The sequence below is a fragment of the Pollicipes pollicipes genome, unplaced genomic scaffold, assembly GCF_011947565.3.
Source record: "Pollicipes pollicipes isolate AB1234 unplaced genomic scaffold, Ppol_2.1 Scaffold_7221;HRSCAF=8561_pilon_pilon_pilon, whole genome shotgun sequence".
NCBI lineage: Eukaryota > Metazoa > Arthropoda > Thecostraca > Pollicipedomorpha > Pollicipedidae > Pollicipes > Pollicipes pollicipes.
Window position 1 is genome coordinate 1 of NW_023597028.1, and position 55,000 is coordinate 55,000.

Here is a 55,000-nt window from a genome sequence, read left to right on the forward strand (position 1 = left end):
CCTTTGACCCTGAACCCAGACATCTTACATGCCTAACCCATCTGCCCACCCGGGTCGTAATAGCGTGACAAAATATTGGCATCCAAGTGGCCGAATATAACAATGTCGGACCCGGCTGCTCGGGCGGGCCCACACAGCCAATCACATCCCCAGTCGGTCGTGACGTCACACCCTCAGCCGCTGCAGGATCTTGCCCAGTTTGTCGGCCTTGACTCGAACCGGGTCGCTGGCGGCGGCCGCCCGCGGCGCCACGGCCGCTGCCAGGGCGGCGCCACCGTCGCCGGTCACCGGCCACGCCTGGAGCAGGCAGTCGAGCAGCACGAGCGCCCGCAGTCGCGTGACGTCACTGGGGCGCGCCAGCTGCTGCGTCAGCGCTGCGATGACGTCACACGAGCAGCAGACCGCCAGCCTGCCAGGGTACGGAACGGCAAGTCGAGCATGTGTACACGAGTGCTGGCATCAGTGGTACAGAAGCAGTAAGGCATGTGGAAGTTTCCCTTTTTCTGGTGCGCCAGCGATTTCAGGAGCGATTCCAGGATTCCAGGATGCCATGACAAAACTGGGGTCCACAACCGGACCCCAAACGTAGGGGCCTAGGTCACAGCCACTGCACTCCGAAAGGTCATTCCGAGTAGCATGGCTTCGTTCGCACTACGCCAGAGACGACGTCCACGTTAAAGATCTAAACCCGCATGTTTAACCCAGAAAGGACGCGCATGTATGCATATACGCACGCACGCACGTACGACCGCACGCACACAAACACCAAGCCGCCGAAGTCTGCACAGTCCGACGCACGCGGACGTAACACACACATAGGGGAGTAGTTTCGCAAAAAAAATGGGTTGGGGGAAGGGGCTGAGCGGTGAAGTGTCCCAACTTGACCAAAACATGTCAAAAAACAAGTTACTCCCCGGATTGTGCCCATTTTCTTCCCAAAGTTGGGGGGGGAGGGCTGAAGCTCAAGTTGTAGGGGGAGGGGGGGACGGGGGCTGAAACTCCAAACTGAATAGGACACTACACCCCTTGCACACATCAGTGGCCGGCGCAGCACCAGAGCCGCGGCCCGGGCAGTCCGGCCGGCGGCGGCACGAGGCGGCGCGGTAGCGGCGCGCGCGCGGCCGTCGGCTTACCTGTTCGCCAGCGCGATGGCGGCGCCCAGGGTGCGGACGGGGCCGTGCTCCGGCCGGCAGAACTCCCAGACATCCTGCGCCTCGCGCGAGGCGGCCGGCCTGCCGCAAACGCAGCCGTGAGAGCGGCGCGCCGGCGGCGAACGCGACGCAGCCACGCCGACGGCGCGCCCGGCAGCATGGCGACAATGCACTGAGATACATGCCACCAGCGGAACGCCGAGACGCACAGCAGAGGCGAACACCAGCTGACGCCGTGGCACCGAACAGTGCAAGACGCAGCGACTTGCCCGGCGAGGAAGCTCAACGAAACTTCTCAAAACGTGTTCCAGGAATGCCAGAACACCGAAGCGTGGTTGCCCTAACCTTGGTTGCCCCGTAAGCTTCGACCCACACATTCCTACAAATATGAGCCTGTTCCAAGCCTACTAGTAGCAGCTACTCAGCCGCCAAAGTGGCACGGCAGTCCCATTCGCAGCCGCAGAGAAGTCATAGCCAATGGGCTTCGAACTCGAATGGCTACCGGTCACAGAACCGCGTTGTTTGGACGTTCGAATAGTTACCACCGGAGGATTCGAAACAGGACATGTCTTGCTGCTGACCTCCATACTGCACGCAACTAATACCACATGCCAAGATGAAAGGCATTATAACAGGCATTACGCATGCAGGTATTACACGTATCATATTACAGGCATTACAGGCATCACAGATCATTCAGGTATCAAATGTATTACAAGTATTACAGGAATTACAGACATTGTATCCGTGCCACCAAGGCACTGCAGCCCAGCTGAGCCCATTCTGAGGCCACGGTGATGACATTGCCATCACCGGTGTTAACACCAGACCCCGGAGCGCACCCCAAGCCACCTAACGATGGCCCAGTCCCCCCCCCCCGCTGACTGACCTGGCCGGCGCCTCGTCGGCCGCCTCCATGCCGGCCGCCACGTCCGAGCCGACGCTGACGTCATCGGAGGCCGGCTGCTCGTCGTCAGAGTCCTCCCAGCCGCCGCCGGCGCGGCCCGGCACGTGACCTGGCCCGGCCCATGTCGGGTGAGTGTCACGGAGGTGTCAGGTGAGTGTCAGGTGAGTGTCAGGACTGTATCAGGTGAGTGTCAGGCGAGTATTGGGCGGTGTCAGGTGAGGGTCAATGTGGTGTCAGGCGAATGTCAGGTGAGTGTCAGGGCGGTGTCGGGTGAGCGTCACGGCTGTATCATGAATCAGGTGTCAGGTGAGTATCGTGACGGTGTCAGGCGAGTATCAGGGTGGTGACGAGTCGGTGACCGGTCACATGGGGATGTGCGGACGGCGACGCGATGGTTCACAGGTCAGCATCAGACGTCGGGACATTGGCATTGCCGTGTGTCAGGTGTGCTTCAGGATGGTGAGAAGTCACTTCCAGGTCTGTGTGTGTCAGGGTCGTGACAAATCAGTGCCAGCCCTGCGCCTGGTGTCAGGTCTGTGTCACCCCAACGTCTGGTGTCAGGTCGGTGTCAGCCCAGCGGCTGGTGTCAGGTCTGTGTCAGCCCAGCGGCTGCCAGGTCGGTGACAGGTCAACATCCGACCGGTGGCGACAGCGGGAGCAGGGACACAATGTGGCGTCACAACAGTGCGTGATGGGGCAATGCTTGACGAAATGTTCCCACAGCACAGCTAACAGGGTGGAGCCTTGCTAGAGCTATGGGCCGTTCACAGTGATGCACAGCGGCGATACCGCACCTCGCGGAGGACGCACTATCCATCAAGACAAATCGGGCCCGGCTATTACACACCAAATGACTGAGCAATACCGTTAGGTCAAAAAGCGCCGGCATCACTCGCGGAAATCACATCCCAGCAAAATCTGTCAGTGTGTCATGCGCCAAACGTTAACGCGACAACGCCACACTTCATGACCAGCGTCTCCTTTATAACACTCCCGCCTCAAGATCGGTCCACCACCCAGGCTTTGCGACCGCCGCTTCACGCCGCACCGAAGGCCGTGCCCGCCCCGGCTGCGTACCTCGTGCGGGATGCGGGGCGGGGAGGCGCGGGTCCGGAAGGCGCGCGGCCGGGAGACGCGCGGCCGGCGGCGGCCGCGGCAGGCCGGCCGGTTCGGACGCAGGGCCGACGGCGGGCGGCGAGGGCGGCTCGTACTGGCCGCTGCTGGTGGCGAGCGGGTCGGCCGGCGGCGCGGCCGGGGGCGACAGGGCGTCCTCCATCAGCTGCCGCACGCGGGCTGAGAGTCGGACGCCACCTAGTGACAGACACACACCGGTGTCAAAAAACAACATGGGGCAATACCTCAGCGGACCACGTCCCCAGGGACCCCACTAAACAACATCAAAGATCGACACGGTCGCAGTGTTTCAACAGACGGAGTAAACCAGGGGTGTCTGCGCGTACCCGGTTGTAAGACAACCATGTTATCACAGCGAAGCTGCCACCTGGCGCGGCAGCCTCACCAGAGCGGCGCGCCGTGGAGACGCCGAAGCCCTGGTACTGGCCGGACGTGGGCGTGGCCGGCCCGAGGCCGGGCGCCGGCACGCGCGGACCCGCCGCCTCGTCAGCCGACGAGAAGAGCAGCGCCAGCAGCTCCTGACGACGCAGCGCGCGCATCAAGCACCGCCCACTCCCGTCGACGGACACGGCGCTTCACCGAGCGGCGGCTCCTGCTGACAGCCGTGCTATGACGGCTCGTTCCTGACGATACGTTTGAAGCGTCACCGGCCAGCAGCTGGCACGACGAACCGCGCCGTACACCACTGACCAGCAGTTCCTGACCGCTCACGCATCGCCAACCAGCAGCTTGTGATGACGCACTTGCCATTCGTTCCGCACGCGCGACGCTCGGTTCGGACAGCGTGGTCGGCCTCGGGCCGAGCCAAGCTTACCTGAGAGGTGGAGCGGACCCACAGCTGCGGCGTCGCACCCAGCACCGGGTCGGCCGGGCCGCACGCCGCGCTGGCCGCCGTGACGTCACCGTCACGTGACCGCAGCAGCCGGCGGAACTCGGGGCCGCCGTAGCGCGCGCAGTACAGCATCAGACGGAGGGTCTGCGAGGTGGCGGTGTGGAATCAGATGGAGGGTCTGCAGCGCGGCAGTGTGGGATCACATGGAGGGTCTGCAGTGTGGTGGTGTGGGATCAGATGGAGGGTCTGCAGTGTGGCAGTGTGGGATCAGTCAGACTGTCTGCAGTGTGGCAGTGTGGGATCAGATGGAGGGTCGGCAGTGTGGCAGTGTGGGATCAGGGGGAGGGTCTGCAGTGTGGTGGTGTGGGATCAGATGGAGGGTCTGCAGTGTGGCAGTGTGGGATCAGATGGAGGGTCTGCAGTGTGGCAGTATAACATCTAGCAGAGGCTCTGTCAAACAGTGGTCCGGCGCCTGACTGCGGGTCAGAAGCGCAACACTGATACATCCAGTAAAGGGTTTGTGGCTCAACACAGTACAGCACAAGACATGGCACCTCAGAGATTCCAGGCAAAGACTTATCCCAGTTACACACCTTCAGTTTGGCAGTCGGTGAGGACGTGTTCTGCAGACGGACCACCATGAAGTCTACCAACTTTGGTGTCTGGGCAGGCGAGGTGAGGGTCACCTCTGTAACACAATGGGGTCACCACCGGAACAACAGAGGTCATGGCTGCCCAGTCAGTGGCACTGTTTGAATGTGGTCATTGCTGGTGGTTGGCTTAGCACAATACTTCAAAATGTTGATGACACAGCCAGGTCAGAATCAAGTATTACAACCATCACCAAAGAGGATATGGCACACCCTAAAAATATAATGATTTCAAAAGAAAATAACAAATCATTTACCAAACCTATAACCTCTTTGAGCACAAACATTTATAGCTTGAGCAACAATGTGTATTGAACAAGTTAACATGGATACCTCTTCACAACTAAGTATTTCTTGTCACAAAACCAGAACAACATTGTGGTGTGCAATCAATAGTTGCATCATCAATAAAATGAGCACATGTTGCAAAAATGATTGGATTGTGTTCTAGTATATTGAAACTAGTTGTGTAATCTAACAATAAAGTGCAATTCAGCTCACCTGATATTTTGTGTAGAAGGTACCCAGGTGTTGGACTGGCATCATCTGATGTGGCTCTTATCAAGTCAGGGTACTGAAACAGCACAGAAAGCAGATATCAGCCTCTAAAATAAAATAAAAAACTAGGACAAAAAGCAGTGTACCACCAATTTATCATTCATGCTCAACTCCAGCTTTAGAAGCAAGGTTTCAATCTCTTTAGAAAGTGAGCCAAATCTGGGTAGAAAATGTTTTTTGGCATATTTTGGCCATCAGTTTAGCCATCTTGCCCTGCTCAGCACCCGCACCCCTTTCATAAAGCTACACCCCTGATTCACAGACCATCAGACATGACACAGCCAGTGGAAAGAGCACACAAATCAGAGCTTGAAGGGAGTGTGACCCATGTGCTACCTACCTCATGATTTCCACCACCCATAAGGTAAGGTAAAGTGAAGTCACCCTTTTCATGCTTAAACAGACCATCAGCTCCAATTTGGTAAGATTTGGTTGGTTGGCTCCATTTACAGCCTAGTAATGACCAACTATTGATTTTGAAGTAAAAGAAATATGTTAATGAATGACTGATATCACATCATCTCATACATAAGCTGTAGTTTTCCATGCAAATCACATTATGTGCAAGCTAGTCATGTAAGCCCTCCCTCAGCCATGGGGGGACAATGCTGATATCTCAGACACCCAATGTCATTTCATAATGGCATGCCAGCCTGGGAAATTTAGCCAATATGTAATGCCAAGGTCATTCTCCCTCAGAATATTATCTTTTCATGGCATTGATGATCTTCAAAACCAAGTAAAGTAGATAAAGAGCCTCGAAACTGTTTGCAAAATCCGGGGCTTCACGACTTTCAGGAAGGGCACATTACTGTCAAACCGGTCAAAACCAAGACCATATTTCGATATGAATGGTGGCTAAGCAGATTAGACTACTTACGCAAGACAGGTAGCTGAAAAATATGTGAAGGTCAGCAGCCATTGTGAACAGTTAAACACTCCATCGAAAATAGCCTTACGCTCCCAGACAACCCCCGAATGCACATATCCCGGAACTCAAAAGCACTGAAGCGTCGCTATGGCGCAAGGTTTGTCCTGTTTTCAAGGCTCTTGATATATGTGGAACTTTTGCATCTTGTTCACACCTGCTCTCATGCAAGAAACTGCATTATTCTAGTTGTTCAATTGGGCCAAATGTTCCCAACGAGTATGTGATTGGTCGAAAGCAGGAAAACCTTGAGGCGATCAGCATCTCCGTGATCTGGACACCGCCCAATTGGCTCACTTTCGATTATCACTTGCGTTGTTTTGATGGTTGTAGGGCGAGCGTCCGCGGTCGTAGCCTTGTATGGGATACTGCCTGCATAGCGTGGATTCCTCGGTGGTTGGGATGATTCATAGAGACATATCCACGGCCTTGGCGTCTGCGTGGCGTGACACATTTTACAGCTGTGCATGTCTTGGAGAGGGAGTGGCGTGTCCACGCGATGTGGTGTCACCTGTTGGTGTGATTTTCAATAGTGACTTGGAAATGCGTCTTGTCTAGGAAGAAAGGCATGTAGTGGCTTAGGGGATCTTCCTAGGTGCACAATTGACTGCAGCTGTAGGCATCTGAAGACCTGATTAACCTGTGTCTTGCTGAAGTAAGTACTTTCACTCAAGCTTCCTTGGAAGGGTGTTTATTGTTGCTGGGACTGAATGCATTGTGTGTAACAAGAACTGAGGACAACACCCAGCTCTTTTGGGCATTGCTGCCGCTGTGGAGATTGATCAACCAGCTATTATGGATTCTGCAAGAAAGATGTCTGGAGTAAAGCCCCCAAGCAGGCTAGCCAGACCCACAGCTGGGTTGGCAAGACAAAATGGGGATCCACAACATTTCAGCTGTGGTCACCCTGGAGCAGAGGCCCCAAAGAAGCCATCTGACACCCCAAGGAGGCCATCAGATGTCTCAAGAAGGCCATCGGATGCCCCAAGAAAACCATCAGATGCCACTGTATTGACAGCAGATACATCCAGCTTCAGAGTTGGGGACAGAGTCTGGGTGAGCGGAACAAAACCTGGTCAGATTATGTATATTGGGGAGACCCAGTTTGCCCCAGGTGAGTGGGCTGGTGTTGTTCTGGACACCCCTGATGGCAAGAACAATGGCTCAGTGGCAGGTGTCCGTTACTTCATGTGTGAGCAGAACAGGGGTATTTTCTCCAGACTGACCAAGCTGAGCAGGACACCCCTGGGCAGCACTGGAGCTGAAGCAGATGCCGTGGCAGATGGACGCTCTGTCCCTAGCTCCAGAAGGTCCTCAATTGCCATGGGAACACGAGCCACCAATGCATCAATGGTCACAAGCCCCATGGATTCATCAATGATCTCCTCGCCTGGGGAGGACCTGGAGCTGGGTGATAAGGTGATTGTCTCCAGCAGCTCTGGCTCCAAGACGGGCCTACTGCGCTACCTCGGCAAGACCGAATTCGCCGAGGGGCAGTGGGCGGGCGTGGAGCTGGAGACGCCCTCGGGTAAGAACGACGGCACCGTGGCCGGTAAGCGCTACTTCTCGTGCCGGCCCAACTACGGCCTGTTCGCGCCTGCCCACAAGATCTCCCGGCCGGCGCGGCGCAGCTCGCAGAAGATGGGCGTGCACGCGCTGCGCCGTTCCACGTCGCGAGAGTCGCTGCAGTCGGTGGCGAGCCAGGCGTCGCGCGTGTCGGCGGCGCGCGCCGCTGCGGCCACGCCACGCGCGCGCGCCGCCGGCGCCGCCGCCGCCTCCACGCACGCACTGCAGCAGGTGCTCAAGGAGAAGGAGGAGCACATCGAGCAGCTTCTGCGCGAGCGCGACATGGAACGCTCGGAGGTGGTGCGCGCCGCCAGCCTGGTGGACGACGGTGAGGTGAAGGTGCTGGCGGCGAAGCGGGAGCGCGAGGAGGCGGCGGCGGAGGCGGCACGCCTCAAGGAGCGGCTGGCCGAGCTGGAGCAGGCGCACGCGCAGCTGCAGAACACGGCCGAGGACGAGCGCCACCGCGCGGAGGAGCTGCAGTTCTCCGCTGAGGAGGCGGCCATCGTGCGCGCCGAGCTCGAGGCACGCCTGGCCGCCGCGCAGGCGGACGCCGCGCGTCAGGCGGAGCAGCTGCAGGCGGCGCGCGGTCAGGCGGACCTGCTGCGCCTGCAGGCGGCCGGCGGCGACCCGGCGCGCCTGCAGGCCGAGCACCAGGCGCAGCTGGCGGCGGCGCGCGACGAGTTGGCCGCCGGCCGCGCCGAGGCGGAGCGGCTGCGCGCCGAGCTGGCCGAGCAGCAGCGGCTGCTGGACGAGCGCGCCGCAGAGCTGGCGCTCAGCAGCCGCACCGAGCAGGGACTGCACGAGGAGGCAGCGCTGCTGCGCAACGAGCTGGCAGAGCAGCGGCGCCAGCTGGAGCAGCAGAGCGCCGCCGGCGATTCGCGCAGCGAGGAGGCGCGCCGCCTGACGACCGATGCCGCCGCGCTGCAGCAGGCTCTGGCCAAGGCGGACGGCGAGCGCGACGCGGCGAAGGCGGCGCTGGAGGCCGCGCGCCGCTCGGAGCGCGAGCGCGCCGACGAGGTGCGCACGCTGGCCAAGGAGCGCGACGAGGTGCGCCTGGAGGCGGCGCGCGCCGCCGCCGACATCAACGAGAACATGCAGCGCATCATGCTGCTGGAGGGAGAGGCGTCGCGCGTGCGGCACGAGGCGGACGACGAGCTGGCCAGCCTGCGGGCGCAGCTGAAGAAGCGCGCCGACGAGCAGCGTGCGCTGGCGGCGGCCGCCGACGAGCTGCGTCGGGCGGCGGAGCGCGCCGCGCGCGACCAGGCCGACGTCGAGGCTGAGCGCACGGCGCTGCTGCGCCGCCTGGAGGACGAGCAGCGCCGCGCCGAGGACCTGCAGTTCAACGCCGAGGAGCAGTCGCTGCTGCGCGCCGAGCTGGAGGCGCAGCTGGCCGAGGAGAAACGTCGCGAGCGGCCGGCGCCGGCCCCCGCCACTGACGGCGCCGAGTTAGCCGAGCTGCGCCAGCGTGGCGACGAGCTGGAGCGTCAGCTGCGCGAGGCGACCGGTCGGCAGCAGGCGGCCGAGAGACGCGCCGATCAGCTGCAGACGCAGCTGGACACGTGGCGCCGTGACGGTGAGCTGCTCAAGGAGCGCGTCACGGCACTGAAGGACTTCGCCGACGGCAAGGCGGCGGAGGCAGACTCGCTGGCGGCGGAGAACAAGGCGCTGCTGCAGCGCGTGGAGGAGAGCGCCGCGGCCGGCTCGAGGGACGCCGAGCAGTGGGAGAGAAAGCTGGCCGAGGCGACGACTCGGTTGGCCGCGTCCGCCGAGGCGTGCGAGCGAAGTCGGAAGGCGGAGGCGACGCTGCGGCAGGAGGCGGCCGACAGACAGCTGACGCTGTCAGACCGCGAGCGGCAGCTGGCGGAGCTGGAGGCAGAGCTGGCGGCGCTGCGGGCCGACAAGGAGCGGCTGGCACAGCAGGTGACGGCCAGCGGGGACGCGCAGCTAGAGGCGGACGGCCGTCGGGCGGAGCTGGAGCGGCTGAGAGCTGAGCTCGACGAGAAGAGCGCCGCCGTCGCCGCGCTGACGGACGGCCGCGCTGAGGTCGACGCAAAGCTGGCCGAGACTGAGCGCCGGCTGGAGGAGCGGCGCGCCGAGGTGGAGCGAGTCGCTGACCAGCTGCGACAGCTGCAGCGCAGCTCCGCAGCTGCCGGCGACGAGCGGCGCGCCGAGGCCAGCTGCCAGCAGGAGGAGCTGCAACGGCTTCGACAAGAGGTAGAGCTACTGAAGCAGGAGCGTGACTCCAGAGAGGAGGATGCTGCTGTGGTCCGACAGGAGCAGGGTAAGGAACTGGAGAGGCTCAAGAAGGAACTGTCGTCCAAAGAAGGAGACAGCGCCGCGGCTCGGCAGGAACAGCAGGAGGAACTGGAGAAGCTGAAGCTGGAGCTGGAGTCCGTAACGCAAGACGCTACTGCGATTCAACAGCAGCAGAAACGGAAGCTGGAGCGGCTGACGGAGGAATTGGCTTCCAAGGAGGCAGACGGCGCTGCGTCGAGGCAAAAGTTGGAGAAGGAGCTGGAGCGACTTGAACAGGAGTTGGCCTCCAAGAAACAGGACTCTGCTGCAGCCGGGCAGGAGCGAAAGCAGGAACTGGAACGTCTCAAGCAGAAACTGAACTCAACGGAACGAGAAAACGCAGCATTTCGGCGGGAGCAGGAAGCCAAACTGGAGCAGCTGCACGAGGAGCTCGACTCCAGGGGACCGGGACGTGGCGGCGGTCCGTCTGGAGCAGCGGGAGGAGCTCGAGCGACAGCAGCAGAAGCTAGACGACGCCCGGCGCGAAGCCGAGACCAGTCGGCGCCTGCTGCTGGAGGCGCAGCAGCGCGCGCGGCCGGCGCCGGCCGTGCCGCTCACCAACGGCGCCGCCGATGCGGCCGGCCACGTCGACTTCCTGAACTCGGTCATCGCCGACCTGCAGGGCAGGAACGACGAGCTGACGCGCCAGGTGCGCCTGCTGGCGGTGGGCGACGAGGACGAGGAGGAGGAGGCGGCGTCGCCGGCGGCGCCCGCGCGGCCGCCGCCGCGGCTGTGGTGCGACATCTGCGAGGAGTTCGACCGCCACGACACGGACGAGTGCCCAACGCAGGCGAGCACGCCCGAGGAGCCGCCGCCGAGCCGGCACGGCGGCGCGCGCGGCGTGCGCCGCCAGTTCTGCATGGCCTGCGAGATGTTCGGCCACACGGCCGACCAGTGCGACGCCGGCGAGACGTTCTGAGCCGCCGGTCCGACAGGTGGCCCCATCTGTTGTAGGACGTTGGGCCTGGAGCTCCGCTCCTGAGGTGTGTTTGGGTGGGCCGGAATAGCTGATTCGGAGGCCTACGTGGGTTGGACGGCCGGATGGCCGCTGTCATGTTGTCACTGGGCGTATGGCGGAAAGAGATACAACTAACTACACTCGTTGGTTCCACGCGGTGGCGCGCCGTGGCCTGGTGCATTCGTATGCAAACTCGCGAGGCCGTGAATTGCCCTTGAATATGGATAGATGACCTGCGCGTTGTCCTCGCCTCGTTAACATGTTTGGAGCCGGTCCCGCCGCATGTCCGCGGTCACTGTTGTACGGAGCGGCCGGCCTTTTGAGGTGGCCTTAGCGGTACTCCGTGGATTGTTCTCACAGTTTATCGGAAGTGGTTCGTTGCACAGCGTGGGTTAGCGTTATATGAGACGTTTATCTGTGTAGACTCTAAGTGCTAGTAGCAGCCCAGATTAACTTATCAACGTTATTAATCGCCTGAACTGGGGCGGCCTTTCAACGGACGCGCATTGCCTCTGATGCGGTTTGGTAGCATCCGAAATGTGTTGGATACGGTAACTCTCGTGCTTGTACAAACAGCCAGGAAGGTCGGGGAGACGCAGCCATGCGACCGGTCTGTCCTCTTGCCCAGGTCACACGAGGTCACACGGCGAGGACGATGTTAACTGTCTGTGATTTAAACTTCCACAACCGCAATTGTGTTGAAAGCGGGTTGAGCATTTCTCCGAAGGTTTGCATGCTGGGCTCCGTTGCAATGGTTCGCTGGGGGTGTCGGATACTCCGTTGTGTGCTGGGACTGGCTGTCGCTCTTCCTGTGTGTTCTTCTGCTTGTTTGTTTCTCCTATCCACAGCCCCCACCGCCTGGTTCTCGCCCCGGTCGTGTTTTTGTCTTTCGCTGTCTATATCCATCCATTTCAACTCTATAAACAGTTTCCTCTATCCGCGACAGCTTTCAACTCCATATCCAGTCTTCTCTATCCGTGACAGCGGTCAACTCCATCCCTTTCAACTCCATATCCGGTCTCCTCTATCCGCGACAGCGCTCAACTCCATCCTTTCAACTCCATACGCGGTTTTCTCTACCGGCGACAGCGTTCTCATCCAAACGCGTTATCAAAACTGACTGGGAGAACATAGACTCGGGTGCCCCAGACTGGCGCGGCAGTGGTGGAAGCAATGTTTGACTAGCGTAGCGACCGCTGATTCTATGTTGCGTTACCGTTACACTAACCACCGAGCGTGTGCTCTGCAGCGGCGACGCGGCCTGGCCGGCGGCGAGCCCGCCACCTGTTGCGCGAGATGTGCGCTCTGCGGAAGCCGTGGGGCAGCGGCGGATCCCCGATCGGACTTGGTCCGCATCCCACCGGGACTGTTACGCCTCTGCTCGGACCTGGTGTTGCGCGTGGACGCCCGCGGCTTGTGCGCAGAGGCGTGACGAACGGCCGCTGTCGCGCCGTTGCACTCGGGCCGTTGCACTCGGGCGCGCTATCACAGCTTTTCGCCGAGCTGTGGTGGGGCCGAGGGCGGCGCCGGCGACTCGCCCAGGCTTGCTGGTGTTAGCTCGCAACTTTTCACCGCTGATGATGTCACTGGTCCGGGTCAGTGCGCGCGCGCTGTGCCGTCCGTCTGCTCGCGGCCCCGTGCCTGGGCAGCCGAGGAGCCCAGCTACACTGCCGAGTGCCTGTTAGCTCAGCGTCGCACCCGCGGCATGGCGCGGTGTTTTACGTCACCTCGACCGAAGCCCGGGCGGTATTTTTGGTTGTAGCCTCATATGATGACAATACACGATGCGTTGACTGGGGAGTGCTGCGGTGGTGGACGGTGAGTGCTATGCCGCTGGATGTACTGACGGAGCTGGCGCTGTCCAGGACAGGAGTTCGACCCTGCCGCGAGAAATTTGAAGGCCATTGTTTTGCCAACGCCTCGCGCAAAGAGTAGGTGGTCCATGAAGCCGCAATTAGATCGGCTGGATTAGCGAACCGGCGGACATGGTCCTAAATCCGGTGACTAGCCCCCATAACTCATCGAGCGGTAAATGCGGATTGTTCAGCATTTCCGTATTCACACATCGTAGGCTCCGTGTTGGTTTTTGCCAGCACCTGGAAAACCTGCTGTTCAGTGTCGTAAAAGGTGGTTTCTAAAAGCGTCGGCCTTGAACGGCTCGACTCGGATTCCCATGAATCTCTTCCCTATTGCACTTTTCTGGTGAATTCACAAAAGGATGCATCAAAAATGATGATCAGAAGACCCAATTGCAGCACCTTTGTTTGGCTTCATGGAAGTCTGCCGTCCAAAAGCCAAAGGATGCCATTTTAGTACTTTGTAAACTCAAGTACTTCGTTAACTAATGGCTCTGTCTTAGGTCGTTTTGCCTTTGGACGGCAGACAGAATAACCAAGGGGCAAGTAAAGCATAAGCATAGCCAGCGGGCATTAGGGCGCATTTACCTTTTCACTTTAGATGGCACCCTGACAGATGCAAATCGGCGTGATACCTTTTCAATGAGCTCTGGGTTCCCTTAAAAAATCACGATTGTGCCCCCCGCCAATATCAAACATGCTCGGAAGTGCGAAGATCGGGTGCGGTATGCGCTGCTGATAAAACAAAATGCACAATAAACATTCAGCATAAGCGATGCTTGCTGATTATATATCCTGAATTTGATTCGTAATTGCAACGAAATGTTCTCATCATGTCCCAATTTTTATGAAGTACACTAAATACTGATGAGCAATTGGCATAAATATGAAAATATCAAAAAATTAAAAGAGTAATTATGACAAGGATTCGTCTGCATATTGCTGATACACAAACGATCTCGCGTGCCGTTTGTGCGGCGCAATTGCCGCGAATTGGAATGGTGTTGCGGTGGTGCGCAAAAAATGCATTATTTTATGTAAAAGCTTGTTTTGTTTCGTGAATTTATGTTTCAACACCAGAACATCAGAGCAGAAGTGTCAAGAAGACATCACAAGTCCAATCTTCTGAGCTGGGGTTGGTAAAATTCAATTCAAACGGACTGCGCCGGTTTGTGCGCGAAATGTGTCCTGAGAAGCGTGGTCTTTGTTTATGTTGTGGATTGCTCGATGTTGTCCATTTCCGCCCCAGGGTTGAATGCTTTAAGGTTTTCTTTTTCCTGATTTAGTTGGAATGAAACGTTACTGGGGTAGCTATGACATTTGTTATCTTAAGTTCATTGGTTATGTTTGAATGGCAGCTCTTAACATAGAAATGACATTTTGCTATTAAAAAATGTGCAAACTGTTGTAAAGGATTTGATTGAAGGTAAATCATATTCCATCAGTTGGAACAATTATTTCACTCAGGATTTAACAATGTACCTCATTACAGTGCCATCTGGGATGATCTTTTTGTTTGCTGTCATTGGATCCAGTTTGTAATTGTGCTCTAGTTGTTGAGCTGTGGTGTGGACTTTTGAAGTGAAGTTGTCTTATGGGAAAAGTGAGGAGCAGCATTACTTAATCTTGAGGAACCCGCTTCGCTGATAAACAAATAAGACATGCACATTCCAGTAAAAGTCATGTTTTTTGTGATCACTGGCCATTTGGTTCTATAGTGTAAGTTATCATATCACAAGTCAGGTAATGCCTTAGTGATACTTTGAAAGACAGGGTTTCTTATATCTAAACTTTTTAGCTTTCATGTTTGGCATGGGGTATGATTTCAAATTGAGGGTACATTTTACCATGCAGTGGATTATTTTTATATGTCACATTTTCTCCCTGTCATTAGCAGTGATGGTCCTGAAGAAGCAGTGGAGCAGGCTGAGTGCCACATTTTTTCACGCATTAGCACCAGGCTAAAATTGGTTTGCTATGAGAAAAGGGCATTTGTCTGCTGCTTCTTGCTGCTGTATCTGTCCATCATTGTTAATGAACATATTTGATGCTTTCTTCATTTATTGGTAAATTACAAATTTGGGTATAAATCTCAGGGTCAGGTTGAAACTATAGTCTGCATTTGCTACTTCTAGGATGAGTGGCATGTTTTTGCTCAGCTGAACACTTTGACAGGCAATGAATACAAAAAATATTTAAAGCCAATTTATGATGTAGATTTTATCTACCTCATTTGAAGTTGAGGGGTATCTTGTAATGGTGAGTGGCAATGGCTGAGTTGAATTTGGGTGTGAAGAACTTTATTGCATGATTGTTATTATAACTGTGCAAGATGCCATCCAGCCATAACACCAAGTTAAAGTGCTCTCTGACAAGGTCTATAAATCAGTCAATTTTGCAAAGGGACTGGTGTAATGCATTGTAAGGTAATGTTTTTATTGAGGTAGTGCTGAACAATCACTGTCACTACTTGTTAAGTTGGGTGTTCATATTATATTGAAATCTGCTAACCTGTGTTGGAAGAATTGTTTGAGTTTGTGTAAAAATTCCACATGTATGTATTTGTGTTGTTCTTTAAGCTGTGTCTTGGGGTCACTGGACATAAAAGATGGTTTTGTCCCAGGGTGCAGGGATTAAAAAGAATTTAAGTCAAAACTATATGATGTAAGCATTAACTGGTAAATCTATAAAAATAAATCAAGAGTGAATTTTTAGTCCACAGCTTCTAGCATCAGAAAGTAAGTCAAATATGGGGCAATTATGAGACAACTCACATTGCTTTCCTTTATTCTTGCCTCTTTTAGCCTTTAGGTTTAATATGGTGTAATGTTTATCTTGTATGAACTGTATGTTTATGTTACAATGCTCATTTGGGTTGTAATAGCAATCTTTCCAGGCAGGTATATTTTTCAGGTATAATACTTGAGATGCTTGCAATTTCTGGCTACCATTTTTTTTAAAGTCATGCTTGCAACTTCTTGTTTGTGGTAAAGAATCCTCCTTATCTGTTAAATGCTTAAAAGGAATGCTTTGCATTTGAAGATTGTGAAGCAAGCATTAGATATGATGAAACAAACTCAATTATGACTATTGCTGTAATTTTTAAGCTGGAACACCACTATAGACAGCACAGTTCTCTGTTAAGGAAAATGTACTCCTCAATGTGTCATAGTGTGATTACATCATTATACCTTGCACAACATGGACTGAGAGCCAACTGACAGCCTTTATCAGTAACAATTCTGGCAAATTTCACTCGCAAATGCCAGATATGGAGACCTTGACAATTTTTTATTTACTTTGATCACTGCATGGCTTATGAAATGGCAGAATTTGAAAGTCTTTAATATTGTGACATCCTAGATGCCAAGGTGACTCTGAAATACTCTTCCTGAAATTATCTTCCCAATGAAATACTCTTCCTGAATAGCACTAAAAGGTCTTCAGGATGGCTATTTCAGACCAAAACCCCAATTGTGAATGTGGAGCACTCCCCTTAAATGTGATAGTAACTATAAAACTGTTACCTTTTCCTGATGAATGATCTCTATGATGTATGGAACCAATGATCAAAGGGTATTAAATGCAATTCTAGCATCTAATACTGTAAAATCAAATTCATATACCCTTGGTCATGACAGCTTGGTCATGTGCAGTGGAAAGTGCTTCACACTTTGCTGTAATATAATTAAAAGACACTCATTGGCAAAGTGTTTTTGAAGCTGTGGTAATGGTTTCACCATGGAACAAATCAAACTTAGTGCAGTGCTGAATGTTAAGTGCTAGATGGGTGAAAACCATAAGCTGTGGTTTTTGCAAGATATTAAGGTATGCTGGAAAGTGTATGCATGACATACCTGCTACGTCTTCACAAAACCACACTCAGATGCGTAAACTGCATGACAGATTCTCAGAACATGATTTTGCCTGATAACCCCAAGCCATGTTTGATGGTGCTTTTTGTAATGGTCAGTCTGTCAGCTTTCTGCCATGGATTGTATGAAAGTTTGAGTGCCCTGAAACTTAATATACAATTTTTTTCATAATGTCAGGGGGGATACTGAGTAGTTTGTGTATTATGTGCACCTGGACATTTTGTTTAGATTGACATTTTGTCCACCAATGGGATAATTCTATGATATTTTGGAGATTTTGGGAACATTTAACACCTGTGCCTCCAACTGTGGAAGTTAGTTATCTATGTATGCTTTTTATATGTCCTGCAATTCTAACATTGCATGTCACATTGTGTGAGTGTGGTTTGAGTAACATAAACACTCATGTAGTTACTGAAAGCATTAAATTGTGTTTTTTTACTAGTGGTGAAACATTCTGTTCTTTAATTTTCTTCTAGTTATGGGTCCCAGAACATGAGATCATATGGTGATATGCATCTTTTTTATTTTATTAGAATGTATGTTCATCATTTGTAATGTAAGATAGTGCAGTTGGAGAAAGAAACATTGACATGCAACAAAACTACCCCCTAGTTTCATCCAACCTTCAATATTTGTCAAACATTTTGAATTGCACTTCTTTCAGCTGACAATGGCACACTTTTGTGTAATTTGTGATTCATATAATAATTTGAACCAGAAATAGTGTGAATTACTGTCCTCATAGAGATTCCCAGTTTGCACTGTGCCACGGTCAGTGTTCGCGCTCTCGGCGTGCCTTCGGCGACTGGCATGCCCCTCTGGCGGCCGCGTGCCCGCCGCCCGTCTCAGTTGGCAGCCGCCGCCGGCAGGTGGCTGCTCGGCCGGCGCCATGGAGTACAACATGAGCTGGTTCGCCACCACGGGCGCCGCGCCCTATCTGCTCACCACCGACATCAACGACGTGATGCTCAACAACGTCTGGAGGCGCCGATGCTCAGCGACACGCCGCGCTCCGTGTCGCTGCTGCCGGCGCCCGGCGGCGGCGGCGGCGGCGCCGGCGGGGGCGGCGCCGCCGGCGACCAGACGGCGCCGCACGATATGGCTGGCACCGTGCCGCACGAGTTCGCCGAGTGGGGGTACCAGGTGAGAGGCGGCGGGAGAGGGAGGCGCATATATATATATATATATATATATATATATATATATATATATATATATATATATAGTATATAGTATATGTATTGGTAACAGTGTTCTTGTCATTCATGATGATGCACGGATCGGTTATGGGGCATTGTTGGAAGATCTGCTGTATCCTGGATTGCTCCAATGTATTTATACATGCTTTCATCATGTTTGAATAGCTTTCTTATGCATCGGCAACACAATGATGAGTGTATTGCCCTTCAAAAGCGGCAACAGTGCACGTAAAAATATCATAATGTATCACACTGTTCATTATCCGCGGCGGCTGTCAGGTTTTTTTATTAAGAAAAACATCCACAAGATTATGGATGGCATTTGCACTGTAAGGCTGCCGCGTGTGTCCGGGCGCTGCTGGGCTGCGGTCGGAGCCGGGCTCGCCGCCACTTGAGCGGGGCTGCGCCGCCGGCTGAGCCGCGTGTGTCCGGGCGCTGCTGGGCTGCGGTCGGAGTCGGGCTCGCCGCCACGTGAGCCGGGCCGACGGCTGACTCCGTTCCGGGCCGCCAGGAGTACAGCGGCTACGACCCGGAGCTGAAGCCGGACGACATGGAGCTGGAGGCGGGCGAGGAGGAGGCGGCCGGCGGCCCCGACGCCCGGCGCAAGACCACACAGAACGCCAAGAAGCCCAAGGTGCGTGGCCGGGGCCGGCTGGCCGCCGATGGGTGCGATGTGAGGGCGGCACTGCGTGTGTGGGTGTGGGTGTGGGTGCTGTGTGGCGAGCTGTCGCGTGTCGGTCGCGCGTGTCGTTCGTCGAGTCACGTCTAGTCAGGCGCGCGGGGGTGCTGCCATGGGTACATCATTGTATTTCATGATATGGCACAAGTCCGTGTTACGTTCGAGTTGTGTTCGGCATGGCGTTGTATCGTTGCGGTGACCTGGCGCGTAAAACGCCTTTCTCCGTGATATTCGTCGCAGTTGGCTCAGAGACAGCAGCCGCACGTCGGCTGTTTGCGCGCCGCCCTTTTGACCGCGCGTCGGTCGGGAGGCGGGCGGTGCGATGCTGCGCGTCTGACCGCTTCGCGCCCCCAGGTACACCTGGACCCCAAGCTGAAGCTGAGGGCCCCATCACGTACGAGAAGGACGTCGACCCGAGTCTGATCCCGATCGTGCGCGACGGCATGGCGCGCTGTCAGAAGTGCGGCGCCATCGGCGTGCGGCACGCGTTCTACACGCGCGAGCGCAAGTACTGCAGTCTGAGCTGCGCGCGCTCGGTGGAGGGCCTGGCGGCCGAGCCGGACTCGGCGCCGGCCACGCCCGAGGCGCCGGCGCCGCCCGAGTCGCCGCTGTCGGCCGACTCGGCCGGCTCGCCGGACGCCGAGCCGGCGCCGCGCCGCGAGGTGGCGCACTCGTTCAGCTGGGACGGCCTGCTGCGCCAGGCAGACTTCAGTGCCGCGCCCGTGCCCTGTTTCCGGCACGCGCCGCTGGCGGCCGCCTGGGACTACGTGTGCGTCGGCCTCAAGGTGGAGGTGGTGAGCGAGCCGCCGGGCGGCGGCCTCGAGCCCGCCTGCTGGGGTGGGCACCGTGCTGCGCGTGGAGGGCTACCGCGGCCTGGTGCGCTACGAAGGCCTGACGGCGGAGGAGAGCGCCGGCCGCTGGCTGGACCTGTGTTCGGACGACGTGCACCCGGTGGGCTGGTACGCCACGCAGGGCCGCCCGCTGATCCCGCCGCCGGTCGTGGCCAGCCGGCACGCGGACTGGAGCCAGCTGCTGGTGAAGAGGCTCACCGGCGCCCGCACGCTGCCCACCAACTTCCATCACCGGGTAAGGCCGCCTCAGCTGGCCCGCTCGCCGAGCCGGCGTCACACGAAGCCCGCCACAGTGTAGCTGTCCCGCCGGTGTGCATCACAGGGCGACACTGTAGATCGACTTGCCCGTCGCATTATGACGCCGCCCGCCAGCTGTCATCACTGTGTAGCACCACCTGTCGGCGCGTCTGTCAGCGCCCTTTGTGAGGTAGCACTGCCCGCTGGCCTCAATGTGAGGGCGACTTTTCTGCCACCAATCCGCCATCATAAGGATGTTCACACGTTCGGACGTACGCACGCACGCACGCACGCACGCACGCACGCACGCACGCACGCACGCACGCACGCACGCACGCACGCAAGCACGCACGCACGCTGCTGCCGAATTCCGCCGCAAAGTCACCGCTGTCTGTACTCAGTCTATCATTTCTGCTACAGTACTGTTCACCCTGTGTGCCAAGTTCCATCATAATGTAGCCGCATTTGTCGAGTTGACCACTGGAGAGCACTGCCCAATTTGGCATAGATCAAGCGAGATTTGCTCGTGGTAGCTTCAGATTTTTACCAGTGATTTAGGCACCCAGATGTATGAACCAACCTGCGTTCTCTTTCACTTGACATTCTGCAAATGTTCTGGTGGTTGGCCTGTTGTTGGGTATGGTGGGTTGCAGTCAGCGCCCATTAGCTTTTTGCTATGTATCTGGTAGTTTGCTGTCCCCGATTTCTTGAACGTCCGTGGAAGCAGATTTTCTCATATCTGCATCGGCCAAAAGTTGACGTTTAAACCCAGTGCGACGCACATATACGTGGGGTGCTCAGGTCGCGCCGCGGTCTGTCCGGGCCCCCGAGTAACCCCACATGACTCAACTTGAGCTGGAGCGACACGTCGTGACTGGGCCGCCAGGTGCTGCGCAGCCTGGGCTCCAGCCTGCGCGAGGAGCAGGTGGTGGAGGTGGTGGACAAGAACTGCATCGGCCAGGTGCGCGCCGCCGCCGTCAGCCAGGTGGTCGGCCGCCGGCTGCATATCCGCTACCTGGACGCGCCCAGCGACGACGGCGGCTTCTGGTGCCACGAGAACTCGCCGCTGGTGGGTCCCGGCTCTGTCCACGCACACACACACACGAGAACTGGTGCCACGAGAACTCGCCGCTGGTGGGTCCCGACTCGGAGGGAGGGAGGCGTCCCCGTCGCCGTGGCGCCTCACTGGGGGCGACGCCGTGGCGTGTCGGCCGTGCGGCGCGGCAGTGCTGTCGTCGATGAGATTAATCTTGGTGTGAAGTTTGATCGTTGCAAAATGGAATTTGTGAACCGTTCCTGCCGCGTCATGGACGTCTGCTTTTTAAATCATGACAACAGGTTGCCTGTGTGGAGTGCGTGTGTGTTGTTTGCCATTTGACTTGATGCACCACTCCCTGGACAATATGTGTGTGTGCGTGTGTGTGTGTGTGTGTGTGCGGGTGCGGGTGCGGGTGCGTGTGTGCGTGTGTGCGTGTGTGTGTGTGTTTGTGTGTTTGTGCGTGCGCTTGCGCTAGCCGTGACCATGACTGACCTCCGAGGGCGTGCGGACGACCACTATTATTTGTACCGCGTCCCTTTACTCTGAACGTGCGTGTGCGTCAGCTGCGTTCGCTCCCCATCCGCCTGCTGGGTACGTGCGCGCGCGTGTGCGTGCGTGAGTGTGACCGCCGCGCGTGCGTCCGCGCCGCAGGTGCACCCGGTGGGCTGGGCGCTGGCGGTCGGTCACCAGATCGCGGCGCCGGCCGACTACCTGGAGCGCTGCCAGACGGGCAAGTACCTGGCCACCGACGTCACCGAGGACTGGCAGCCGCCGCTGCCGGCCGCCCCGCAGCAGGGCTTCACGGTCAGTCTTCAGCCAGCCTCGCCCGGCCGCCGCCTGCGCTGCCGCCGGCGGCACGGCGAAAACTGTGACGTAGGAGACTTTGGAGTTGCCAGATGGGATGGGCTACTTGGTTTCACCGACGCTTGGCATTCATCGGTGGCTTGCGATGTGCAAAGTGTAGAATGGCGTACGCTGTAGTTTTTCCAGGTGAACCCACCACTGTTAACCAGGGCCGGACCTGCAGAGCCGCCCAGAGTGCAGGCGGCTCTGCAGGTTCAGAGCCGCCAGAGTGGAGTGCGGGCGGCTCTGCTGGTTCAGAACCGCCAGAGTGGAGTGCGGGCGGCTCTGCTGGTTCAGAACCGCCAGAGTGGAGTGCGGGAGGCTCTGCTGGTTCAGAGCCGCCAGAGTGCGGGCGGCTCTGTAGGTTCAGAGCCGCCAGAGTGCGGGCGGCTCTGTAGGTTCAGAGCCGCCAGAGTGCGGGGCGGCTCTGTAGGTTCAGAGCCGTCAGAGTGCGGGCGGCTCTGCTGGTTCAGAGCCGCCAGAGTGCGGGCGGCTCTGCTGGTTCAGAGCCGCCAGAGTGCGGGCGGCTCTGTAGGTTCAGAGCCGTCAGAGTGCGGGCGGCTCTGCTGGTTCAGAGCCGTCAGAGTGCGGGCGGCTCTGCTGGTTCAGAACCGCCAGAGTGGAGTGCGGACGGCTCTGTAGGTTCAGAGCCGCCAGAGTGCGGGCGGCTCTGCTGGTTCAGAACCGCCAGAGTGGAGTGCGGGCGGCTCTGCTGGTTCAGAGCCGTCAGAGTGCGGGCGGCTCTGCTCCGTCGCTGTGATCACTGACTGTCAACTGTCTGTGTTCTCGTTCAGTGTCGGCACGTAGAAGCTGAACACAGGCACTGCTCTGGCTCCTACGCTTTGCGAGCCAGTCTCTATGATCTCCCGTTCGCGAGAATCTGACCTGTTCAGCCAAGGTGGTTTTAGATTTCATGAACCAAATGGACTTCGAACCAAACGGAAAAACCAAATTTATAGATGATCTATTCACCCGTTTAATGCTGTATGGCGCGAGTTCTCATGTGGCAAACTCAGGCCTGGTGAATCAGCGCGTTTCGCGTGCAGCACTCGCGCGTGCTGAATACATGAGAGATGTATGAGCGAGTGACTGCAGCGGTCATTTGACGCCCGTGAGTGAGCGTTAAATGACGCCCGTGAGTGAGCGTTAAATGACCGCCGCAATCGACGCGCTCGAAAATCAAAATGCGATCATCGTGACGGCTCTGGTGTGATGCTGTGGCTCGTGACGTGGGTGCTCGTGATGGAGCTTCTCGTGACGCGGCTGCTCGTGACGCGGCTGCTCGTCGCGGCCGTTTCGGTGCTGCCGCGGCCGCCGCCGCCGCCGGAGCCCTCTCGGGTGCCGAAGTGTTCCTGCGTAGACGTCGCCGGTGCTGATATAACATGTCTGACGCCCCTTGCGGGCGGCTGTGTGTCCGCTGCCGTGTCCTGTGTCTGTTGACTGTAGGTCTGTGGCTGTGTCTGCCACTGTGCTGGGTGCCTGCAGGCTATGTCTGCCGCTCTACTGGGTGTCTGCAGACTGTCTGCTGCCGTACTAGGTGTCTGTTGGCTGTCTGTCGCCGTGCTGGGTGTCTGTAGACTGTCTGCTGTTGTGCCGGTTGTCTGCAGGCTGTGTCTGCCGCCGTGCTTGGTGCCTGCAGACTGTCTGCCGCCGTGTTGGGAGTCTGAAGGCTTGTCTGCTGCTATGCTGGGTGTCTGTTGGCTGTGTCTGCCACTGTGCTGCGTGTCTGCAGGCTGTATCTGCCACTGTCTGTTGGCTGTCTGCCAACTGTGCTGGGTGTCTGTTGGCTGTGTATGTCGCTGTAATGGGTGTCCATCAGCTGTGTCTGCCGCTGTGGTGGGTGTCCATCAGCTGTGTCTGCCGCTATGGTGGGTGTCTGTTGGCTGTGTCTGCCAGCTGTGCCGAGTGTCCATCAGCTGTGCTCCACCCCTTGGCTGCAGCGGCCTGTGCGGACGCGGCGGCTGACATCCGCCCTGGCGGCTCTCCCGTCACCAGGTGGGCATGAAGCTGGAGGCGCTGGACCCGCTCAACCTGAGCAGCATCGGCGTCGCCACCGTCAAGCAGGTTCTGGGCGGCGGCTACCTGATGGTGCGGCTGGAGACGCTGCCGACCGAGCCGGGCCAGCCGGGCGGCGACTGGTTCTGCTACCACGTCAGCTCGCCATACATCTTCCCGCCGCGCTTCTGCCGGACGGTGGGCGTGCCGCTGACGCCGCCGCACGGCTACACGGCCGACACGTTCACCTGGGAGGCGTACCTGGCGGCCGAGCCGGGCGCTCAGCCGGCGCCGCCGCATCTGTTCCAGCGGCCGCCGCTATCGCACGGCTTTCAGCCGGGCCAGCGGCTGGAGGCGGTGGATCTGATGGACCCGCAGCTGGTGTGTGTGGCGACGGTGGCGGCCGTGGTCGGACGCCTGCTGCGCGTGCACTTTACCGGCTGGGAGGAGCAGTTCGACCAGTGGGTGGACGCCGCCAGTCCTGACATCTTCCCGGTCGGCTGGTGCCGGCTGGTTGGCTACAAGCTGGAGCCGCCGCGCGCTGGCGAGCGGCCGGCCGGCCGGCGCGCCGGACGCCGCCGCGCCGGACGCAAGATGGTGGGCCGTCGGCCGCGGCCGCCCGGCCGGCGTCCCGCCGCCGCCGCCGCCGCTGACGAGTCGCTGGCGGCGCTGGTGCCGGAGTTGTCGCCGCCGCCGCCACCGCCGGCGCCGGCGCCGGCGCAGCCACCCCCGCAGCAGCAGCAGCCGGAGCAGCTGGCGCCGGCGCTGGCTCCGGCGCCGGCGCCGACGCCGGCGGCTGACGCGGACGCGCCGCCGACTGCGCTCATTCCGCGCCTCGTGGACGCGGCGTCGGGGCCGGGCGCGGCGGCGCCGGCGGCCGGGCAGCTGACCCGGCCGCCTGGTCCGTGGCCGACGTCGGCCAGTTCCTGCGCGTCAACGAGTGCGCCGCCTACTGCGACAGCTTCCAGCAGGCGGGCGTCGACGGCGCCCGCCTGCTCGACCTCACCAAGCATCAGGTGCTGGAGCTGGCGTGCTGGAAGGTCGGGCCCAGCCTCAAAATCGAGAACCTCGTGCAAAAGCTGCGCGCGCGCGTGGCGCCGGCCCAGGCCCGCTTCATGGCCAGCTTCAAGAAGGTGTGATGGACCGTCCGCAGGGCGCGGTCGGGCGCGCGGCGGCCGCCGCCGAGCTGTGAGCGAATGGCGTGCGTGCGGCGTCGGGGGCCGGTATTTTTGCGACGGCGGCGTGCCGGCGCCGCCGGCGGACCAGCGTGTGATGGCGCGCGCGCGCGGGGCGGCCGCGGGCTCCCACCGCCAGCGGCCGGCGGCCGGCCACGCCCCGACGGCCGCCGGGAGCGGGTCGCCCCCGCCGCCGCTGGCATTTACAGTGTTTTTAGTGCTATTTGGTCGCAGCTGCGGTCGCGTTCAGTATCATGTTCTGATTGATTTAGACGGGCGGCGACACGGTAGCTGGAGGTTTAGCGCGGCGACGAGCCGGGGCACGGCCGGCGCGTGGAGGGCCGTTCGTCGCGAGGGCGCCCACCGCAGCGGCCGAGCTTGGTTATGTCGCCCCATGGACACTTTTGTACGTATGCTTTGACTCATTTCGCACTGATTGTCATGTCGTCCTCATTTCTCCTATATAAAGCCATAATTCAAACTTCGAGCGTACCTAGGCTGTATTGTACAAAATATACAATTGAAACACATGGCGGTTGCACGTGACATGCGACAGACACTCGACGAGCTTCCCCTGGAACATAACACGGGGCGGGGCTACCGCAGTCACCGTGCAGACGCGTCTCACAGGCGAGCACCGTCCAGACCACCCGGTGGCGCAGTCCTCTACTGTCCCCTGTTCCATGCGCCCGCCCGGGTCCAATATCAGTCATCATCATCATCATCACCAGTGCACCGGGGGAGAGACGACAGGCGGCGCCGTCTTCCGCGGCCTCCCTCTCCACGAGCGCACCGATCGCAGCGCGGGGCTGTGCGACCGCGGGACCCCACGGCCTCCAGTCTCGCGCACGCGTTGGCGGTGGACGCCGCCGGCCGGGTGGCCTCGGACGACGCAGGCGACGCCGGGCCAACTGCCGGTGGCGCCGGCGCCACGTGCCCGGCCCTGCCGCCGCGTGTCCGGCTCACGTGGCGCCCGGCGCCTGGGCGGGCGCCGGCGGCGCCGAGCTGAGGAACGAGTAGGCGCCGTGCGTGCAGCGGTTGGCGAAGTGGCCCTTCTCGCCGCACTGTGAACACACCGCGGCCCACAGTCGGTCACAGCGGGCTCGGACCAGAACACTGGCCGCCCGCAGACGGCGGCGAGATGTGGCGGGATTAAACGACGTGGCTACGGCGAAGTTTTTATTATTATATTAAATTCTTTATTATTTTTATATTATATATTTACATATATATAATTTTATATTAAACGACTGTCCCGACGCTTGGCGGTGGCTCCCAGCATTTGTGCGCGTATCACATAGACACGTACGTATTTGATATGCTCGAAATGTCGGTAAAAACTTGATCTTTGGTGGCATGCATGCAAGGCATGTGACAAAACGGCGCCACAGCGTACTTAAGCTTCTTAAAACACGAGTGAGGCGCCACTTTTCACAAGACGCGCTAAATTACGAAACGTAGCCAGCCGTGAGAATCCGGCTCTTTTCATCCAGTATGCGTCAAAAATTAACATGGGACATCGCCACGAAAAAAAATCAATTGCAAACAGCCCACAAACAGACCTGCAAATGGTTGGATATTGGTACCAGTTTATGCGCTCTCACGCAGCTGGCTGAGCCGCTCGTGCTGACAGTGTCGGCGGCCACCGCCCTGACAGGCCGGGCCCCCGCCGCGCACCCTCACCTTGTAACACGTGATGCGGTCCGTGTCGTGGCGACCGTGCGAGCCACCGCCGATGTACCGGGCGGCCGCCGCCTGCCGCCGGGCACGGGTTAGGTAAGGTCAGGTCAGGTAGAGTCGATGCAGAGGCACCCATAGCTAGCGGGCGGCCCTGCCGTCACTGCATGCCGAGCCACGCAGACTGCAAGTTATGTCGCCGGCCATTACTATACGAGACATTGGTAAAGCACGACCAAAGAAAGTTGTCCGCGATGAGCTTCGAACCCAGGACCTCAACGTTACACTCACGACGCCCAAGCCGGTAGCCTCCAGTGACCTGCCCCCGGCGCGGGCCACGTGACTGACCTCATACTTCTCCGAGGCCTGGCGCAACTGCGCCTCCCGCTTGTCGGGCGACATTTTGAAGCAGTTGACGACCTTGTGGCCCACCTCGCCGCAGTAGTGGCAGGTGATGTTGGACTTGCCCTTGGAGCCGGGCTTGCCCTCCTCGGTGCTCTGCGGCAGCTCGAACCGCGGACTGCGCACAGAACGGCAGCGTCAGCAGGCCCCGTGAGCCCCGGGCGAGGCGGGGGCGGCAGCGGACCGGGTCACGGGTCACATGGAGCAGCGGACCGGGTCACGTGACGGCGGGATACGGGTCACATGCAGCAGCGGATCGGGTCACGTGACGGCGGGCCACACGCAACGTACAGCGGCGGACCGAATCACGTGATAGCGGACAACGGGCCACGTGCAGCAGCGGACCAGGTCACTTGACGGCGGGCCACGGGCTACGAGCAGCAGCAGCCGGGTCACGTGAGCTGGCGAGCTGTCGGCGAGTTGGGCCGGGTCACGTGACGGCGGGTCGGGTCCGCCGGCGCCTCCAGCAAACACGAGACGGTAAGGGGCCCGCCGACACCGTCCGCCATAGACATTCCGGCTGTGCATCAGCGGAGCTACGAAGACGCAACAATGCTCGGTCGCACGAGATGGGATTGAGGGATTGCGATTGCGGTGGGATTGGGATTGTTCTCGAGGCGCGACGTGCGACACTCCAACAAAAGCAATGCACGTGCCTGCGTAAGGAGGCAAGGGATAGGCGAACGGGAGATGAAAGCGTGACGCCGCCGACCAACGCGCGTCGTCCTGCATGCCATAAAAGGACGGGGGGAAAGATCACTGCCGGGGACGGTAGCATTGGGCAGGGACAATGATGGTAGAGAATCGCTCAATGGTGGCACCCTCGTACATTCTCCGAAACAAACTTTCTCAGAGGCCGAGCCAGGAGCGACGGCTCCCAAAACGACTGTGAGATCGAACGATACGTCCCGACTTTATGAGGTCATCCTATACATACATCGCCACCGACAGATCGTTAAAGGCTGATACCGAGGGTCCAGGTCCACCGAAGGCATGCAGACAGGCGAACCTAGCACAAACCCCACAAACCCTACGGAACAAGACCACCCTCTACGGAAACCCTACTATGGAACAAGACCACCCTCTACGGAAACCCCACGACAATAGCGGACCCTGAGCAGGTGCACTGGCCGCGGCGGTGACGTGCGGGCCTGCTCACGTCCGCCGCCGCCACCCTGGCACCGGACGCAGCCACCGGCGGAGCCAGCAGACGGCGCGCCGTCGACAGCCACTCACTGTATGAGGCGGCAGCCGGCGCCGGCCGGGCAGAAGCCGGCCAGGATAGCTGAGGCAGAGCACGCGCCGCACGTGCCGGTTGCGGCAGAGCGGCCCGTGCCGGCAGAAGCCGCGGTCGTACCACGGGCAGTCGCGCTGCTTGGTCTCCGGGTCAATGTGCAGGAACGGACACTCCTTGTTGTGGCAGGCGTCTGGCGGGGAGGGCCGGTCAGTGGTGGGGTCAGACGACAGGCGAGGCTCCGTGGCAGCCGGCTGGGGAAGCGGGAGGGGGGGGGGGAACGAACACTCCTTGTGGCACGCGTCCGACGGAGAGGGCCGGTCAGTGGTGGCGTCAGAGCGACCGGCGCGGCTTCCGTGGCGCCGGCTGGGGAAGCGGGAGGGGGGGGGGGGGGGGAGAGAGAAGAGCCACGCGTCTGGAAGGCGACCGCGCCGATCAGCCATACGAAACGGTGGTGCCAAGCGGTGGGTGCCTCAATGATGCCATAAGTGGCACACATCTGGTGCCACCAACATCGCTCAGTCACAGAGGAGGAGGGAACATCATACTGGCCGCGGCGTGACGTCTAATGTACCAACACTCATTCATTTCCTAAACAAAAATCAAACAAATACTGAAAGGGGCACAAATGTCGCAGCTGTAAGCCTCACTAATCGAACTAAGAGATCTGTGACTATCAACATCCTATTATTGTGACGCCATAATGAAAACTGAAGAGCAGCTGGGTGCTACACACAGTGCCACATTCCAATAAGCTTTGTTTTCATGCTAAAAATCCTGTCTCATGAAATCAAACCCTCATTACGATGCATTCTATGCTACAAATAGCATTGATAAACCACAACGCATGGCCATTTGTCCATCAGCACCACAAACAAGCACTTATCATAAGCATCTGCAGGAGTCCCACCGAGATTCCACAGGCGGAAGAGTCCACCCTCGCCGATAACCCTTCTCAACGCCGCAGCGCAGAGGCGCCCACCGCGGGACGACTCTCGACACTACTCACTGAACTTGGCGTAGAAGTAGCACTCGGCATCTTGGTCATGTCGTACTCGTGCAGGAACTCGCACGAGTCCCCCTTCTTGCAGAGTCCCGCGCAGCCCGTGCTTGCAGACGATGGAGCGGTCGCCGCCGCAGGTGTCGGAACGGGCACAGGTCTCCGCGCGTGCACCGACCCTTGGCGAAGAAGTTGCACACTCCCGACATGGACTCTGGCGGCGCGGCGGACGGCGCCGTGTGTAGCGAGTGGGCCGCGGCTGGCCGGACCCACCCACGGCGCGTTGGCCGCAGCGAGCGGGTCCGCTGTTGGGAAACGCTGTCCATGTTGGGGGAAGACGCTGCAAAAGCACTGCTCCTTACAGAGCAGTTGAGCACCAAACACCAGCAGAGGCTGTTCACTAATTTCAAGCACGTCTGGTTGAATGGACGGAGGATGCACCAGTGCGCTAGATTAAGACAATGTTCAGAGTTGATACAATACCTGCCAGGACTGAAACGGACTCGTGCCACATGACCCAACGCAGCAACGCACTGGAGATTAATCGCCAATATCCACTGCACAACATCAATGTCCAAACACTGTTCAGATGGTAACCACTGACTACGCCGAGCCTCTGCCTCGAGACTTTGCTGACCAGTACTCGCTGTACGCGCCATAAACACGAGCGACTCGGTACTCACTGTCCACGCGGGACTCGGCCGCGTCGGTACTCGCGTCAAAGAGAGGACCCCGCCGAGTCAGTACTCACTGTCCATGCCGGCGAATGGCAGCGACTGGGCGCCCAGCTGCTCCCGCAGCGTCACCTCGATGTCGAACACCATGTCGTCCACGTTGGCCACCAGGGTCTCCATGATGGCGCCGCTCCTCAGCCCAGTCCGGCCGCCGGCACTGCACACCGCTGCCTGTCTGCTGACATGGTGGGGGAGCACACTATTGGCTTTCCGGTGCGTAGACACGTCGCTGGCGCGGGCAAGCTGTGACTGGGAGTATATTATCAGCACCAGTGCTGTTCAAACACTTAAAACACTAGGACCAATGTCTACTTGGGTATGACTCACATCTTACAACTGCCATTAGACAGCAGAATGCAATTTCCCAAACCCCAGTATGTCTGGGCTGCAACAAAGCAGAATGTTATATGCCCTTGATACATTAGCATGTGTCTCTTAAACACTATATGCAGTGCGGCAGTGTCTGACAGGTTCGCTTGGGGCTTGGGTCTGCAGCAAACCGTTTTTTTAGAAATCATTTGTATAACCCATTGGCACATTCTGCTGACTTCTTTGGCTTCATTCTTTTTTCAAGACTGTGTTGCTGGGATGTAATAATTCCACCGATTTTTGCTCTTTGCATGACCCCTTAATATGGAGCAGCTGGACACATTTTAGTGATGCATTTCATCATGGAACATTCTTGGTTGCATCATAATACCCAAACATGTAAAAAGGCAAATTCAACTCAGCCTGAGATCTTCTGGGTGACAGAAAAGTTGCCTATTCTTATTGTAACACAATATTTTTGCTCCACAGGGAAAAATCACTTCTATGAAAATTGTCTCCAGTGTTTTGTGTGCCATGTTCCTTAAGCATTCATGTGTACTACTCTAAAGCTTTTTTCTCACCCACTCAATGTGAAAAACATGAAAAAGCTTGAGAGATGGGCACAAATTATCTTCTGTATCTTGCATTGGAAGGATTAGAACCATTTTCATTCTATATCATTTAGCTCTTTTCCTTCCCACCAGATATGGTCATTTTGCTCTGAACTGACGAGGTTCAGATGAGGGGAGAGGGCAAAAAAGCTGAAGCATTGACTCCACAGGTCCATCCTAATATTGCAACAAATTTAACAATTTTGCCATACAAAGCATTCATGCAGGCCAAGTTTGACAGCTTGTGCATGTCTGGGTAGAACGGACTGCAACTTTGAATGCCTGCATCAATCACTTTATGCAGCATAAACATTATCTGTCATACATCAGGATATTTTACTATATGTGACAGGCTCTATGCATCATTCTCATCACAAGATGTGGAGAGGTGTGTGGACGATATCCTGCTGATGCCATAATCAATGTGCTAAAGCAAAAGTTAGAAAATATAATGGAACTGCCAATGTGATCAACAAATTCTTCTCAGATTATTAACCATTATCATGGTATGGACTTGGTTTGCATCAAAACATGCCACCATTCACCTCCTCCCAAATTCCCAATGGATTATAGGTTCATTGGTATATAACAAAGTCAAAACACTGCAACACATCAGATTGTTGACTATCATGCAACAAAATCACACAAAAACACCAAAGCCTTAAAATTTGACCTCATGCAGTTCTGATATCAGTTGGTGCTTGAAATAATCAAAGGTACTTGGACTATTCCTGCACAATGACAATGTGCATTATACAAATGTTATTCACCTTGCAAATAAAAGGGCAATTGGTTGCACATAAAGACAAACACACAGCACAAAATGACAATTTTTGTAAACTTCAAAATCATGTAGAATTGTTTTACTTAATCATAGATTAGTGACCTGAGATGGCAAAAACTTGATACTTGAAGGAGAGGCATGCATATGTTTGACATTCAGCTAGGCAAAATGTTAATGTGATGCAGTGAACCACACAGATGTTCCTAAACACCAGGATGGATGATTGTGTTACCCATGCTTGGCATTGCAAAGGTAATAGTGCTAACAATAAATACACTAGATGATGTAACCAATCATGCATATAACACAGCTGGTTTGAAATAGATCTCATGCACAGTTTGTCCAAGAGTGTGCATGATGCAAAAATGCAGACTCAGGCCGCCTGAATGCTTGCATGGTGAGCAATTTTTGGCTGTGACAAATTGGTTACAGTCCCAAAAAAACCAATGCATAACTGGATGCTTTAAACATCAATCTGAACAGTTATGGCCACAACATGGTCACATCACAGCTTGGAATATTCATTCTTTTAACTAAACAGACATGCTTCCACTGACCACACGCATTCAACATGGCACACTGACAAATATTGGCATCACTGGCAAAGGCCTCACACTTCCTGGTGCTGACTCCGTTAAGGGAATCTAGGATAAAACTCATGCAATATTGATATCAGCAGATGCATAACCCAAAACACCTCCACTTCCAGAAACCTCCACCCCTCCAGAATTGTCATTTCACTCTTTATACAATATATGTACAATTCAAAGTGTTTTTCTCACACCTGTCAACCCTGCATATTTCTGAATCTGAGGTTTAGCAGGCAGTGTGCAAGGTCTACATTGATGATATCCAAATATTCTGGTACCATACTTGAAACCCAGTTTAGTTTGAGCATTTGGGAAAACTGAAAAGGAGGGAAGCTTCTTCAAAATGGCCCATTAGTATTTCATTTTTAAGGTCTCCCTTAACTGTGGCACTATAGACTACTGAAACCCCATAATATGAGGGCAACCATATGTCACAAACTTTCACAATGTGACCCATGTTTAATCAATACTTTTGAGGGTAGGCCACAGGATAGAACAGACATCTAGGAAAGGTATAGACTCTTTATCAAGACAGTGACAATTGTTTAATATTTTGGGCATGCCAATTTTTAAGGTGCGTCCAATCCCTTTAACTACTGAGTCTCCTTAAATACTAGTAGCCAAGTGCCTTCCAATAACTTAACTGCCCAAAGACAACTAGGTATGTCATACGGTCTTGCTTATGTCCTAGGTACAGCAAATTTTGTTTCACAAAACTAGACAAGTTTCGACTTACCCTCACGGTCACCTACCCGCCAAAAATTGAAGGAGCTTTGAAGGTATCGAAAGCACGAGAAGTAACACGAATAAACCGACCAATAACAGCAGCAGTGCAGTACTATCCGAAAGTGACGCTACAGTGACGAAATCTAAGCCCAAAGAAATAGCCCTTCTTAAAATGCAGATATCTTTCACACAACAGCTCGCGTCATAGTCCTGGTTTGCACTCACTCCCTGAATAGAACATTAACTATGGTACACAGGCACGACAGGCGTTTGAGCGTGCGTGGCGGTGTTGTTCGTGATGGTTAGGTACAAACCTTGCTCCAGTTGTGTTGAGTTTTGTCTTCGTGGGGTTAATCTAATGGTGGCGTTCTTATTAGAATTACGTCACACATTGCCCTGGTAACCTTCAGTCCATTTTTATTCCTTTTTTGATTATAAAAGAGTTATAAGTGTAAGCATCTTCCGCATTTAGTGCACATGCTATATCTAATGCTCCGCCTCTCCCCGTCTCGGGTCAGGAAGCGCTGCCACCTGCCGGCTGTTGTAAGGACTAACGGGGTGAGGAAACCGCTAAAGCCTTTGTCATGCCTTTGCGCCCAGGAAAGCTTGAAGGGGTACCCGAACTGCACGGTTAAGCTTAAGTCACCGCAATAACTTTCTCATGAGCATTAGCTGAAATTACGGTTATGTTTTTAAAAAAATTAGGCTTATACCGTTGAGTTATTAGCCTCAAGTTAAAAAAGTTTGTTAATAAGTTAGGATAGTTGTAGATAAGTAAATAAAGTAAAGTAAGTTATTCTTAATAAGTTCAGGTAATAAAAGATGTCATCGACATTTCTCCCGGTGAGGGGCTTGTTCGTTACCCTGCACCTTCCCCGACAGTCCAAAGCTTTGCGCTCGTCAAAAAACATGGATGGAAAGTTTCCGTACCAGAAACCCATTCGCTATCTGTCGGGAGCTCGAGCTCCACCAGGCAAACCTCGAAACCGCTCCGCTCAGGAGCTCTCCTGGTGAGGGTGTATGCCGATCACCAAGCCAAGAACCTGCTAAAATTAAGCATGTTCCTGGAGCGGGCAATGACAGTCACGATCGCAGGCCATCTGAACACCATCCAGGCGGTCTTGTGCGGCCCAGAGATCACCGAGATGTCGGACAGAAATCTGCTGGAGGAGCTGACCGAGCAGGGGGTATGCGAGGTCATGCGCCTGCCCTCCCGCCGTCCTGGCCTGGGCCCCAACCCCTGGTCCACCTGCGGTTTAGAGGTCTGACAGTCCCACTCCCTGACGCTCTCGCCTGTATACATACTGACGGCTCCATACGCGATAGCTGCATTCGTAAATTATTATTACCGCAAATCAGACCGCCTGTCAGGTTACAGCATAAAATGTACATGGCTGAACTAACAGCAAGCACGGCGGCCCTACCCCACGTCAAACAAGGTTTCACGCAAGGGGCAGTCATCTTTATGAACTCTCACTTCTTGCTACAAGCTCTTAGACCTCTTCGTAATTCATCTCATCCAATTATAAACGGTGTGCGTTGAACGCCTTTCTTCCTTCCTCAACAGACACACATAATATTTATATGGATACCTGGACACGCCAATATGCATTAGAACAACATCGCAGACGAGGAAGTTAAACAAAGCCTTGTGTTACCGGAGCGTTATCATCTTTCTCGTCCCGTTTCCGATATTCTTACAGTCAATCAATTCACATTTTCATTTTTTTCTCCAATTTGATTGGAATCAACGCGCTCATCCCCATCTTCGCTCAATCAGACCCAGCCTATGTTACTGGCCGACAATTAATAAAGATAATGACCTCAAGGAAGTCCTGCTTGTCAGACTTCGCATCGCTCATGCCCAAATAACCCGCTGTCACTTCTTCAAGCGCACTCATCCGCTTTGTCATCATTACGATACCCCTTTCACAAATCGCTTCTTCTTCCGATGTTCCTTTGTGCGTTATGTCAACGATCAAGACATCAGCTCATCAATTACATCAATGGAAATTGGCTTCCATTCAATTTCCACTCTCTCCTCGGCGACTCTCTTATCCTGACTTTCTCGTTCTCCTCGTCGAATTCTCACACGGTACACGGTTAGATCATGTCATTTAGATACGGGGATTTTCCTGCATGATTTGCCAAAAATTGCACGTTTCCCCATTGGCTGGAGTTCTGGTTTTTCCAATCATGATTTTCCAGGACGAGGTAACATCACACAACACTACAAGGCCGTGCCGGGCAGCGGAGCCCGGGACTGCTCTCCCCGTTGCTACGATCAGGCAGCCCTGCATCCATGTCTCGCACAGGCCGCCGACAAGTCAGCTGAGCCAAGGCCACCGTTTCACGGACACCACACATAGGACTCACTGCGCCCGATGAGTCTGGCAGAAGGGGAGGTTGGGAGGCTCACTTGACGTTCAAGCGTATTGAATGCGTGTTGTGTCGTGGTGAAAAAATACGTAAATTTATTTCATCAAAAATATATGTCAATTTATTTCACAAAAAATTACGCAATCATTGCCTGGCCTTAAGCCGGACGTAATTGCCCCTTCTCCCCTCGAAACTGACTGTACGTGGTGTAGGTGTAGGTGTAGGTTGAGGGGAGAAGGCCTTGGATTGCTCCCCACAAGACTCTGTTACATCGGCAGACTTACACAATGTACGGAATGTATCCCTCCAGTGCTCCTAAAACATACACTTCGGCAGTGTTTTACTGACAGACCTGTTCTGCGCTTCACGGATCACGTCAGGCCGATATCACCGGCAATGTCGGCCAGTTGGTCACGGACCGGGGCGAATCCAGGATTTCGTCAAGGGGGGAGGCACGCAACATTTCGAGGCCCCATGGAGTTTGGGGCCCCGCAATATATATATATATATACATATATATATATATATATATATATATATATATATATATATATATATATATATATATATGTACATATGTGTGTGTGTGTGTGTGTGTGTGTGTGTGTGTGTGTGTGTGTACGTATGCATATATATTTAGATATATAGATACGTATATGCACGTATGTATCTACTCATTCATTTATTTCATAAATACTGAAACCCATCTAACTGCGCGCGGCCTTATAAAGCTAGGCGTGCCACACATGCATGCACATAGAACTCACTTTCTTTCTACAGATCATGTTAAATGATGTGGTTTTGAGGCTAAATGCTCCGGAACAACAGGCAAAACAAATTCGAGTTAGCTGCTAACAACCATCAAAACCAAGCATGAAATTCACTCCTAGCTTATGTTTTACGCCTAGCTGGCTGGGCGACGTATACATCAGCCATCAACTGATGGCACTAACCATGAGCCATCAGTTGATGGCTGATGACAAGTGCAGATTTTAGCCCTGTTATAAAGGAGTACAACATATCCTAGCATTCGAAATATGCCAAGAATGTGATGCATTAGTACAATAAGTGTCACACACTTAACAGCTAATGAAAATGACACACAAGACGTTGGCGGCATGTAAAATTACGTTCGGCAATTGCGCGTAAAAATTCATCGGCACATATTCGACCGCTGCTCTGAGGCGAAGTCACCAAGGCCAATAGGGACGAAGCCTGAGCGAGCATGGATGCCGCAGGAGGCCAGCAAAGTGGCCCCCGTCAACAAGCATAGGGTCCTCAGAGCAAGCAAAAAGAACCCAAGACCAACGTGGTGGGCCCGTGAACGACCGGTAGTGCTTCGGTAGGCTGACAGTGCTTTATATGAGCCCGAGATATTTTATGTGAGCCCGAGACTTCAATTAAGGGCCCCTGAGCAACTGAGTGTACCCTGGCATATGGGGCCTGGAAAAAGCGTAAAGAGCCTTTCGGGCGAATGGGGAGAATCCGTCGAGGAAAACCTGATCAATCAACAGTGTTCAGGCATGGATACAAATAGCGTCGCATCAGCACATTGGGCCTTGCGAGAAAATGCAGACGTCAAGGGCAACGTGGAAAGCTTCTTAGCGGCGATCAGATTGGCCCGGCAAGTGGACATATAGGGCCAGAAAACCAACAGCGCAATGGCTCTAAACAGCGTAATGAGCCCCCAAATATCCACCAAGCAACACTTCCTCAATGAGCAAAAAATGAGCTCGGTCTGCTTATGAACTCTTCACTTTTGCGAACAATTGTTATTGGTCGTCTGTAGGCCCAGAGGCTTCCAATCTTGTTGTAAGAAAACTGCATCCGTCCGGCCAGTTATGGGCCCCTCCGGAGCCTTTAGGTTCCCTCGGTATGGTCCATGGGACATGGTCTCGTGCCTCCCCCTCCCCCCCCCTTCCTCTGCATTCGCCACCGGCCCGAGCAGCTTAATAGATGGGGCCCGCCAAGAACAAAAGACCATCCATTCAAAAAAGAAATACTCACGACACAATGTGTAGGGCTCTGAACGATCGACTGCGCCCGAGCAGGCTAACAGATAAAGTTCGCAAAAAGAGCGTAGGGCCCTCCATTCAAAAAGGAAGCATTTAAGACCCAATGCAGAGGAATCCCGAATGATCCAATGCGTCAGAGCAGGTTAACGTATAGGGCCCACCATTCAAATAGGAAGTACCCGAAACCCAATGAAGAGCGCCCCAAATGATCATGAAGCGTGCCCGAGCAGGTTAAGAAATAGGGCTCCCAATAACAGCGTAGAGCCCTCCATTCGGATGGGAAACACCGAAGACCTTTTGTGAATGGCCCCAGAATGATAGAATGTGCCCGAGCAGCTTATCAGAAGGGGTTCGAGAAGAACGTAGCGCCCTCCATTTCAAAAAGAAGTACCCAGAACCCAGTGCGGAGGGCCTGGAAAGATGGAGTATACCTGAGCAGATTATCAGGTGGCCCAGACAGGAGTGCAGGGCCCTAAATTCAAACATCAAGACCCAATGTGCAGGGCCCGTGGACAATTCAGTGTGGCCGAAGCGGCGCACAGATGGGGTCCCCGACATGTACGTGGGGCCCTCCATTTAGATAAGAAGTGTCCAAAACCTATGTGGAGGGCTCTCGCATATTCGTGTGCACCCGAGCAGGTTAACAGATGGGGTCCCGACGAGCGTTCACCCTTGCGTTCAAATATGAAATGCCCACGACACGATGTGGAGGGCCCCGAATAATCGAGTGCGCCAGAGTAGGTTAACAGATGGGGCCCCGAAAATCGCGGAGGGCCCTCCATTCAAAAAGGAAGTACCCAAAACCACATGTAGATGTCCCCCACGATCGATTGTTCCCAAGCATCTTATCAGAAGGGGCCCCGACAGGAGCGTAAGGCCCTCCATTCAAATAGGAAGTACCTAAAACCCGATGCGGAGTGTACCCGAACAGATTATCAGATATGACTCCGATATGAGCAGAGGGCCCTAAATTTAAACACCAAGAACGGAAGTGCAGGGCCCCCCCGAGCAATCCAGTGTGGCCAGGGAGGCCAACAGAGGGGCCACGACAAGTGCGTAGGCCCCTATTCAAATGGCATGTGCCCCAGACCCAAGGTAGAGAGGGCCCGAACGATTGAATGTGGGCGAGCAGGCTATCAGATGGGCTTCCCTCCAAAAGCGTAGGGCCCCCAATTAAGGAAAGAAGTACCCAAGACCCAGTGTGAAGGGTCTCCGAACGACTGGTGTGCCCAAGCAGGCCATCAGATGTGCCCCCGACAAGAGTGCGGGGCCCTAAGCAAGTAACAGAAAATTGGAAGCGCCCTAGACTAATGAAGAGCGCCCCTGAACATATCGCAAGTGTAAGTGCGTCGGTAGGCTAACTGAGACCCACGTAAATGGCCCCTGAGCAACCGAGAATACCCCGGCAGCCTAAGATACGGGACCCCGGCTATAGCCCACAGCGCCTTTCTGGCGAATGAAAAGAGCACGTGGAAGGGCTTGTGATTGACAAAAGCGCCCCGGCACGCTGGCAGGAGGGGCCCCAATAACAGCACAGGGCTTTTTTCCCAGTTTACATCTTTTCCAATCATTGAATAATTTTTTTGACTTCTCATAAGCCCTTCAGTTTTGCTTACAACTGTTCCTGGTCGTCTGGAAGTCCATATATATCCAGTTTTGTTCCGTTTTGTGTTAAAAAAAAACTGCACCTGCTCGGCCGGCGATGCCCCCCCCCCCCCCCCGGAGCCAATGGGCCCCTTCGGGTCCAAGGGGGGGGGGGCATGGCCCCGTGCCCCCCTCTGGATCCGCCCCTGGTCACGGATACACCCGGCAATCTGCGTGTCCGTGACCAACTGGCCAATATCGGCCAGCGTCTGAGTACCAACTGGTCGGCCAGCGTCTGAGTGCCAACTGGCCAATATCGGCCAGTGTCTGAGTACCAACTGGCAATATCGGCCAGTGTCTGAGTACCAACTGGCCAATATCGGCCAGCGTCTGAGTACCAACTGGCCAATATCGGCCAGCGTCTGAGTACCAACTGGCAATATCGGCCAGCGTCTGAGTACCGACTGGCCAATATCGGCCAGCGTCTGAGTACCAACTGGCCAATATCGGCCAGCGTCTGAGTACCAACTGGCCAATATCGGCCAGCGTCTGAGTACCAACTGGCCAATATCGGCCAGCGTCTGAGTACCAACTGGCCAATATCGGCCAGTGTCTGAGTACCAACTGGCCAATATCGGCCAGTGTCTGAGTACCAACTGGCAATATCGGCCAGCGTCTGAGTACCAACTGGCAATATCGGCCAGTGTCTGAGTACCAACTGGCCAATATCGGCCAGCGTCTGAGTACCGACTGGCCAATATCGGCCAGCGTCTGAGTACCAACTGGCCAATATCGGCCAGCGTCTGAGTACCAACTGGCCAATATCGGCCAGCGTCTGAGTACCAACTGGCCAATATCGGCCAGTGTCTGAGTACCAACTGGCCAATATCGGCCAGCGTCTGAGTACCAACTGGCCAATATCGGCCAGTGTCTGAGTACCAACTGGCCAATATCGGCCAGTGTCTGAGTACCAACTGGCCAATATCGGCCAGTGTCTGAGTACCAACTGGCCAATATCGGCCAGTGCCCGAGTACCCAACCAGGACCGGAACATCGGCGTATTTGGATCATCGCACTACGGTGATAATTTTATCGACATTTAATTATTAAATTAATTAAATCAATAATTTTACGAACGACATCCACCATCCTGCGTATCTTGCGGCTCGGCTCTGTGGCGTGCCAGCCGACGTCTTGTGATGAATAAAACAGCCCGTAAGAGATCAGTTCAACCACGCCATGGCTCTTGACCTGTTTGATGCTTTTGTCTCCATATTTTCGTTAGCGCATAAACTCCGGAGATAAGTGTTTCATGTAGTTTTGCTTTCCAGCTCTGGGACTGGAGCGAATGTTTAATTGCCGCATGTGACCGATCACTGGTGAGCGTCGTGAGGTGCCAGCGTAGATGTCGCTTTCGGGGTCGTCCACACGGTCGTTACGCGTGGCGGGGGAGGGCTTTTTATGAAGCGGGGCAAAGCAAAAGCATAGCATGGGAGAGAGGGCGAGGTCTTGGACAACGCAACGTTACACCCAAGTCTACTTCCTAATCTTACTAAAGCATTAGTTAATGAAACCTCAAAGCCCTATACTCATGTGCTGTGTTTCGTGAAAAGAAACATGGTCTTCATTTGTTTCACAGCTTTGGCTCAATAGGGGCCAAAAACACGTTGCTTTCTCGGGGCGTTACCAGCGTGACCACGGGGAGGGAGGTTACACTTTGGTTACTTAACCAAGCGTAGCCAGCGTGTAACATGGGGAGCGGGAGGGTTGCCAATGACGAAAGCTACTCAGCGTAATTTATGGGCGGTCCCTTTTCATGCGCTGGCGTGATGTGGCTAAATGTGGTTTGCCGATGTATAGGTGGCAGCACTTTACGGCTCAGCTGGCGCCTTCCGCCGTCAGGACCTATAAGCATCCATGTTTTCCGATGGCAGTCCAGTGACACAGCGAGTCGGCCTGCGGGGTATAGCCACTTCTCGTGAACCAGATACGGAATGTGCATAATTTGCGATGCAACCCAGTTATCTGAAGGATAGCTTCATTAACGCGGCCCTTTCGTGCTTTTTTACAGATTTGATCCGAATCCTTTGAGTGGATGGAGTTCCGGGATCAGAGCTCACGCTAAGCAGTGCTTGTTGTGTGAGCCTTGACCCCTACCATCCGATCGCGCAATTCCATGTCAACGGCAGAATTTGGTGGCGAAAGCTTAACGTGCCGCAATGCTCGGCGCGGTCCGTCCTGCCCTCTGACGTCAACTGACCTTTAGTGCGGCCGCTGCCACCGGCCGCAGGCCATACCTGCCAAGGACAAATAGCGAGCGCCCTAAAGCGACTCGAACCCACCCCGCCACGGGTGGGTGAATCAGAAGGCAGGCGCTCTAACCGACTGAGCCACCGGGACGGTTGGTTTCTGTACCACCACTGGTACTGAAACTGGAGCCGCGTTAAAATACGTGTTTTGCCACAAATCGCACGGGTGGCATGATCAATGGAGGCGCCATTCAGCATAATCCCCGCGTCCAACGGCGGCGTTTCAGCGACGGCAGCGACTAGCGAGCTGCTAGGGAGTGCACGTGAGGTCAGAGTTTGGTCCGGTGACGTCGGCACCACTGGCGAGATGCGAGGAAGTGCACATGAGGTCAGAGTTTGATCCGGTGGCGTCATGTTTCACGCAGTCGCCGACACCGTGTGGCTCGTCAGAACGCAACCTAAGTAGCAGTTGCTGGAGAGATACTAAATATACCGTTCGCGTGAAAAAATGCGTTGCGTAGCACTCGCTGCTGACATTGATTTATGTGCATGCGTGAGTCATTAGTTGTTCGTGTGCAACACGTAAAGCTACATATCACCGGCGCTTGAACGAAGCTGATGAGGCTCAAGCAGTAAAATCGCGCAACGCAGCGGGACAAATTAAAAAACCACGGCTTTGGATTCGAACGTCATCGCAGTAAGCTCAGCACTGCGTACTGCATAAGCACACGGCTGTCGTGCAAATAATCTAGGTGTCATAATTCGCTTCTGCTAGCCTGCTATACGCTGTGCTGTGAGATCACCGACCCGCCGCCGTTACCGCACATAAGCTTTCGATCAAGCTGGACTTTCACTGCTCACTGCGCTAAGATCTGCACAATCGATTGCGTTTGCCGAAAGCGATCATGTGATAATGATTCACGTTGGTTATCAATCGCACCGTGTATGATTCACAGCTAGCCGTGTATTTATGACATACCACTTCATCGTGCGTTGATATCACTGAGCACCGTACCGTTCGTACAATTTCCAATTTTGTCGCGATTTTCTCAGGCACTGCGCTCCGCTGGCTGGTCGCAATGCCATTGACACGGAAACCTTAATCACGGCTGGGGACCCCAGAGCGACGCGTGCGTCCGGGCCATCACTACCGGCAAGGAGACCCAAAGCGACGCGTGCGTCCGAGCCATCACTACCGGCAGCGGGACCCAGAGCGACGCGTGCGTCCGGGCCATCACTGCCGGGGCCGTGTGAGGCACGTGCCACCACATGTGGAGCGTAGCACTGGCACGTCCTAGGACAGACTCCACGGCACGTCACGTTCCACGTCCTCCGCTACGGCACGGCAGCAGCCGCCTCACCCTCCGAGCACAGACGCCCCCTGATCGTCCTCGCGAACACCTCCCCCCCCCACCCCTCCAGCCGGCGGCGGACCCGGGCAGCGTTGGGCAGTGAATGGGCAGTGTTATGGCAGTGAATGTGGCGTAGCCCGGGACCCTGGCGCGCGCGGGCGCCCCGCCGCGCCGTTGGCGCCCCAGGCTGCCCCGGTGCGGACTCGTCGCGTCACGCTCGTCACGCGTGACGTCGTGCGGTCCCCAGCGGCGGCGGCGGCCCGCCCGCTAGGCGGCCGGCGCCGTGCTGTTGCCGGGTGCGTGTCGTGCGGACCGCCCATAGAACGGCAGCTCGAACTGCCACGAGGGCGGCGGCGGCGGCGGCGGCGGCAGTCGGTAGCGACGGCGGCAGACGACGCAGCGCGAGACGCGTGTTCGCAAGTTGCCCGCCTTCAGCGTCTGCTGCTGCGGCTGGCGGAACTGTGCGTACTCGGCGATGGTGGTCAGCCAGAAGGAGTAGGCGGTGGTGAAGAAGTTGCAGCGGCCGTGGCCGTGGCATTCGATGAAGGGCGTCGGCCGGAAGTCCTCCAGGCAGGAGCCGGGAGAGACGAGCGACTGGCCGCCGCCCTCGGCGCCCGCGTCCGTGTGCTGCGGCACAGCCGGCCTCGGTCACCGACGGGGCAGCCAGGCCCCAGCACAACAGCAGAGTCGTCGGTCCCAGCGAGGTTTTGGTCACACTTTGGCCGTGACAGGCCCAGTCGTATTCTCACAAGCACGGTTTGTGGACGCGAGGACGGCCAAATAGTCACATGGGCAGATATACGGTCACATGGGTAGTTAACAGCCACCTGGGTAGTTTACAGTCACATGTGTAGTGATGGTGTCACACGCAAACGGCCAGACTCACACGAGCTAGTAGCCATATTGGTCATGCAACCGAATTCAAACGGGAGTTTGAATTTGAGAAGAGTAAGGTGCCAGTGTGTATACATCGCTCGCCGCCTCATTGCCGCGGAAGACTTGCTTAATACTTAGCTTCGAAATATAAGCACGGAAACATCAGCATATAGCAAAAATAATACAGAAATAACATAGATCAAAAATAAGCACGAATACATCAGTGGGATCGTCAGAAGAAACGTCAACTGAAAACTCGTGCGTAAACCTGCGGGTAGCAAAGGCTTCCAACAACGTCGTGCCTCACCATGAGGAAGGAGTAGCCGGTCCACATGGTTTCCCAGTTGGCTGGACACTCCGGTATGGCCACGTCCTGGCTGTGGATGGCTATGGCTCTTGTTGGTGCTTCACACACAGAACAGCTGCAACAGATGCAAGCATATGTGGAAGATACAGGGGCGTAGTTTGGCAAAATGGGTTCGGGTGGATGGAGGCTGAAAGTGAAAAATGACGAAACCTACGCGGAAATAGCCAACAAAGTGGCTTCTTCCCGGGTTTGGTCCACTTTCTTCTAACAGTTGGGGGGGCCTGGGTCCAAGTGTGTGTAGGGGGGGGGGGGGGCTGGAGGTCATGTGTGTTTGGGGGGAGGGGAGAAGGGGCTGGAGTTCCCTCAACTGAATAGGAAACTACGCCCCTGAAAAGATGGGAAACTTGAGAACCAATTCGGTGTATGGGCACCACTTGATTTTCGGTAAATTAGCCGAACGCCGTTCGCGGAGCATGCATACTGACTGTCTGACACACCACTCTGACTGTCTGACACACCACTCTGACTGTCTGACACACCACTCTGACCGTCTGGCACACCACTCTGACTGTCTGGCACGTCACTCTGACAGTGTGACACATCACTCGGTGTGGATTGTGGACACCCTTACCACAGGCGTACCAGCTGGATACACTCTCATCACGGGCGTACCAGCCGGATATACTCTCATCACAGGCGTATCAGCTGGATATACTCTCATCACAGGCGTACCAGCTGGATACGCCCTCATCACAGGTGTTCCAGTTGGATATACTCTCATCACACGCGTGCCAGCCGGATAACGTCCTCACCACAAGCGTACCAGCCGGATGCACCCTCACCACAGGCGTACCAGCTGGATACACCCTCATCACGGGCGCACCAGCTGGATATACTCTTATCGCAGGCGTACCAGCTAGATACACCCCCATGACAGGCGTTCCAGTTGGATATGCTCTCATTACACGCGTACCAGCTGGATATATCCTCATCACAGGCGTACCAGCTGGATACACCCCCATCACAGGCGTTCCAGTTTGATATACTCTCATCACATGCGTACCAGCTGGAACTACTCTCATCACAGGCGAACCCGCTGGATATACTCTCGTCACAGGCGAACCAACTGGATATACTCTCGTCACAGGCGAACCCGCTGGATATACTCTCGTCGCAGGCGTACCAACTGGATATACTCTCGTCACAGGCGTACCAACTGGATATACTCTCGTCACAGGCGTACCAACTGGATATACTCTCGTCACAGGCGTACCAACTGGATATACTCTCGTCACAGGCGTACCAACTGGATATACTCTCGTCACAGGCGTACCAACTGGATATACTCTCGTCGCAGGCGTACCAACTGGATATACTCTCGTCACAGGCGTGCCAACTGGATATACTCTCGTCACAGGCGTGCCAACTGGATATACTCTCGTCACAGGCGTGCCAACTGGATACACTTTCATCACACGCGTAACAGCTGGATATACTCTCATCACACGCGTACCAGCTGAACACACCCTCATCACAGGCGTACCAGCTGGACACATCCTCATCACCCGCGTACCGTGAGATGTACCGCTGGATGTTAACCCCCGTAATCGGTGTCATCATCACCGGCATCGGCTCCGGCGTGTTTAGCCAATAGCTGTAGTCGTTACGCTGGGCATACTCGCACTTCTCGTTGCCGCTGCAGAAGACGTACGGCATGGTGGTGAACTTGAGCAGGCAGGAGCCTGGCGTACCTGTGGTGCGTTCACATCAGGCGTTAAGGCGGACTCTGCATGCGGACTCAGAGTGTATGCGTGCACTGGCATGGTGGGACGCGCGGGTCTACGTCCAGGATCATTATAGAGTCTGAAACTGCGCTCACCGAGGTCGGCGCCGTGAGCCTTGGCATTCCCAGTGACGTGCAGCAGCGAGTAGCCCTGCCACAGCTGGCTGGTGCCGGGCGGACACTGCGGCACGTACGTCGACTGGCTGTGCCGCGTGAAGAAGAAGCCGCGCGAGGGCGGCGGCGGCCCGGTCTGCGGCGCGTCGTCGCCAGGAGGGCCCCGGCCTCCCGGCGGGCCGTAGGGCCCGGGCGGGCCGCGGCCGCCGGGGTCGCCGGTGGGCCCGGGCGGGCCCGGCCGCCAGCCGGGCGGGCCGCGCAGGCCGGGCAGGCCCGGCTCTCCCAACCCGCCCGGCAGGCCGTCCAACCCCGGCAGGCCGGGCTCGCCGGGCCGGCCGGCCAGCCCGGGGAAGCCGTCCGGGCCGGCGTCGCCCGGCAGGCCAGGTCCGCCGTCCAGCCAGGTGCCGGGCGCGCCGGGGCAACCCCGCTGGCCGCGCCGGCCCGGCGAGCCAGGCAGGCCGTCCAGGCCGCGGTCGCCAGGCCGGCCCCGGGTTCCCGCCCCGGCCGTCCAGGCCGGGAAGGCCGGGCTCGCCCTTATAGCCTCTCGGTCCGGGCAGACCGTCGAGGGCCGGGTAGCCGGGCTCACCCCGCTGGCCGCTGCCGGAGGGCGAGGCACAGGTCAGAGCGGCGCAGGTCAGACGCGCTGCTGCCGGGTGCGGCAGGTGCAGGTCAAGATAGGCCTAGACACCGCAAATAGGTCACGACTGGGGCAATGGGCAGAGGCGTAGCCAAGAGAGGAGCTTTTGGGCCCATACCCCTGGGGGTGGCGGGGGAGAGGGGTCTGAGACCGATGCCCCCCAGTTCTTTGCATTTTAAAGCCTCGAAATTTGAATGGATTGCAAAACATAAAATAGACTCGCTAGGCATCAGAATAGGACCCCTAGCCTCAAAATGAACTCCGAATAAAAACAAAGGGCCCAAAGCGGCAAAAGAAGACCCCGTTGACTGAAAGGGCCCCCTGTGACCCAATTTGGTCCCCTCCAGGGGGAAACCCTGGCTACGCCACTGAATGGTGACCGTGCTGTCCGCGCATTGAAGAGCGGGGCACAGTCTGCACCATCGCCGCCTGCCAGGCCGGCACATTCTGCACACTGAGAAAACACATCAGCTCAAGCCACGTGCCGATTGTTTAAAAGCTTCTCGCGCATTAGGACCAATCCTTTCCATTTCAAACCATGTTAGGACTGTTTCTTTGTACCGTCACGGCTGCAAAGCTGATCGCTCTCAACACTTCACCGTCTTTGCTTCCGCCAAATCACACCACCCCGCTGGTGGCGGCGGTGACGGCGGCCCCTGACTCACGGCAAGCCCGGCGGTGCGTCCAGACCCCTGTCGCCGGACGGTCCCGGTCTACCGTCGGGCCCGGCTGGCCCCGGCTGGCCGGGCCCACCGTCGCGGCCCGGCACGCCGTCTCTGCCGGGGCCGCCGTCGTAGCCGCGCTCGCCCTTGGGTGAGATCCCGGGCGGCCCGTCGCCGCCGGGCCGGCGGGGCAGGCCGCTGTCGCCGTCATCGCCAGGGTCTCCGGCCGGGCCGGACGGGCCACTGAGGCCCGGCAGACCCGGCGACCCGTCCGTGCCCCGCTCGCCGCCGCGACCGACGCTGCCGGGCCCGGGCGGGCCGCGCGGGCCACCGTCGCCCGGCTGGCCCCGGCCGCCGGCGCGGCCGGGCAGGCCGTCCGGACCGCGCAGCCCTGGCTCGCCCGGTCGGCCGGTGGGTCCGCCCCGGCCCGCCGGGCCGGGGAGGCCCGGAAGGCCCGGGTTGCCCTTCAGGCCCAGCCGACCCGGGCAGCCGCGCTTGCCGGCCAAGCCTGGCAGTCCGGGTGGCCCGTCCTGGCCCGGTGGTCCGTTGAAGCCGTCCTGGCCCGGGAGACCGGGCCGACCGCTGCGCCGACCCGGTCCTCCAGGTAGGCCTGCGGCAGAAACCGCGTCATTTTGCGGCAGCAGCGCTTCGCAAGGGTGTTATACCCCAGATGTGTTACATCCCCGCAGAGGTGTTACACCCCCGCAGAGGTGTTACACCCCCGCAGAGATGCTACACCCCCGCAGAGATGATACACCCCGAAGAGGTGTTACGACCCGCATAGACGTTACAACCTCACAGGTGTTAGATCCCCACAGAGGTGTTACACCCATACAGAGCTATTACACCCCACTCAGGTGCTAAACAGCACCGCGGTGTCATGCGATGCAGGGTTCTTACACAGCTGAGGAGCGATGTGCGGTGCATTGGAGTTTCACAGCGCAGGGGTGTAGCGATGCTAGACAGCACAAGAGTGTGACGCGGCGTGGGAGTGTTGCACGTCGCGTCACACTGGTTACCTCACTGATCACGACGCGTCACACGCGTGTGACGGATCACGGGTGTGTTAGGGTGAACAGCGGTGTTGCACTCTGCAGGGGTGTTACACGCTGTGACTCTACTGGGATCTCGCAGAGCGAAGGGGTGTTACACCGTTCAGACGTGCTGCGCGGTGCGAGGGTGCTGCATCGTGCAAGTGGAGTTGCACGTCAAGTGGGTGCCACGCGCCAGAAGGGTACCGCTCAAAGCAAGCGTTCCATGGCGCACTGTCTCCGTTCACAGTTCAACGATCCACTGGCAAGGAGGCGATGGCCCCTCGCAGAATCTACGGCGCTGAGACTCTACGCCAGTGCATTTTCTTCAAGATTCCACAAAACCGCATTTCAGTAAGTAGGTCCGCTTTGTGATTCCGTAGGGTACTTTTCGCCTGAAAAGATGCGTTGAAGATTGACGATTGATCTAATATGCTCACCAGAAAAAAACTCACGAAAAAGCACTCACAATAACTGGCACGTGGGCGGATGAGGCACCCCGCAAAATGAAGACAAACGAGGTCAAATGTGACACGACGTCCAGTGCAATTAGTTGCCACATCCGGCCTGGACATGACCCTCAAACAGTGCGCCGGGGGGGGGGGGGGGCATGATTCAGGACGCCTGGGCCATTGGGCACTGAGCTCAGTTCAGCATGAGGCGCCCCCCGCCCCCCGCCCCCCGCAATTTAGAACACCTCAGTTATAGTCACTTCATGTTGTGGGGGTTTCCAAACACGATTTCTACAAGCAAGTTACGTCGTGGAAAGTAAGGATTTAGATCAGGAGGAAGTCGCAAGCCTGTTTTCGTTTTGGCTGGTCAAAGGTGGTTGAAAACTTCGGCCTATTCCTTCTTGGCCGCTTAAAGAATCACTTGCCATTTGTTTCCACCAATTTCATCCCAGCGAACTATCGTTGACCCCATCCACTTCCATAGAGAAGCTTAACATGTCGCCCGTTACTTACTTAGACACGACGAGGGCTGATTTTGTTTTTTTCAGCTCAAGTGTCTGTCACCCTTTAAACAATAACCTGACATGTGTTTAACAATGTCACCAAACCGCAGTCGGACAATAAGACGTGTCTGAACATTGTAATACACCACCGTATTGTGTAGCGTTTTACCAGCATTTCTCCGCGCTGAGGCTGTGCGGAATTTTGTTTGTAAACATCAATATCAGCAGCACCGTTTCGAACAGTAAATTTCGCCCAGATTATGCAGTCTCAAACTGTCTCGTCTACGAGGATCACCAACCACGTCGCAATGCTCAGTGCCAGTGCTCAGTGCTCAGTGCCAGCACTTAGTGCTCAGTGCCAGCGCTCAGTGCTTAGTGCTCAGTGCCAGCGCTCAGTGCTCAGTGCTCAGTGCCAGCGCTCAGTGCTCAGTGTCAGTGCTCAGTGCCAGTGCTCAGCGCTCAGTGCCAGCGCTCAGTGCTCAGTGCTCAGTGCTTAGTGCTCAGTGATACACCCCGGCACACTATTGGTCCGTCCTGGCCACGGGCCGAATGACGTCATACCTGGCCGGCCGGGTGTGCCAGGATCGCCGGCGGGACCGAGCAGGCCGGGCATGCCTTCCAGGCCGGGCATGCCCCGGTCGCCGCCGAAGCCGGGGGAGCCGGGCCGGCCGCGAGGACCCCGCGGGCCCGGCCGGCCGTCGACGCCTGGATCCCCACGTGGGCCCGGCGGGCCCGGCAGGCGATTCGTGTCCCCGGGCAAGCCCTGCGGAATCAGGTCAGGGCAGGTCAGGTCAGACACACGGTACACGGCCCAGCACAGGGACGATGGGTGTGTCATTTCCGACGGTCTGCGCACGCCACCGGACGGGATAGCTTGTCCAGGGGCAAGGTCGCTCTAAAATACATCAGGCGCAAAATGGCTGGCGGGCACAGAGCCGTCGCCAAGATGCGTTTACGCCGCCCGCTTCAAACTCATTTCGTTTAGCTGTCCGTCGGGGTTTACAAAAACTGAGGTAAGTTTAAGAGCCTCTGCACAGTCCCCAGTGCGATAACCACGAGCAGAGAGTCACACCTAACCACCACAGCCAGCTATGTAAACATGGCACGTCGACCACGCACGCTCGGCTGCGGACGGGCGGAGCGTCGCACGCACCTTGAGACCGACGCGGCCGTTCGGTCCAGGCGGTCCGCGGTCCCCGGGACCGCCGGACGGGCCGGGCAGGCCGGGGAGGCCGTCGCCGGGCGGTCCGGGCAGTCCGGGCAGCCCGTCCGGGCCCATGGTGCCGGGCCAGCCAGGTGGGCCGGGCAGGCCGATTTTGCCCGGGCAGCCGCGCTTGGAGGCCGAACCGGGCTCGCCGGGCGGGCCCGGAGGCCCCGGTGGGCCGTACACGCCGCTCGCACCCTTGTCGCCGGGCGCGCCCGGGGGCCAGCCCTGGGGCCCCGGAGGCCCAGGTTCACCGACGGAGCCCTTCTGGGCGCCCCGGCCCGGTGGGCCCGGCCGTCCCGGCAGGCCGGCCGGACCTGACGGAGAGACGGGCGCGTCAGGGCACCACAGCCAATCACAGACACGGGCGAGTGACGTCCCGACATTGCAACCAATCACGGGCGGCCTGGGCACCGCGGCCAGTGATGAACACGGGATTTCCGTCACACTCGTCGTTCGACTTACACGCGGCTCAAAAGGCAAACGACGACAACAGACAGACAGACAGACAGGCGCACTCTGTTCATATAGTTATCATGCTCTTGGTGAAGTTTGGCGGTGGGGGGGGGGGGGGGATACTGACGTTTATTCTTCTCACGTTACGTGACTGATCGTAATGTAAACGTAGCGATCAATCTGTGCGCAATGTGCGAACGGCTGACATCACGGTGCTTCAACCAATCGCAGACGACAGGCATCGCAGGGAGGCTGACGTTTGGGTATCCAACCAATCACAGCTGAGCGGGACGGCTGACGTCTGGGCGGCAACCAATCACGGATGCTGGGCATTGGGCATTCAACCCGTGTAAAGTCTGATTTCATGCTACCAAAATCAAGCACAGGCATGGGTTTGGCAGATAACATCGCCACTGAAAAAATGCAGGCAGCTGACGGCAAACAGAGCCAGCGGCATGAGGCAAGCGCTTGCCGAGCCCATCCCACGGAGAAAAGACGCCCGCTTAGCCTGGAGTCAGCCGCGGATAGTCGAGCCGGGGGAGAGGGTGAGGGAGCGCTGGTAGCCGACCGCGCGGAGCACGCACCTGGGTTTCTGCTATCGTCGCCGCGCAGGCCGGCCGGTCCGTCGATCCCAGGCCGGCCGGGGCCTCCGGGCGCACCGCGGCGGCCCGGCTGCCCCGGCTGCCCGGGCTCGCCGCGGCCCGCGCTCGGACCCTGCTCGCCGGGCATGCCCGGCTGCCCGACCAGGCCGCGCAGGCCGGGCACGCCGTCGGGGCCCGGCAGGCCCAGCTCGCCGGGCAGGCCGGGCAGGCCGACGCGGCCGGGCGGGACCCGGCCGGCCGGGCCGGCTGTCGCCTGGTGGGCCTCGTGCCCCCTGTCGGCACACGACCGTGACCCCAATGCAGGACGACCTCCGGGCCGGTGGGTCAGCAGCCGCACCGGTCACAGAGCGGGCTCCGTCGGACTAACCTAGCACGGTTACTGTTGCTTTTACCGTAGCTGTAACTGTTAGTGTAACCCATCATTGTTACGCAATAAACCTTACCGCCGTCGTATCGCCACAGAGCCGCGGGCCTATTGTAGCCCAACGGGCCTATTGTGGCACTCAGGATCCTATTTTGGCACCCAAGGGTCTACTGTGACACACAGGGCCCTAGACAGCCATCTAGGAAGGGCCTTTTTAGCAAGGTGGACGGCATATAACGCATTAACCATCTGACTTCCTGCCTAACGTTTCATCTGTCCATCTGTTTACCTGCCTTTTTGTTCATTTAGTTGCATATATGACTGTCCATCTGTTTAGCCTTCTAACCTGTCTTTCACGTTTCTTCCTGTGTGACAACTGTTACTTTCGTCTGGCTATCAATTTTTGAAATATAAGCATCCATTCATAGGTCACCCATGCAATCTAGCCACACACAGGACCGGTTACCTGATCAGCACGTGGCGGCGAATAACTACCGCTACGCGCCAATTCCCCAATCACCCATCCTCTGCCCGTTCAAAAGCCCCTGCGACGCCCGGCGGCCGCACCTTGAAGCCGGGTGTCCCATCCGGAGCGCTGTCGCCCGGCCGTCCGGGTCTGCCGGACGGTCCGCGCGGTCCGGGCAGTCCGTCCGATCCGTCCGGCCCGCGCCGGCCGGGCTCGCCGGGCAGGCCGTCCGGCGCGCTGGGTCCGGGCGTGCCGGGCAGGATGGGCAGCCCCGGGTCGCCGGGGAAGCCGGGCAGGCCGGGCCAGCCCTGCCCGCAGGGGAACGGAGGTCAAAGGTCAAAGCACTGCGTCGAGGCCAGACGGCGGGACGCAGCAGAAACGCGACGGAAAAACAGCGGAACGCAGCGGTCAAAGGCGGCGGAAAAATACGGCCTGCTGCCGTCCAGGCGCAGAAAGGCGGCACGGTGGTGGCACGAGCGCCGACAGGCGGCACGGCGGTGACACGAGTGCCGACAGGCGGCACGGCGGTGACACGATCGCCGACAGAGCAGCTCCGGACACGGTGCAGCGCAGCACGAACCACGCATAGCAGGAGTGCCCTTGAATGGACCACGCGAACCGCACTGGCCACGCGCGCGGAGCCGCTCGGCGGTGCGCGGTGTGCGCGCCCCTGACCTGGTCTCCGCCCCGGCCGGGCTGTCCGTCAGCGCCGGCCAGGCCGGGCAGGCCGGCCCCGCCCGGGCCTCCCGGGAAGCCCTTGAAGCCGGGCGGACCGCGGAGTGAGGGCCCCGGCGGGCCCCGGCCACCCTCGCGGGCCCGATTCGACCCGGGCAGCCGCGGAAGCCCGGGGGCCCGTTCAGGCCCGGTGGACCTGCAACAGGACTCGTCATGGTGCTGTCGCTGGGGATGGGGCCCGGCGGTGATTGGAAACACCGCCGTAGAGCATTTAATAACGTTACGTTTCGGGGGGGCAACTTAAAAAATGTCATTGCATTGGAAGACAAACACGCGACAAACGCGATTATGACAAATCATACGGGTATGTTCGGGTTTCAGAAGCATTTGGTCTTTCAGTATTTAATCTTATATATGAATGCCTGGGGTCGGAACGGAAGCAGCTGCAAAACATCAGAGGGCGCCGCCACTTCGAAAAAGCCAGGAAGTTGTGCCTGCGTTATCACAGTGCTCGCTGGCGCTTCTGTTCAAGAATTAGAGCGAAGTTGGACCATCATTAAGCTTCCGGCACCCTCGGGCTACCACTTGTACAAGCACGTTCCACGGCGGTGAAGAGAATTAAAACCGGTGCTGTGCTGCAGACAATGGACGTTTGTCGCGTTGTTAGCCGGCACGTTTCATCAGTTCCCCGCACTCTCGCGCGTGACACCCGCCCGCCCGCAGCCGCCGCCGCGCCGCGCCGACCGGCCGAGCGCGCGGCGTCGGCCGCCCACCTGGAAAGCCGGGTTCGCCGGGCTCGCCCGGCCTGCCGCGGGCCAACATCGGGCTCGCTGGCGTCTCCTGGCTCCCCCGGCGGCCCGTCCGGGCCGTCCAGTCCCGGCGGTCCGCTGCAAAGAAGGCGGGTGTTGAGCACGCGCGCTTGATGGCTTGATGCTGGGGTGCGGCACAGAGCGGGCAATGACGGACGACGCCAAGGCAGGCCCGTCGCGTCAAGCTCCACCACGGCCGACATCAGGGCAGTCCGTGACCACGTGCGAAACAGGGAAGGCCGGGACCACGCGGCTCCTAGGAAGGTCAACATTATACAAGGCCAAGGGTGGTGCAGTGTGGCGCGCGGGACATTTGCCGGGTGCAGTACTCACGTTCGGGAGTGAGGGCGGATGAATGGGGTGCAACTCGGGTCAGGACTTAACTGACAGCCTCGTAGGTGCGAGCATTCCAAACAACGCTTAGCGTCTTTCTCTTCATTTGACTTCACATATATGTCGCAGAACGTCTTACATTTGGGAGTCAAAGGCGGTTCCACAACGTCGCCTTTAGGGGGGGGGGGGGGGGCAGGGGAACAACACCTGCTTGGGGGAAAAATAGAAAAGATGTCCTGATTTGAAAAGCTCATCTCATTCTGCTTAATTTATCTCCAGGGTGTCCTAAAGCAAATGGTTTCTGCATAAGTGTTGCTTAGATTCCATTCGACCTCCAGAAATTATCATTTCTTGCCAGACTTTGGCCATCTTGGTGTGTGGGGAGGGGGTTGGTCGTTATGAATCCGCCTCTGACTGAAGTGTTTCAGACATGATCTCTCCGGAATAAGAGAATCATGCCCGCCCTTCGGATCAAGCTGCTTGTCTAGGCTCACCACCGCCGATCATCTTGGCTGTGCCGCTCTAAAGCCTCCCATTTTCAGGAGCACCCCTAATAGTCGCCATATAATTAATATTCATTTGCTAATAATTCCAATCATCGTCATCAGGCTTGTCGCTCCTAAGAGCCGAACCCCCAGCTGCGCCCCGCCCCCTCCCCCCTCCGGGCTCTCCAGGTCAGCCTGCCGGACGCCGGACGGAGTCGGTGTTCGAGACGCTACCAGCAGCCGGCCCCGAGCCAGGACAAGACCGCTCTCAAAGCTCGCTCGTGGACGGAGCGGGACCTCCACTGCAGCTCACTGTCGGACGGTGTGAGACAACTCGCCGCTTAGTCGCAGCAGGGACGAGTGCTTACTCTAGGCCGGGCGGACCGCTCTCTCCCTTCAGGTAGAAGACGTTGAACGTGTCGGCGTCCGTGCCCGGACGTCCGGGCCGGCCGTCGGTGCCGTCCAGTCCCGGCAGACCGGGCTCGCCGTACTCGCCCTGGGGTTAGCGTTCAGGAGTCAGGTCAGCACTCGCCGAAGCCCTACAACGCGCTGACGGTCATAGAAATCGGGCGGTGCAATGACGTGACAAAGGGAAAAAGCCGACCATAGTGCGACATGATGGTGAGGTCTTTGGCGTGACATCATGACATTTTCCCCGAGGCCATACCAAGTACCACAAGATCATAGAGATAAAGATTCACCATAAGTTGTCACATCAGTTGCTGTGAGATCATTAGCAAAATGATCATGGCGCATAGCGAACTTGTATATTGAGACACACACGCCAACATCACCAACGATGCCGCGCCGAAAATATTTGTTACGTAACCGTTACAGGAGTCGAAGCTAACCGTTAGCTCCAAT

General features: G+C 56.8%; 4 protein-coding genes, 2 long non-coding RNA genes and 1 pseudogene across 6 annotated transcripts; 3 read left to right on the forward strand and 4 right to left on the reverse strand.

The window, feature by feature from the left end:
* Window positions 1-4,623: 4,623 nt before the first annotated feature.
* On the reverse strand, window positions 4,624-6,198 carry LOC119109011 (uncharacterized). The gene is made up of 3 exons (XR_005095379.1): window positions 6,113-6,198; window positions 5,176-5,248; window positions 4,624-4,712 (listed from the first exon to the last, which is right to left on the reverse strand). It is a non-coding gene; the product is annotated as an uncharacterized LOC119109011 (long non-coding RNA).
* A 1,339-nt stretch (window positions 6,199-7,537) lies between these two features.
* LOC119109012 (CAP-Gly domain-containing linker protein 1) lies at window positions 7,538-10,940 on the forward strand. The gene is made up of 7 exons (XM_037232556.1): window positions 7,538-7,875; window positions 7,921-8,286; window positions 8,506-8,617; window positions 8,726-9,109; window positions 9,239-10,456; window positions 10,644-10,685; window positions 10,875-10,940. The coding sequence occupies exons 1-7, from the start codon at window positions 7,538-7,540 to the stop codon at window positions 10,938-10,940; spliced, it is 2,526 nt and encodes an 841-aa protein (XP_037088451.1).
* Window positions 10,941-17,790: 6,850 nt separating this feature from the next.
* Window positions 17,791-18,973, forward strand: LOC119109017 (uncharacterized). The gene is made up of 3 exons (XR_005095380.1): window positions 17,791-17,856; window positions 18,424-18,546; window positions 18,946-18,973. It is a non-coding gene; the product is annotated as an uncharacterized LOC119109017 (long non-coding RNA).
* Window positions 18,974-19,034: 61 nt separating this feature from the next.
* On the forward strand, window positions 19,035-24,746 carry LOC119109014 (polycomb protein Sfmbt-like). The gene is given in 7 exon segments (XM_037232557.1): window positions 19,035-19,127; window positions 19,254-19,427; window positions 19,429-19,677; window positions 20,566-20,748; window positions 21,370-21,522; window positions 23,557-24,100; window positions 24,442-24,746. Coding segments are annotated over 7 exon segments (1,650 nt in total). The 3' UTR covers window positions 24,696-24,746.
* Window positions 24,747-25,673: 927 nt separating this feature from the next.
* Window positions 25,674-30,095, reverse strand: LOC119109018 (cleavage and polyadenylation specificity factor subunit 4-like; annotated as a pseudogene).
* Window positions 30,096-42,644: 12,549 nt separating this feature from the next.
* On the reverse strand, window positions 42,645-45,824 carry LOC119109015 (collagen alpha-2(IV) chain-like; the record flags this gene model as incomplete). Its single annotated transcript, XM_037232558.1, has 4 exons — window positions 42,645-43,004; window positions 43,561-43,675; window positions 45,134-45,311; window positions 45,440-45,824. Coding segments are annotated over 4 exons (1,038 nt in total), but the record flags the coding sequence as incomplete, so codon positions are not given.
* Window positions 45,825-45,960: 136 nt separating this feature from the next.
* Window positions 45,961-54,632, reverse strand: LOC119109016 (collagen alpha-1(IV) chain-like; the record flags this gene model as incomplete). Its single annotated transcript, XM_037232559.1, has 6 exons — window positions 45,961-46,054; window positions 46,760-46,938; window positions 47,086-47,147; window positions 52,052-52,142; window positions 52,567-52,705; window positions 54,505-54,632. Coding segments are annotated over 6 exons (693 nt in total), but the record flags the coding sequence as incomplete, so codon positions are not given.
* Between the last annotated feature and the right edge of the window lie 368 nt (window positions 54,633-55,000).

Bases quoted from the DNA above. Each gene is read 5' to 3' on its own strand.
- LOC119109012 (XM_037232556.1), top strand. From the start codon at position 7,538: ATGATCTCCTCGCCTGGGGAGGACCTGGAGCTGGGTGATAAGGTGATT. The intron at 8,287-8,505 runs GGCGGAGCAGCT...GGCGCTCAGCAG, and splicing joins CAGGCGGACGCCGCGCGTCA to CCGCACCGAGCAGGGACTGC. The intron at 8,618-8,725 runs GCGCGCCGCCTG...CGCCGCTCGGAG, and splicing joins GCGATTCGCGCAGCGAGGAG to CGCGAGCGCGCCGACGAGGT.